We start from the raw sequence: 72,089 nt of genomic DNA on the forward strand, positions 1-72,089 counted from the left end.
CTTTATACGGCAGCCTAATACACCAAATCCATGTAAAAACAGAAAAGTGTGAAACAATTGGAAGGTCAAGTGTTGCATAGAGGCCTTACCCTTGTTCCCATGATCAACTCCATCAATGAATTCAAGAAAGCAGCTATTCATATCAATGATGAGATAAAGGTATAGTTCCTCTCCCACGTGAACGAATGCATGACCTTTCATCTGCACATTTTGATGGATGCACAATCCAGCAGGCGCTAGAAGCTGGAAGTTGGACAGCAATGCGGAAAGATGGCCAGGAAGTAAGTGAGTTGAATGACCGGCTCATGATGGCCGAACGAGCATTCACAGATCCAGAGGGTCTCAAAGGAAGACCGTGGTATAAGCATTTGGTAGGTTTTAGTCTTAAAGCATGCTAATTCGTTTCTGTCATAAACTTATCGCATTAGGTTTTTCCTCTGATTATTTCAGATATACGCCCCAGCAAAGCACAATGACTATGGTTCCACGTCGTTTCCTGGGATAAGCGACGCAATTGAGAAGGCGAAGAGCCTAAATACTACAGAGTCGTGGCATTCTGCGCAACATGAGATTTGGAGAGTGTCTAGAGTCATTACACAGGCCTCATTATGCCTCAAAGGTGACCTGACATGAAAGTTTTGCTGTTTTGTTGCAACATATAGCTTGGAACCAATTCTGATGTAAATAGTTAAGTTATTGATGTATAACTAATTAAATTTAGATGGCTGCCATGCATAGAATAGTTATGATGTTTAGGGTCACTGTATTTTCATTTTTATTTGTCAAAGACTCAAAGTATACATTGTAATTCTGCACTTGTAACGTAAAATAAACACTATTAAGGAAGTGTTTACTTCAAGGATTACTCTTGATAGATAAAAATAGTAAGGTCAATTCCTTATTTATTTAGATGGATAGTTCTTAATTATTTCAATTATTTAAACTAGTTTTACTTGATTTATTCCATTAATGGGGTGAACTGTTTGACGAGTACAATTTGGAGTTAAATTATCATGAGCTGGTTGGATCAAACCATCCCGTGCCCTGAGACTTTTTCTTTTTATTTTGTCTATACAGAGTAGGATTACATTTAACAGAAGAAATTATGTAAAATAGAGCACCCAGTATTAAGTAAAAGGATGTAAAATGCCCACATCCTTATAAAAACTTGTAAAATTGCCCACTTTCATAAACAAAAGTGGGCAATTTTACAAGTTTTTATAAGAAGGGGGCATTTTTCCCTATTAACACTTTAAATTATTGCACTCGGATATGGGCTGGTTTAAATGTAAGGTGAAAGTGAAACGACTTCAAGCACCTAGACTAGTTGATTTTGCTAAATCTGTGCCCATAATTATTATCTGTAAAATTTTGGCTTTCATACAAAATCAGACCCGTACAAAAAATAATTTTATTTAGGAACAGTAGCAAATATAATTGAGAGTGCATTTATTTTAACTTGGAATTTAAGGCTAGAAATGTACTATTACTTGCTTTTTTTACATTTCCCTAAAAAAAGGCTAAAAATTTAAGTGTTTGATTCAAATATTCAATTAATAGTAATCTAAATAGAGGACGGCTAATGGTGACGAAACTTGATTTGTTTATTATTGAACAAGGCTTCGAGCTTTATTTGTCAGATTCTACCCAATTTACGAGCTTCAACAATTTTTCTAAATGAATCAAATTTAAGTATCTTAATATTCAGTTTATTTTTATTTTTATTTTACTTGATCGGAGTTGTTTATTTCAGAAGAAAAGTCATTATTCAAGTGTGTATTTGAGAAAATGGAACATTGGAAAAGCATGCTTCAAGTATTCTGAAACAAAAGAGGCCAAAAATACAGTAAAGTTGGATTGAGGTTGGACTTGGAACCTATGATCCAACTTATCTCAAAAAAAAAAAAAAACTAGCAATTATTACTCGTATTTTAGAAAGCAAATAGAAGCCTCATTTGAGTTCGATCATCGTTAATTTAATCCACATACAAAACAGAAAGCGGAAATCAGAAGCATAAAAAATAAGCTTTTATTTAAACCCAGAGAGACGATGAGCAGTCGCCGGAGACAAACGCAACCTTATATTTACACACTAAAATCAGAAAATTAGAAGCGAAATCAGTTGGCGACGATCTCATCGGGCTCTTCGAAGTTTGGATCTTTGGCGTCGACGGCGTGGATGTCGGAGCGGCCCAGCTCGACCGTGGAGTAGCCGTCGCCGGCCCACGTGAACTTGCCGCCATGGCCGCCTTTCTTAGGGGAGCCGAGCAGACCCGAGCCTGACTTGCGGTCCTTGCGCAGCTGAGGGGCGTTGGGCTTGCCGCTGCCGCTGGTTTTGGAAGCTTTCTTCATTTTCGATGTCAAGTGTGAAGGATTGGTGTAAGTGGAGATACTTATGCACACATTCGACAAAGACTTTGGATTCAATGGATAAGAACGAAATTTTCCAGATTCTTTTCTTTTTATTTTAATACTCCCTCCGTCCACGAAATGAGTACCCATATTTCCTTTTTCGTCCGTCCATGAAATGAGTACCCATTTCCCTTTTTGGCAAGTGTACCTCACACATCTCTTTAATTAATACACTCAAAAAGTGGGACCCTTAAACTATTCACACTACACTCCATACATTTCTTAAAACCCGTGCCGTCCACAAATGGGTACTCATTTCGTGGACGGAGGGAGTACTATTATTTCTAGATCCGACACTGTTGGTGCTCCGGCCCCATTTAATTACCCCATCCGCCCCCACAAAGGTTGATCATTTTTTTTTCAAGACAAAGAGTTTCTGATATTTTATGTGTTAAGTATTGTAGATGAAATAGTAAATAAAAGAAAAAAAAATATCATCTAAAGAAAAAGTGCTCAAAATTCACGAAACAACTCGAAAATGAATAATGTTCAAATTTCATGGGACGGAGAGAGTATTTAGGTATTACTGTTTAAAGAAAGTGCTTAAGATTAGGGATGACAATTTATCCGTGGGTAACGGATATCCGCGAAAACCTGATTCTAATAGGGTGAGTTTAAGAGGTATTTAATATTCATGGATAGTTTTGTGGTTACAATTTACTATCCATTTAATTCATAGGTATGGGTTTGGATACTTACTATCCATACCCGCGAAACCCATTTAACCACGAAAAAATATCCGTGAAAATACCCGTCACTTACCTGTGAAATATCCACAAAATATCTTTAAAATATGGGCTTTTAGATATACATATTAGATATGGGTCATCATATCATATTTAAAAAAAGGCCCAAACACTAATTGATATGTTGTATAGGTACGGAGGTGCGGATACGGGGGCGATACGATACAAGTACGGGGATACGAATTTTTAAAAATTATAGGGTGCGACTCGGCAAGGATACATCTAATTATTAAAATTTTATGATATATAATGTTTATAAAATATATACAATTTAAATTTTCTTAAATTAATTATATGTAATTTACATTTTATTTTACCCAAAAGTTAAGCATTTTCAATTATATAAGTTAATTAAGCAACAATATAACGATTCAAATATTATTAGTACAATATATAAGTCATAACTGAAAATAAAACTATCAAAATAACCTTGTGTAGGCATTTCGTGCACGAGATACGTGAATTTCGCCTATGGAATTTGCAAAAATGGTTTATTTTTATAAATTGTTTTAAAAGATACGCCACGTGGCGAATCGGGTGCAAATCCGATGAGAATCGCACCCTAAAAGAATTCGATTCGCCGTACATGTTAATTTTTGAGGAATCTGTGCATCATAGTTACATGTATATAAATTGTTCTAATTGATTATTTGATGAATCATCTACGGTGGATTATTGGAACTTGGGAGACTAATACTCCCTCCGTCCCAATAATCTTGCCCCACTTTCCTTTTTGGGTTGTCCCAATAATCTTGTCCCATTTCCTTTTTAGGAAAATTTTAGGAACTAATTAAATTCTAATTAAACACTATCTTAATTAATCCCCCCTAAACCCTAATTTATCTCTCTCTCTCTCTCTCCACACTCTCTTACCTCCCCATCTTCTCTGCCCTCCGACGCCCTTCCACCTCCATCCCTCTGTCCTCTCGCCGCCCTCCCACCTTCGCCCTCTCGCCTCTCGCCACCTCCGCCGTCTTCCCACTGGCCTCCGCCGCCCTCCCACCTCCGCCCTCTCGCCCCCTTTCCACTGGCCTCTGCCGCTCTCCCACTTCCACCTTCTCGCCTCTCGCCGCCTTCTCACTGACTTTCGCTGCCCTCCCACCTCCCTCCTCTCGTCTCCGCCGCCCTCCCATCTCCATCCCTCTGGCCTCCGCCCTCTCGCCTCTCGCCGCCTCCACCGCCTTCCCACTGGCCTCCGCCGCCATCCCACCTCCGCCCTCTCGCCTTCGCCGCCTTCCCATCTCCATCCCTCTGGCCTCCGCTGCCATCCCACCTCCGCCCTCTTGCCTCCGCCCTCTCGCCTTCGCCGTCTTCCCATCTCCATCCCTCTGGCCTCCGCCGCCCTCCCACCTCCATCCATCTCGCCTTCGCCGCCCTCTCGTCTCCCCTCTCCTCTGTTTTTTTTCTTCTTCTTTTTCCCCAGAAATTAGGGCTCGCCTAATTGTGGATAATTGTGGCTGAATTTGTGGAGGATTTGTGGATAATTGTGATGTCCGCAGCTCAGCCCCACTGATTTGTGGAGGATTTGTGGAGGATTGTGGCTGAATTTCTGTTTGTTCGTTTAGGGGGTTGGGCTAAAGATTTGATTTTTATTCTTGTTGTTCTTTTGCTTGATTACGTTCACTGTTCCGGCGGCTCCCCAGATTTTAAGAGCGGCGGCAGTAGGAATTATTGAAATTTGTTGAGGAGGATGAAGATTTTGTTGAAATTTCTTGTTGAAATCTGCATTTTCTGTTCTTCCAGTTAATTTTTTTGTTGAAATCTGTAGATGATTTGTTGTTGCCTTTAATTTACAGAATTCATGTTTCATGTTTGGGGGAGAGAGTGCCGAGAGAGAGAGCCATGTTTGGGAAGGGGGTTAAGCTATACTTTCATTTTCTTAAGCATGTGGGACCTTACAATTTACAACACTAACTCAACACTCCTTAATCTCCGTGCCCAAAAGAAATGGGACAAGATTACCGGGACGGAGGGAGTACAATTTTTTTATTTTATTTAAGCTAATCCTTAGTAATTATACTGAGTTGTTTCCTTATTTAAGCTAATCCTTAGTAATTAAGCTAAATTGTAGGATGTTGACACCGGAAAGCTAATCCTTATTTAAATAGAACTTGTTGGATTTTATATTTTAGTTGATGAATTTTGATTTAAACTTTGTCATTTGTGGATTTCAACATGGATGAAAGGTGTGGATTTGAACTATGTGATTTGTGTTGATTTTTTTAATTTATTATAAATTTATATTTAAATTCTGTTTTTCGAATATCCGACGGATAGCAGGTGGCGGGTATCCGACGAATAGCGGGTTGGCGGATACCCGACGGATAGCGGGTATCTGCGGGTGGCGGGCCTGGGTAGCATTTGATATCCATGGATAGTTTCGTGGTTAAAATTCACTATCCATTTAGTTCGCGGGTATGGGTATGGATAGTCACTATACGCGCTCATCGTACCCGATTACCATCCCTACTTAAGATTCACGAGACAACCCAAAAAAGATACTATTCAAATTTCACGGGACGGAGAGAGTATTTTTGGTATTACTACTAATTCCAAAAATGAAATAACTTCTTACTTTTGTTTTTTGGGACTTTCACAAAAAAAATATTAAGATAGATTATAATTAAAATATCTTCTCATCACTTCTAATACACTCAACAATCTTTTCTCTACTTTTAATACACTCGAATTTTTTTTCTTAAAATTCGTGTCACTTTTTCTTACGAAGTTCTTTCATTGACAGATGTAACATAAAATAAGGAAGAGTTAGTTATAAACATCTTTTAGAGTGTAATATATGAATAGATTTACATCATTGATCTACTCATAATTTAACGGTTGAGATTTAATCTTAGAGAAATTTAAAATGTATGAATTTTATATAGAACACATATGAATTCTCTGTATCAATGTCTGAATTGCGAAAATTTAAATTTTCATTATCTATGAGATTCGAACTCATAGTTATGAATTCATCCAAAAGGTGATTAATCAACCGTAGATCTTAATGATCTAAGGGTGGAAAATGATTCTCATTTTATATTTTAGAGATTTTTCTTGTTTTAGCCCCCTCCCATAAAAAAATTACTTATTTTGAAAAGGATAATATAACAAAGTTTACACTCCAATTAATAAAAGATAAGGTAATAAAGGTAAAAGAATAAAAAAGAACGAAAACTATTGGCAAAAAACTAAAATATACTAAAATGCAAAACAAGTACTCTCTACATCCCAATTTAAGGTCATAAGTGTCGGACACAGATGTTATAGAAACAAATGATTTATAATAAAACATGAGAGAAATTAACTTTTTGTGAATATATAGTTGTCCAAAAAATAAAAGAGAGAAAATGAAGTTATATTTTTTTTAAATAAAAAAAGAGATAGTTATATGTGTGCATGTGCCATAATGACATATGATGTAATCAATGAGTTGGAAATATATATTATGTACTTGACTTTCCATTTTAGGAAGTGGCCAATTAAAATGGGACATGCAAATAAAAAAAAAATATGACATATTAAATTGGAACGGAGGAAGTAACACTACAAGAAATTGGATGGATACCGATGAAATTTTCCGTTGGTAAAAGCCAATTTTCTGTCGGTAAATTCAAATACTGTCGGAGCACCGACGCCGAACACCGGTCGCCGTTAAAGTGGTCGGTATTGAAAATATCGACAGAAAACATGTCTGTCGGTGACCTAGCGACGGCGAAATTGACGAAAAGCTCGTCGTCGACCCTATGACGATGCCGGCGTCGTTTCCTGATTAGCGACGGAATTACCTAGTCACTGGAGAACACTCAAATGGTTGGACTGCACTGCACTCAAAATCTCCTCCACAAATCATCTTCCGTGATATCACAACAATCATCTCGTCCAAATTCGAATCTGGCGTCGCTTGAAGGTGATCTTCTTTCTTGCATCAAGCTTTTGTCAAAGGAGCAACTTCTAAGAAATGATATGCTGTATTCCTCGTCAATCTGTCTATCATCACCAAAATAATGACAATCAATAGAATCCCCACCCATTATTAAACTGCTATCTATATTATCGTTGTATACAGGTAACATCTTCCCTAAAGCAGAAGATAGGTCATCCTTCTTTCGACCATATGTATTTGCCACATGAAGTGGTGAGGAAACACACCAACGAGACGTATGGTTTATAATATCTTTTCCCCTAATTCCTTTTTCATCAACCGTAGATCCATCACATGCTTGACTTATGTAGTCAGTTTCAGGTAGAAAATCTGCCTCTGCCTCAAACTTTTTAAGGTCAAGAACTTCTCTGCAGGACTTTCCTAATGCAAATACGGTCTCTTCTGAAGCCTCTGCGCTATCGTACTTTTCGTATGGCTTATCCCAGCGCGTGGAACAAAGATCTAGAGGAATTAGGGTGGTCTGTTTACGGCACCTTCTTTTTCCACTTCCATGATAACCTAGCATATCTTCAAATTCAAATGGGAAAATATTAGAAAATCACTGTCATATTCATGATTTTCTAAGAAAGCATTTTTAAGGAAATTGGCCATCTATACTCAAAAAGGAAGAAACAACAAGGAAAGGGGGGGGGGGGGGGGGTGCTAAGGTACAGAAGTCACCCGTTGCTTCTAATAACCGATATTGCTCACTCATGCAGATGTTTCATTGATAGACGGGGTTAAAAACAGGTTAACAGCTATTTTCAACTTCAATAAGACTTTCTAACAGGAACATACTTTATATAAAGTGAATTCAAGACTTCTCTATCATCAATATCTCATATGATCATGTCAAATACTTAGGATCTTAGAGATATTTACATGAGAAGGAGGTTGCTCAAACAAATGAAAGAATTCAATGTGCCCAAGAAAAGTATGTCTTATACCTCCTTAAAGGTGGATGAGTGGTTAAATGAATGAAAAATACCCAAACAGATCCCAAGTCAAATATGAAAACAAGAAGGCAGTGTAGTGAATTCAAGTCAATATCAAAAGTTCGTGGAAAGTTGATATAATTTACCATGACCATATTAATATCATTATGGAACAATGATCCCCCATAACACTTCACCAAAAAGGTCAACTATTTAGTTACTTACATGCCTTATGTAACAGCTGACATTTTCACCAAAGGATTATATGAATCTACCAATTTAGCTTCTCACAAGACATACATATTCAGATCCAAATGGACAGTGTAATTATGGAAAGGTATCTCTGATGTTAGTAAAAAAAGGAGAAACTACCCTGATTCCATCAAAAAAATGTCCTGCCAGAACAGCAGAAGAATTAACATATATGAGTTTTGGTGCAGCACCTTTAACTAAAGTTACTAGATAAAGCAGCCCCAAACTTGTTTCAACAGTACTAAGGATATATGCATAGGATTGAGATTGCATACCATGATATTTGTTGTCAATTTTGGAGAATTTCCAGGCACCAGTCAACAATAGTAGAAACTAGAAAAAGTATTTGTCTGTGTTGTAGTTGATACTAGATAACCGTGGGAAAAGACTTAGTCGGGTTCAGTAATTAAATCTCCCTACCATGGCGAATAAATATTATTTTAGCACACAACTTTTGAACATAAGTTCCGTGAATTACCATGAGATGTATTTTTGGCCAAATACGCATCACACCATCCTCTATGAAAGTAAGAACGGGTGCCCAATCCTATTACAGAAAAGCAAATACAAAAAATAAACCATGAGATTGTGACATATAATTCAAATATATTTCACCAGTAAAAATTCCACACATTAGTGAAACAACAGAACACTACGATTTACTGAAACAGGCCTTTCTAGAGATGAGTTGAGACCGGGAACAAAGTTGAAGTATCCAGATTACTAAGAAACAATCATAGAAACTACATTTGTCAATCTGATAATAACAGCTCTAACCCGTATTTGTCAATCTGATAATAACACGAATAGCCATAGAATCTTTTTACTTCCCTATCTCATGTTAATAACAAAAACGGCAACACTAACCTCATAGTTCTTCTGTAAGCATGCAACGGTTTCACTCTATAGATACAGTGAGAAACTTCACATCAAACATTAAATTAATGAAGTCATACCACGCCAGGAAAGACTACCTTAAATTCAACTGAGGTCCTCGATTGCTCAGAAGTAATAATATCATAATAAAATGTTGGGCATTGTAGATTCAGAATAAAGGCTGGACACTTGTCGTACTTATTCTGCTTCTCCCTTTGGCAACTGGTGGCAAACTGCCAGGAACTCAACAGATCAAATTTAGCAGCCAACTGATTCACTAGCTTATGAATGGGTCCCTTGTAGACAAATCTTGAGTTGATATCTGTACAGAAAATTTAAGAAATACAAGACTAAACATTTCACATCTTCAGATTACTACTTCGACGAAAAAGAAAAACAACTCTAGAAGGGGAACCGTAGACATGGATACAGACATACTGGATGGCCTGCAAATCAACCATCAATCAAAATAAGCTTTGTTCTCTTTTAAATAGTAAAGAACTAACTGAACGCTACCATACCTTCAGAGAGAAGATTCCATGAGGTTCAGAAATATACCCAGAAAGATTCAACTCCCTATCAGATAGAACCAGTTTGTGGAAACTAGCTGAACTCTCAATGCCAAAATATGTAGAAAGTATTGGTAACTGGGGAAGATGAAGGTCCAACACAAAGCAGTTCATCTAAGCTGAATTAAATGGATGAAATAAAACAATTGACTGAGTAAAACAACATTAAATAATAATAAATAAAAGGTGAACAAGGATGATACCTCTCCACATCCACAATTCTGAAGAACACATTAACATGAACAAGGGCAATTCTAAGCACACTCATTTTGATTGAATCCAGCACCTTCTTGGGGCTACAGTTTCAGAGACACGAATCAAAACCACACCAAGTTAGCTAACCCTAAATTTGCTATGAGGCTAATTGTTTAAATCTTCAAAAAGCATATTTCCATTTGCCAAATGAACCTGGATTGCATGTGCTTTCTTCGAACTGGCTGATTGTAAAATATGTCATGAGTTATGACTGCAAAAAAGAAAAAGGCCAAGATAGTAGATAGAATGAACGAAAGAATCCCACATGCCTAATTCAGAAAAAATTGCTACTACATCCAAGCTTAACCATAAAGAATGAGAATTTATAATTTGAAGAATCTAGAAACTGATGTATGTGTCATATTTAGTAGATTTCGAGAAGGCTAGCCCCAATAAAAATGTGTCTAGAGGAAACAAATCAATAATTGATTTCTTAATAAGCAGCAAGACTATTTGAACTTTCTTCTAGAGATGCCACATGTTAGGTAACACATTTCTCTTATATATGTGGCAATGACTTGTATGCGTGCCAATAGCTCCGTTTAGCTGATTTCTTCATGAAAAAGAAGTTCTCTTTTTGTTAAAAGAAGAGCAACCAAATTTGTGATGTGTTAGATAGAAATGAATTGGAAAATGTGTTTGTTTTGTTTTAAATTTTGAGAGAGAAAAATACAACTTAGAATACGACATTCAAAGTCCTCCTTCACAAAGGATGCATGTTTTCTAATTGCCTCACTCACTAATCGAAGTTTTGCCACTTAATTTGTTACTCATTCCACTTCCCACATCAAACAGGGATTTGGAGGTGAGAAGACAATATAGTTCATATTCTTGAAGCTGGAACAACTGTTCGGTTTAACTTTTCTCCCTATGTCCAGTTCAACTGTAGCTTAAAGTGTTTCCAGATCATAATTAGATACTCCCTCCGTCTCCCATATTTATGCATACCTTTCCTTTTTGGTACGTCTCCCAAATTCATGCACACTCTACTTTTAGATACTACCCCACACATAATTTTCACAATTTTACCCTTGTAACTTACATTATTTACCCACAATCTACTTAATAATACCCTCAATGTGGGACCCTTTCTCTACTATCAATACTCCAAACAACTTTTTATTAAAAGTCGTGCCATGGTCAACTATTCATATTATGGGGGACGGAGGGAGTATGTTACTAGTGCTAGTAGATATTGCAGCAGGCAGCACACAGAAAAAATATCAAATAACATAGTATTAGAATTAATAGATATATTATCAGCCGCCAATGGTGATAAACCGTAAGAAGACTACCTGTAGTTCCCACTTCTTCTCTATCATTATTGATTCCAAGGAACAAACACTTACTTTTCTGCAACAGAATAGCAAGTCAGAGAACAACAGTAACAGTTGCACTTGGGTTAGCAAACATGCATTGTACCTAAGACAGCTTGATGATCCAACTACCTTCAGTATCTTTCTGTATCCATTTGGTTTCCCTCGTGCTTTTGTCACAACCTCCAACAAAGTAACATCAGAAATTGAGCACAGAGCTTCTCCATGAAAGTCGAGGTTTTCAGTACTACTGTACTAGCATCCACTAGAGCCAAGTGATCAACTTTTGATGTTACTGTTGTGGAACAATGATAAAACGGTCAAATAAAGGGGCAAGAGTACAATAACAAACCTTATAAAGATTACATAGATGTCTGCAAATCAATTATACTTCTTAACCTATGCAAGGGCAACAAGCTTCAACCAAACTTCCAGGGGTCAAATCAGTATTTTCATCAGCAACAATGCAACAAAATTACCTAAGATCCAATTTTCTCTTATAAAAGGAAGATGTAGCTTTAACTACAACATAGTGATCCATGAAGATTAGCCATCTCAAAACAATTAGACAAATGAAACCACTCTTTTTCATATATAAATTTGCATTATTTCTTAACTTATTTCAAAACAAGATAACAAGATATGCAGACATCAAGTCTTACATAAAAATCATACACCATACACTAATACAGAAATAGCATTATTATATTGGATCACATAGCTACAATATCACTCAAGTTAACAAATAGGATTAAGAAGCATTTCACAATAACCACCAGTTCTTTTTGAAATGTCCTTGTCTTCATACAACAATTACTTGGGAAAAATTATATATGCAGGCAGAAACAAATAGAAGGTGATTATATATGTTATCTAATTTACCATATCGTTCTCCTAACAGCACCAGTCCATCCCGAGTAATTCAAAAGATATATATTTGTGAAATTCTCACAAACTATTAATAAAATTAAGATTGCAAAAAGAGCATCCAGTTCCAGAATCCCAATTCACTGTAAATTCAACTATAACATAGCGGAGAGATCAATTCAACAACACAGTAGTAAAATTAAAATTTAAAAAAAAAAAAAAAAAGCCAAACTCACTTGGTAGCATCGGACATCAAAACCCGGCGTCCCGCAGCTTGAAAAGCAGCGCCGTACCGATTCACTCCCCATGGGGAGTTCGGAGAACCGAGCGCGGAGTCGTACAACGCCCCGAACAAAAATAACTCACACAACAAAAGCAGAAAAAACCAGCGTTTCATCTGCTCACGGATCATAGGCGTCCCCTAATTACAAGCATAAATATACGATTGTCTTCAACCTAGACTATTAACATTAACGTCTAAAGAAAATGTTTTCCTTATTTATTCAGGACAGCCACATAAATATTTTTGGATTGCGATAAAGAAGCCCTCACAGTGCCAGCCAAATAAAGCAGAGAATGAATCGAAACCTTGCAGATAACTATGCTTTATATATGATCACTGTAAAGATGCATCATACGATTTACTAAAAGATACGAAAAAAAATTAGCGCATAAATGTAGATACGTCAATTGACAAACAACAAGCACGATTCATTCATTTATAATCTCAATCTCAACAGGTGATAATTTCCTTGAATAAAATGAACCCTAAATTTCTGAAATCTGAAATTAATCGAGCTCTTTCTGCACCTTAATCCCCATGGAATTGGCGGTCCCAATAATGGACTTAGAAATGGACTCGAGCGACATGTACTGGCAGTAAGGGATCGCTCTGCTTGATCTTCGCGATCTCGTACACGTGTTTCACCGTTATCGTCGACACGCTCACGTGCCCCGGCCGCCCGCTCCCGGTCTCGATCCCCGCCGCCTTCTTCAGGTACCACGTCACCGACGGAGACTTCACCGTGAACTCGAACGTGTTGTCGGTGAACGCCGTAATCGTCACCGCCATTGGGGTTTCGGCCTTGTATTTCTGGGTTCGGGCGTTGAAATCCTTGCAGAACGCCATCAGATTCAGCCGGTACTGACCCAGAGCCGGCCCCACCGGAGGCGCCGGCTTTGCGGCGCCCGCCGGCACCGTCAGCCGGATCGTCGCCGCCACTGGACGTCGGGTTAGGATTTCTTTGAGCGTCGCCATGTTTAGGCGTTGGAGTGAGTGACGGCTATTTTGTAACCTTTAGCTTGGCCCATTAAGGGTTTAAGCCCAAAACCACATCTTTTGGACCCATCGTTATTAGGGAATAGGGATGGTCTTCCATGCGGCCACCGCATGGTATGCGGTTGGGCCGTTGGGGTGGCCCTGACCCGACCCGGACTCGTTTATATAAATAATTTTGTTAAATGAATTCAAAATTGTTCTTTAGTGCATTGGTAATGATTGTGCCTCTTTCTTTGCCTTATTCCGCAGTCATGAGTTCGAAACCCTCTTTGCCCAGTTTTTTGTTCCTTTTTTTTTGGTTTTTTGCTTCTTATTCTTTTTTTTTTCTTCCTGTTTTTTTTATTATTCGTTTTGTTGTTTTTTTTTTCCCAGTTTTTTTACCTTTTCGTGTTTCTTTTGGTTGTTTTTTTTCCTTTTTTGCTAATACGTCTTTTTTTGGTTCCGTTTTTGCTTTTTTCAGTTTTTTATTTTATGCTTTTTATTAACACAATAGTTATTTTAATATAAATATTTACTTTCGTGAGCAAAAATAACAATTTTCGTGAAAAAAAAGTAATAATTTTAAAATATTACATTTCTTCATATGCATAATTACTTTTTATTAAGATAATAATTACTTTTCATAAGTATAAAATATACATTTGTTAACACAAATGTACACATGTTAATATAAATATTCACCTTCATCCAATACAAAGTTTTATATATTTTTTAAACCCTAAATACTAAATTTTGAACTTATAGGAATATTTACTTTTAATAAACATAAGATATACATTTGTTTTTATGAATAAAAATAATAATTATCGTAAACAAATGTAATAATTTAGAAACATTACAATTCATCATATCAATAGTTACTTTTTCTTATTACAATGATTACTTAAATAATTATTTGATTATTTTTTTCTCTACTTTAATATTTATTTCTACGTTATTCAATATAATTATTATTATAATAAAAAAACAATTATTTGAAGAAATGTAACGTTTTTGAAACATTACTTTTCATTACATCAATAGTTATTTTTTTTACGACAATGATTATTTGACCAAATATACAAAATTACAAGTTCTAACGAGTAAAAATAACATTACTTTTATATATATCAATAATTACTATTTTCTTTCAGTAATAATTATTTGATCAAATAACTAAAAGTATAAATTCTCAAAAATAAAAGTAACAATTGTCGTGAACAAATATAAAAATATAGAAACATTATATTTCATTGCAATAATAATTGCTTTTTATTACTACAATAATTACTTTTTTAAAAGGGTTAAGTACCAGATTCCCCCCTATCGATGGCGTCCCTATCGCGTGTAGCCCCCTAACGTCAGGGGGGAGAGCTGCCCACTACCTCAACGTGGCTTTATCGCACCAATTTCCCCCCGCCTTTTAACGGACATTAACACCGTTAAAAAAAATCAATTTTTTTTTTTGTCAGGGAAAGAGGCGATGGTGGCAGCCTTGTGGCTGCTACTCGCCGAAAAATTTAGGGCCGCAGAAGTCACCGAAAAACAAGGAGGAAGAAGAAGAAGGCAGTGACGCTGCTGTTAATGGAAGAAGAAGGCAGTGGCGCTGCTGCTGTCTCCGGCGAGAGGAAGACGCAGGACGGTTCCAAGCAAGAGGGAAGAGAAGGGGTTGGGGACAGAGGCGGCATCATGTGTGGCGCAGAGGTCGCCGAAAAATAAAGGGGAAGAAGAAGAAGGCAGCGACGCTGCTGTTAGTGGAAGAAGAAGGCAGCGTAGCTGCTGCTATCTCCGACGAGAGGAACATGCAAGGACTGTTCCAAGAAAGAGGGAAGAGAAGGGGTTGGGGATGGAGGTGGCATCGTGTGTGGAGCAGAGGTCGCCAAAAAACAAGGGGGAAGAAAAAGAAGGCAGCGACGCTGCTGCTGTCTCCAGCGAGAGGAAGACGCAGGGACTATTCCAACGATTTTTTGTAACGGCGTTAACGTCCATTAACATCCGTTAAAAGGCGGGAGGGGGAAATTGGTGCGATAAAGCCACGTCGAGGTAGTGGGCAGCTCTCCCCCCTGACGTTAGGGGGGCTAAACGCGATAGGGACGCCATCGATAGGGGGAATTTGGTACTTAACCCTACATATATTAGTATTAGAGTGGATTTTTAAAATGGCCTCTTTCATATTGTAAAATTAAAAATTGTCCACTAAGATAAAAATATTTAAAAATGGCCATTGTTACCAAAATACCCTTCACATTAAAAATTAAAAAAATGTCCACTTCATTTTACCCTTTAAACACCACCCCTTTAAAAAAAGGGTTAAGTATCAATTTGGCCCCTAACGTAGAAGCTCCTGTAGCTATTAACACCCTATGGGCATGGGTGTGTCAACTAAGCCCCTGAAGTACCTAATTTCCGCCAATTAACCCCTCCGACTTAACGGACGGTTAACACCGTTAACTATTTTAATTTTTTAATTTTTTTATTTTATTGATGGTGGGACCCACACCATCTTCTTCACCAAGCTCGCCGGAAACACGCCGAAAACCTAATCCACCGCTTCCCCGAAACTCCGGCGTCGCAACGGTAACAAGCTCACATCTCTCTCTCTCTCACGTCTATCTCTCTCTCACGCTCTGCTCTCTCTCGTCTATCTCATCTCTCACGCTCAACTTTCTCTCTCGGCCTACTCCCTCTCTTGCGCAAAGGCAGCAGCCGACTTCGGAGAAGGGCAGCCCTGGTGAGCTGACCGCTGTCGGCAACAGCTGTTCTGCCCGGCTTCGCTAACTCCGGAGCAGCAATGACGCCGGCGGATCCAAGGAGAGGCCGCGGCTGTCGGAGCTCCAGCTGGTTACGGCGGTGGCGGCTCTGAGCAAGCGGTGCTGGCGAGTTGCTGCTGCCGGCAAGACAGCGGCGGTGGCGTTCCTCCAATGGGCGTTCGACCGCCGGCCTCAGGCAGTAGCAGCAACGTTTGGCGGCATCGAGCGTCAGCGGCTCCAGGCGGTGAATCTCGCTGGTCTCAGGCAGTTGTAGCAGATCCACACGGCGGCGACTTCAGGGGCCAGCTGCAGGCGGAGCGGCGCGGCGGCAAGGCACCGGATTCGTAGCGAGAGTGAGAGAGAGATGCGAGGCGTGTGTGTGCGTGAGTTTCTGGAGTGGACGGCCTCAAAGACGCCTACTGCGACGCCGGAGTTTCGGGGCGTGTTTCCGGCGAGCTTGGTGAAGAAGATGGTGTGGGTCCCACCACCAATAAAATAAAAAAATAATAATAAATTAAAATAGTTAACAGTGTTAACAGTCCGTTAAGTCGGAGGGGTTAATTGGCGGAAATTAGGTACTTCAGGGGCTTAGTTGACACACCCCTGCCCATAGGGTGTTAATAGCTACAGGGGCCTCTACGTTAGGGGCCAAATTGATACTTAACCCTTAAAAAATCCCGCATTTCACAACCAGTCGAATTCACATCCAAAATTTGATTGTGAATTAGACTGAATTCACAATCAGAATTTTTTTGTTGTGAATTCACAATCAGTCAAATTCACAATTAGAACTTAATTCACAATAAGAATTTTTTAGTTGTGAATTCACAACCAGTCAAATTCATAACCAAAACTTAATTCACAATCAGAATTTTTTTTGTTGTGAATTTACAATCAGTGAATTCACAACCAGTCGAATTCTCAATCAGAATTTAATTCACAACCAAAACTTTTTGGTTGTGAATTCACAACCAGTCGAATTCACAATCATAATTTATTTTGGTTGTGAATTCAAGTAGTTGTGAATGTGAGTTTTTAAAGTTTGAATTTACAACTAAAATTAGAATTTATTTTTGATTGTGAATTCGAGTTTTAATTGTGAATTCATAGATTTGGCGTGAATTCAAGAATATTAAGTTGTGAATTCATCGAGTTGGTTGTGAGTTTATAGATCTAATTGTGAATTTAAAAATGGTTAAGGTGCAGATAGGCCCCTTAAGTGTGAGCCCTTAGAGCGATTTATTCCCTTTACTATCTGTGTGTGCAAGTTAGCCCCTAAACTACCAAAAATCACACATTTAAACCCCCATGACCAAACGTCGTTAGTCAACGTTTGGTTTATTTATTTATTTATGGGAAAAGGTGCAGATCCACCCTTCAAGTGGTAGCCCTTATAGCATATAGCCCCCCTTACTCACTGTGTGTGCAATTAAACCCCCGAACTCCAAAAAACGACTCAATTAAGCCCCTCTGACCAAACGGTGTTATCCCACCGTCACTACAAGAAAACACGCGTTTAACGACCGAAATTTTCGGTCGTTAATTTTGCGGCCTTAACGACCGATTTACGATCGTTTAACGACCGATTTTATTTTTTTATTTTTTAACGACCGAAAATTCGGTCGCTAATTATTATTTTAATATTTTAATATTTAATTTTTTTTAACGATCGACTTTTCGGTCGTAAATTTTTTATTATTATTATTTTAATTATTTTTTAATTTTAACGACCGAAAATTCGGTCGTTAATATATATATTTTTTATTTTTTTATTAAAAAATATTTTTTTAAAAAAAATTAATTTTTTTTTGAAAAAGAAAAAATCAATTTTTTAACGACCGAATTATTCGGTCGTTAATATTATTTTTTTAATTTTTTTTAATTTTTTTATTATTTTTTTATTTTTTTAATATTTTTAAATTAAAAAAAAATATTTTTTTAATTATTTTTTTTAAAGACCGAATTTTTCGGTCGTTAAAATTATTTTTATTTATTTTTTATTTTTTATTTATTTTTTATTTATTTTAATTTATTTATTTATTTATTTTATTTATTAACGACCGAATAATCGGTCGTTAATATTATTTTAAAAATTTTAAAATTTTTTAAATTTCATTTATATTTATATTAATTTTTATTTTTCGATTATATATAAATATTTAATTATTTTTTATTAATTTTCTATTTAATTATTATTTTCAAATTATAGAGATTATTTTTAATTATTTAATTACTATTTTTCAATTATTATTTAATTATTATTTTCTATAGAAATAATTAATTATTTAATTATTATTTTTTGATTATTATTTTAATTTTTTTTTCTATTTCTATTTAATTATTTTTTATTAATTTTCTATTTAATATTATTTTTAATTATTTTACAAATTTAATTATTTTTTATTAATTTTCTATTTAATTATTTTTCGATTATATATAAATATTTAATTATTTTTTTATTATTTTCAAATTATTTTTATTTTTATTATTTAATTATTTAATTATTATTTTCAAATAATAATAAATTATTAGATTTAATATTTACTTTGTTGTATATTTGATTATTATTTTTCATACTCATATTTTCTTTTCTTTATTTAATTACGATAATATTAATTTTTTATTCTTTTAAATTCGATCGTATATTTATCGTAAATGTTTAATGATATTTTATATTATCTCGACATATTATAAGGTTATGAATGATTAATGATATTTTATATTGAATTAGAGTTTAAATGAATTAATAGGTACTATATATATCAATAATACGAGTGTTCAGTACTGGTGACTACTCGAAATGAACTCCAAGGTTAAGCGTGCTTGACTTAGAGCACAAGTAAGATGGGTGACCTACTGGGAAGTTCGTCAAATGGTATGCAATTAAGGTCAAAATACATTAGAAATACACTAAAAATACTTGTGGGATACAAAGATATATATATATATATAAAAAAAATTATTTTTTTCGAAAAAAAAATATTTTTTTTTATTAATTTTTAACGACCGAAAATTCGGTCGTTAAAAATAAAATTTCGGTCGTTAATTAAAAAAAAATAAAAAAAATAATTTTTTTTATTTTTATTTTTTATTTTTTTTTCTTTTTAACGACCGAAATTTCGATCGTTAAAAATAAAAAATCGGTCGTTAAATTTAACTACCGAAAAAACGGTCGTTAAATTTAACGACCGAAAAAACGGTCGTTAAAACTCGGGCGACGATGCAAACAACGACCGAAAAAAACGGTCGTTAAATCGGTCGTTAATAATATTAACGACCGATTTTTGGGTTTTAACGACCGAAATTTCGGTCGTTAGAGCCGCATTTTCTTGTAGTGCGTTAGTCAACCATTTTTTTCTTCGTCACGTAATCCTTCTTCCTCTTCGGCTTTCTCACACTAGCCACCGCCGCTGCGCCACTCCCTCCGGTGATCGTTGGAGCCACATACCACTCCATCGACGTGCACATGATCGCGAAGGAGCGGTCGTAGATCGCCAGAAACAACACAATCAACACCACCATCACCGGAGGAAATCAACAACAGAATCAGATACCACCCTATCTTCATCTCTCAGCGGAAGCACCGGCGGAGGTGGTGCTGCTTCTACCGACACAGCCGGCATGGTGGCGGTTTCAGACACTCCGAAATGGCAGCAAGACTGCACCACTGCCACCAGCTCCAATGCCAATGCCGAAGGTGGAGGGCCTGACTCCGACCTGCTCCCAGCTCTGCCTTCTCATGACGCCGGCAACCCAGAGAAATGGCAGCAAGACTGCACCATTTGCCATCGCTTCTCCACATTATTAATCATTTTTTCTACCCATTTTTCATTTTGATAATGCCAACTGCCAAATGAGACACTTCTCCGCCTATCCCAGATTCGATTTTTAATCTGTACATGAGCCCAATGATGTCATCGCTCTATTTCGGGATATGATGAGAACGGAACCGCGCCCTTACGCTTCTGTTTTCAGTAAATTGTTGAGCATTGTGGTCAAGATGAAACAATACTCTTCTGCCCTTCATCTGCTCGACGAAATGCTTCAAAGGGATGTTCCTGTTGACTAACAGTGGGATAACACCGTTTGGTCAGAGGGGCTTAATTGAATCGTTTTTTGGAGTTCGGGGGTTTAGTTGCACACACAGTTAGTAAGGGGGGCTATACGCTATAAGGGCTACCACTTGAAGGGTGGATCTGCACCTTTTCCCTTTATTTATTTATTCAAATTGTGGGCTTTATGAATCAAATCACTCTGTTTTTCCATCATGAATCAAATCACCCTGTTTTTCCATCCATCTCTAAAAAGCAAAGATCCATCAATGATTTCCAGGTGCTCTCAGTCGCCACCGTTGAATGTGCCGGGGGAGCTAGTCGATGTCCACGGCGGGGAGACATCGAAAAGAAGTCTCCACCGCCGCCGCTAGAGTGATCTTCGGAATCTTGAAATCCTGATCCGAACATGTCATCATCATCGATCATCAAATCACTCGGGATCATGATTATATTCTCGTCGTCCTCGTCTATGGCGTCGTCGTCCTCCTCGGCCATCTGCATGTCCTCGTTCTGCGTTCGCCTTCCAGCAAAGGAGTATCCGAAGAGAAACTCGCTTCGGCGGCGGGCAACGAAGAAGAAGAAGCCATATTCGACATCGAGCCCTTTGGGCGGCAGAGAAGCGAGTTTGCTGCGGGTGCTGCACCTCGGATATGAAGAACCTTTAATGGGCTTTTGATCGTATTTCCGCCATGCCCATGAATCAGCAGAGAGCTCTTCTTGCGTCATTTGACGCACCATTTTCATCTGCTGATTTTTCCTATGTAAACGACCCTACCTATATCAATATCATCATCGCTTTCTTAATTCCTCAAGATTTCTCAGAGATCTAGAGAAAGAAATTAAGGTACCTTCGTCGTGGTCGAACGGGTTGAGGAATTACGGTGGCTGGGAAATTCTGAGGGGGGGGGGAAACCTATGTTAAATTGTACATTTTCTTGAATATGCATATTTAATCTGAGTGGCGGTTTGATCTGTAAGAGCTCCTGATGTTGTGGCTGTAGACGAAGCCTTACACCGGAGGCGGCGGTTGGGTCCCACGGTTTGAATAAATAAAAAAAAATAAACCAAACGTTGACTAACGACGTTTGGTCATGGGGGTTTAAATGTGTGATTTTTGGTAGTTTAGGGGCTAACTTGCACACACAGTTAGTAAATGGAGTAAATCGCTCTAAGGGTTCACACTTAAGGGGCCTATCAGAACCTTAACCCATTTAAAAACATTAAGTTGTGAATTCATAAATCTAGTTGTGAATTCAAGAACATTGAAGCTTGACTTTTTATTAACAGCTATAAGAAAGCTACAGAAAATGGTTATTCAAATCCAAATCTCATCATATTCCATCCTAGAAATAGAAAATAATTACATACAAATCTAAGTCTCATATTTATGTCCAAGCATTACAAAAATAATAAATAAATAAACAACTACTAAGAAACCCTAGATCAGACATAAAAGAGTAAAATAAACCAAGCTTGGAAATAGGTTACGGAGAAGCAGATCTAACATCTTGCTTGCACAAACAAAACTCTAAAAATGATCAATTGCAAGAGAATTTGCTTGGCTCGACGGAAACTAGTTGAATTGAAGTGGCATGTTCCTACCATTTTGGGGTGGCATTCGCGCGCACTATGGCGTCAAATTCTTCAAGGATCCGCGAGATGGCTTTGAAGAGGTCGATACCGCGAGTCTTTACAGAGTCGAGGTTGAGCTGCTGTTGAAGCACCGAGTTCAGCCGTTCCACAGCCTTCGTTGGCGGCGGTTGTTGCTGGTCTTGGCCTGCCGCCATTAATGTTTGATCGGAGCTCCGCCGAGAGGATGGTGACAACAACTCGCCGTAATAAGCGGCGGCGATGGCGAAGGAAGATCTACGACGAAGAAAAATTAGATCGACGGCGGAGAGAAAGTAGATTGATCGGACGAAACCGTGAGAGAGAGAGAGAGAGAGAGAGAATGGAGAAGGGGAACTGTGAGAGAAAGAGAGGCTATTTTTTAAATTTTTATTGTCAGGGTAGTTTTGACTTTTTGCTCAAAAACTGGCCATTTTTTAATATTTTTATTTCATAGGCTAGATTTTAATTTTACAATATGAAAATGGACACTTCTATATATTAACTCTTAGTATTATGTGTGTTTTAAAAGAATCTTTGTATAAGTTATATTGACGTAATTTGTGTATATTATATTAGCTTTAATTTTGCTACGCCAAATTTTGATTTGGACGAAATTGAAATTCGAGCCAAATTTCAGAATTGACTAAAGTTTATGCATTTACACCACAATTTTATAAAGTTTGAAAAAATAACAAAGTTCACTAATAGTTTGTGGATTTATTACCAACTAATCCCAAAATATGACAAGTACGTAAAATATGAAGGAAAATGACAACAAATCATGTGAAATTGAGATACAAAAACTATGTTTGTCAATGCCATTAATTACTTTATCAAATAGTTAAAAGTACACGTTCTCGCGAGTAAAAAATAGTAACATTATTTTTCTTCATTTCAACAATTATTTTTTCTTACAACAATAATTATTTGATCAAATAACTAAAAGTACAAATTCTCATGAATAAAAATAACAATTATCGTGAACAATGTAATAATTTTGAAAATTAAATTTCTTCATATCAATCATTACTTTTTATTACGATAATAATTACTTGACCAAATAACTAAAAGTATAAATTATTATAAATAAAAGAAATAATTATCGTGATCAAATGTAATAATTTTAAAACTCTACTTTTCTTCATATTAATATTACTTTTTATTACGATAATAATTATTTGACCAAATAAATCAAAGAATAAACAATAAAACCGAATAAACCTAGCTGCAACAGTACATGATATTACACCAAAAAAACACTTAATCATTCTCCATAAACTATAACCGATGTTCACAAGTAATCAGAAGAATATTTTAAGCACTACATGTGGTATAAAACTTCTTATCACTCCCCATTTTGTCTTTCAATTTCTTTCTCCGAAATGGAAAACTGCTATTGGCCGTATGATGCACCGCCGTGGCTTCTATCTTTTGTCGCCGCTGCCAAGGACAGAGCCGCCTCCGCTTCCAAAAGCCACAACGAAGCATAAAAGAGGCGCATGGACCGAATCAGGCGGTGTGTGCGGCAGCTCCAGCATAGAGAAGAGAGAAAAATAAAGAAGGAAAGAGAAGGGGAAAAAGAGTTGTGACTAGGTTTTGAATGATAACAATAGTTTGTTTGTTTTTTTAAAATATGTTGGGACCCTCGTCCAACCCTGACCCAACGTGTCTGATCACTAATGTATACACTCAATCTGACACAAGAATTTGTGAATTCTAAAACATGCTAAATAAATGCAATATAAAATTTAATATGCTTGTCTAAGTGCAATTAATAACTAAATATCAACAAAAATTAGATATGCTATAATTACAATATCCAATGCAAAGACCTACATAACATGTTGTAGAATCGGGTTTAAATCTCAACAGGAAAATAAATAAAAGATGGAAAATAACACAAGAGTCAAGAGTGTATGTGGTTCGATCATAATGATTTACATTCAGGGAGGTTGCCCCAATTTTCACTATGTTTTGCTGAGTTATTACATGTACAAAGTTGAGTCGTGATAATAATTGGCCCCTAATTCTATACATTAGAGTCTTATTTATAAGTTATTAAGTGGACCTAACCCTAAAGCCCATTAAACAATACTAATTAAGCCCAAATCGATGAGATGACTGGAATTGTCATGGATGACGTTGACATGATTGTCATGGATGACGTTGACATGATTGTCATAGATGGAAGTTGACATAGCTGGAGTGCCACAAGTGAAAGTTGATATAGCTGGAGCGTCACAAGTAGAGGTTGACATACGTGGAAGTTTGATGACTCAACCTAAAACACCTCTAGATTGACTTGCAATAGGACAAGGACACTCTAACAATGGTAAGTTGACCCAAAGTCGTCTCTCAAGGAAGATCTTAAAGGGCTTTTAATTGTATCACAAGAAAGCAGCAAAGAATGATTGAAAACTGTAAAATTAAACTAACACTTGGAATTAAAACTTAACTTGAAACTTAAACTTAAGAATTATCTAGGCGAAAAAGAATTAAACTAATGCTTGTAAATTAAACTTAACTTAAAACTTAAAATTAAAATTAAATAGGCAGAAAAGAACCATTAACTAGTGCTCGTAACTAAAACTTAAACTTAAAAATAACTAGGCGGAAAAGAACAAAGCATAAAAACGCATGCATAAAGAAACTATTAAACCTAGGCAGAATTAAACGATTAAAGTAAAGGCGAGTTGAATTAAAAGTTACTACGCTAAGAATTTAAACTACTGTAATTAAAAGCTTCTAATCTAACTAGACATAAACGAAATTGCATAATTGAAAGTAAGGCATAATTAAAGTAGAAGCAAGGAAATAAACGTAATTAAAATAAATACCGAAGTCGTCTCGAGAAGCAAATCTGTCACTTGATTACAACTCTAAACGAAGAACTAACTAAAACTGAATTGAAAACTAACTAAAAACTCGAAACTAAAGAACTATGAAAAACAAGAATTAAACTAAAGATTGTTTTGATTGCCTAAGAAGCTACTCTTGTTCCGAAGGCTAAATAATTATTTATCATGAAGAACATTAAGCCCTATATATAGACTACCGATCAACCCTAAAAACCCTCAAAACGGTCCATCAAAACTGGGCTTAAAAGATAAGCATAAAGGCAGCGTGCGCGCACAGAGGATTGCACTGGATAACTTGCTCGGCAAGTCTTGGCAGCTCTGGTAAGTCATGGAAGCTCTGGCGAGTTATGGCAGAGCTGGAAGTCAGCTCTGGATAAGGAGATTGACAGTTCTGGAACAGTGTTGGCGTATGTAGCTCTGGAGTTTGTCAGCTCTGGAACTCAGCTCTGGAGCGTTTGGTCAGCTCTGGATTAGTCGGCTCTAGAAATGTAAGTTCAGCTCTGGCATATGAAATTCAGCTCTGTCGAGCTTGGTCAGTTCGGGCGCTCCACTTGGTCAGCTCTGGAACTTTAGCTCTGTCTTGGAATTGTTAGCTCTGGCTCTGGCGAGGCAGCAGAGTATGTACAGTCAGCTCTGGCACCACTTAAAGCCCAAAATACGCAATTTTTGATTCAAAAACTCTAACTTAGCATTCTTCCTCCTGTTTTATCAAAAGCTCCTACAAAGCATCAACGAACCCATAAACGCACCAATTTTCAGAATATTTAGCTCAAATATAGCACAATCAAACCCCCAAATTAAGAACAATTAAGCATAAATCATTTGACATGAGTGGAAGTTTCCAAGGGTGGAAGTTTGACATGGTGGAATGCCATAGCTTGCTCTGTCAAGGCTAAGTCTCCACGGGTATACTGCCAAGGCTAGGCGCTGTCAAGTGTGACCTTATACGAGTGCACAACGATGGTGCATATTTTACTCCTCATCACATATTAGTGCATAACTTAAATATTCACGACATGCAAATAATAATAAAAAGAAAATATAAATAATTATTCGTGGTCCATTTGTGAAATTACATTATACTCCCTCTATCCCATTTGTATTGCCCCCTTGCCATTTTGGGCTGTCCCAATTGTAATGACCCCTTTCTTAAAATAGCAAAAATAAGGGCTTCTAAGTGGCCAAAAGTAAAGCACTCCACCTACTTAACTCATAAATAAAGGTTTTCTTAATTTTCGTGCCCAAAAGTAAGGGGCCAATACAAATGGTGCACTTCTTTTCGGCACGGAATTTAAAGAGAATAAGATTGTAGTATAAAAGTATACAAAGGTGTGTGAGGCTATATTATTTGTAGTGTAAAATTATTACTAAAAATAAAATCGCATAATTTTAATTGGGTACGACTAAAAAATGAATACACACCATTTAAGTTGGGACGGAAGGAGTACTTCATTTATCTAATAACAAGTGTCATACTTTTTTTTTAGTTTTTTTTTTTTGAAAAGTCAAGGAGAAAGTTTATTAAAACTAAAAGAGTACAAGAAGTACTCAAGTTCAAACACAAAATACACAAAACGGCACGATCGAACGGCACCAACACAATTCGAAAGGCGACACTATGAGAAACAGGAGCAGAGGTCAAGTATCCAGTCGTTCAAAGAGAAACAAAATCGCTCAACTCTAGCCTTGATCCATTTCCATGAAAACAGGAATATATCATCCACAGTTTTACCAACATCTAGGGTTCCATTCTTGAAGATGCTCGCATTCCTAACTTTCCACACCGTCCAACACACACACTGCCAAATGCAATTGTGAAACATCTTGCTGGTTTTGTTCTTGCCTAAGCTGATGAATTCGAAGAAGTGATCGAGAATGAAGGCTGTAGCTAAGTGAGAAACCTGTAACCACTCGCATACTTTATTCCAAACAGCAACAACAAAAGGACAATAAAGAATGATGTGGCTGGACGTCTCCTTCGGCGCCGGACAAAACGGGCAGCCACGATCAGCTTCATCAACATCGATCACTCTCTTCAAAAGGTTGAACCTTGTGGGGATTCTATCAAAGAGTAGTTTCCAGATGAAGGCTGACACTTTACCAGGAACGAGCTTCGTCCAAATCCGTTGAAAAGCTGATGTATCACTCTCCTGGGGTGATGATTCTTTGTGTAAACGATCATACATCTCTTTAGTTGAGAACTTGCCCGCTTTCGACCCGCTCCACTCCAGAGAGTCGACCTTTGATTGATCGACAGATACCCTGCACAACAAGTACAAAAATTCAAGGAATTAACAATAGCATGTCGTAGAAGGAGATAACAGGTGGAGCCAACGACCTACTAAGACTAACCTATCTACAACTACATCCCCGAGCGGCAGTCAAACGGGGTCGTGAATGGGACGTTAGCTACAATTAAAACTAGAAAAACTATTAAAAGTCAATATTTCATAGATTTAATCCAATTCAACAAATTCACCAAAATTAAACATCCTAGCCCAAGAAAACTCCCAACACCAGACCCCCTCTCTAGCAAAACCCATCTCTCCAACCATACAATTTTTTTGATCAGATACCGCGAACAATTTCCTAAACCTAAGCCTCAACGGAATCCTGCTCCCGACCCTAGGATCTTCCCAAAAGCTTGTGGACATCCCGTTACCAAGAGAGAAATGTAGGTTCTCAAAAAACACATTACCCTCTAGACCACTCAGAATACCTCTCAAATCTCTCCACCAAATAGACTCAGTGTTGCCCGAATCCCCCTAGACTGTTCCCATATCTGGACTTAAGGATCCTCGCCTACAATGCATTCGGATTCTTAATCCATTTCCACTTCCACTTACAAAGGAGGGCAAGATTGAAGTTTTTTAAATTTCTGACCCCGAGATCGCCCTCCATCCACCTTACTTCTACAAACTCTATCCCAACTCACCCAACATATTTTTCTACTATCCCCTTTCCCACCCCAGAGAAACTCCCGCTGCAGTTTGGTTAAAGACTTGATAACGCTCACAGGGGCTTTGACAAAAGACAGGTAATAAAGATGGTGTGGGAGAAAGTTGAAGAGAGATTGCGGAAGAGGTTAAAAGGTTGGGAGAAGAGAATGATCCGACCACCAAATGAAAGACATCTGTTCTCCCAACCTTTTAACCTCTTCCACAATCTCTCTTCAACTTTCTCCCACACCACTTTCTTTCTATGATTTGAGCCAATCGGGAGTCTCAAGTACTGAAATGGCAGCCCACCGATTTTGCAACCAAAAATCTCTGCCAAGGCCGACATACAGTTGGGTTCGATATTAATGCCATGAATGGAGCTCTTCGAGAAGTTGACGCGAAGACCTGAAGATATTTCAAAGAGTCGCAGTATCCCTCTAATAAGCATAACATTACTTTGTGTTGCTTTTCCAATGATAATGGTATCATCGGCGTATTGCAAGTGGCTTACCAAAACCTTGTCTTTCCCGATGAAAACTCCCTCGAATAGATTCAGGGAACTATCCCTTTGCATAAGGCAATTAAAGCCTTCAGCTGCAATAAGAAAAAACAAGGGAGACAGGGGGTCCCTTTGTCTGATTCCTGGTTGCAATGCAAACTCACCGGATAGAGGGTTCCCTTGTCTTTTTTAGTTGTCCTGCAATAAGTGTCTTGTTTCTAAAATAAAAAGTGGATTCCACAACTTTATATTTATTTCACAAAATAAAAGTGAATTTCACCAAATTTTTAATTTGTCTACTCTTTTTTTTTTTTTGATAAATTTATAATATTAAATAAAGAAATATTTATTTTACAAAATAAAAGTGAATTTCACCAAATTTTTTATTTGTCTACTCTTTTTTTTTGATAAATTTATAATATTAAATAAAGAAATTAAAAGACTCCGCCACAAAGAATTCGAACCCAAGACCTTTGACATGTGCATTAAAGCCTTACCCCTTCAGCCTTCGCCAACACACACTATTTATCTACTTCGCCAACATACGTTCATCATACCCAATTCAATTTTAGTGCCAACACAAATTAGGATACTTATTACAGGGAGGAAGTATAATACTTCTTCAAGTTAAAAAAACAGAAAACACGCTCCGCCCCTCCCTCCACAATCGCCGCCGCCGCGGCCGACTCCGCCTCAGCCCCACTTACTCCACAGTCACCGCTTATCGCCGCCTCCGTTTTCCTCATAATCCTCAGTGCTTCACTACACCGCATGCATTGCTTTCTAATATAGAGACACGGAGAAAGAAGCTTAAAGATGTTGCAGAGCAAGTCGTTCGTGAAGAAAACGAAGCAAGGCAAAGTTTTAAAGGTCATTGATTTTCCCTAGCGAGATAATTTATCTGTTCTAAATTGTTATTGTTGAACCCGCGTCACTCTATTTCTATTGTTTTAGTGATTTTAGTTTGTAGAAATGTTCATGTGTTATATTGGAACTAGGGCTTAATCTGGCATTCGTTTTTCAGGTAGTGAGAGAACACTATTTAAGAGATGATATTTACTGCGGCGCGCCTTTTTGCAAAGTTTGCGATGTTGCTGGCGCGCGCCTTGACTCGAATGCCTCAACAATTATCATAGTCGACACCAATGTTGTTCTCCATCAGGTGGAAATTAGATTTTCTTTTTGGACAATTGTGAGGAGTTTCAGGACTGCTATTTGTAAAATTAAATTGTGCTTATAACGCTTTCTGGTCATTCTTATCATGTTAGATTGATTTGTTGGAAAATCCGGCAATGGATAATGTTGTGGTGCTATCAGTAGTCCTGGAGGAAGTGAAGAACAAAAATCTTGCTGTATATAATAGGCTTAGGGCGCTTTGCAGCAATACCCTAAGGAAGTTCTTCGTCTTTTCAAATGAGTACCACAAGTATGTTCTTATACTTATTTATAGTTATGCTTATGCATTACTAGTTGACTGCTCTGTGTCATGTTTAACATATTTCCATCGTAACATGTTAGTTTGTTGAAAGCTCATTTGGGGCTTGAAGGAGCTTTTGTAATCAGTAGTTGTAGTTGATAGGTCTGATAATAGAAGCTATGTAGTTGTAAAACGTAGCTGTGGTTGCTTGGCAAACTTCATATCATTGGTGTCAGAAAATTTGAAGACTTTGAAAATGCAAGATGAGGTGATGGAAGTGTACCATAGGTTGTTGAGTTCAAGGTAAATGACATGTCCAGAAGGTCCAGAACATATATAAGCAGCATCCTATATAGATTGACTCAGTTAATATGAGAGTTGAGCATAATTTTTCTAATCATGGTATTTATTGATTTCCTTTTTATCCAACAACTTCGCTTGCTTAGTTACTCCCTGGTGAATTGTTACTCTTTCTTGTCATGTTATGCTTCTGAACTGTCTTTCTGCAGCAAGAAAAGATTAAAATGTGTTACTTATTTATTAGCTCTCTTGCTTTAGGGATACATATGTGAAGATTGAGACTGGTGAAAGTCCAAATGACAGGAACGACAGAGGTATGTTCTTGCTTATAGTTCATGGATCCATTGATTTTGGTGTATCTAACATAATTATGTCGAGATAGGTAATGCAACAAAAAATGGGCAATCATGTTGGTATTAGAGGAAGAGAATCTAATTTTTTGCTGAAACAGCCAACTAGTTTTTTCTGCTGTATACTGATCCTGATCATTTTAAGCAAACTGGTTGTACAGTAAGTAAGAAAGTTCAGTATAATTCCCAGTTAAATGTAATAGCCAGACACACTGGATTCTGGAAGTATATTTTTCTGCTTGAATTGTTATAATTTTTTGACACTAATGCTGATTTCAGCAATCCGGGTGGCGGCACAATGGTATCAGAATCACCTCGGCGCTGCAGTACGGGTATTGCTTATTACAAATGATAGAGAAAACAAAAGGAAGGCTATTGAGGGTGGCATTCCTGCAGAGACAGGTATTGTTTATTATTTCTACGCCATTTATATTGGCTTTCTCGCACCATAAAATTCAACTTGAGGGACTAAGTTGGTTTATAAATTCCATTGGTGCGGGGTTTCTATGTGCTTGTATAATAGTTTTTCGCTAAATTATAAGAAATGATGTTATTTTTGTGCATATTTATTTAGATATATCTGGTAATAAAGTTCTTTTATCGTTGCAGTTGAATCATATGTCAAATCGCTTGGTCAACCAGCACTGCTTGATCTGATTGTTCAGGCTCCAGGTGGAGATGTTACAATGGAGGATGCTGAAGATTTAAGGCCCTCGAAGAGAAAAACAATCTATGCTGAGGTACTCAGGCCAAATATTCTGCTGCTTTGATGTACTTAACATGATTGATTTCTGTTCTCTCGCAGCTGGGATTTTAATAAATTTTATCGTAATCTGTCCTCATGCAGCATAAGCCCATGTCTGAAATTACTTCTGGTATGCATCGTGGAATTTACCACCAAGGGAAACTTCGGGTTAATCGTTACAATCCGTTTGAAGCATATGTTGGGAGTGAAAGTATTGGAGATGAAATTATTATTTATGGACGTACAAACATGAACAGAGCTTTTGATGGTGATATTGTGGCTGTGGAACTTTTGCCTCAAGATTGCTGGCAAGAAGAGAAATCTCTCGCAATAGCAAATGATGGTTTGTGGTTTTAATTAATCCATTTTATGTTGACCACCTCTTTGTGTGAGCATGTTTCATTTTTACAAGCATAGTAATAACATGCTCATAGTATACAAGTTAGAGATGTATCCATTCTCTCTCTCTCTCTCTCTATATATATATATATGTATATATATATTTATAACTACATACAGTAGACATTCACGGTATGCTTGTTTTCTACAGTTCTTGCTGTGATGTCCCATCTAACCCTTTCTCATACTGTGTATCAGAGGATGAGGAGGATGATGATTTTCACTTAGCTCCAAGCAGTGCTGATGATGCTCCTAGAGTCTCAAATCCATCGCAGATTTCAACTGGGAACAAGAGTGCCGTGCCAACTCGCCCATCAGGTCGTGTTATTGGAATTATAAAGCGGAACTGGCACTCGTAAGCTCTATTAACTGAACTAACTCATATCTTTTTCTTCATGACGCAACTTGTCCTCCTGCATTCTCAGGCACTGATTAGTGCTTCTCATCTATAAACCATTTGATAAAGTTTATCTATTCATCCTGATATGGAAATTTCTTGCTGGTTGTTGAGTTAAAGCATGATTTGCACTGCTTGAGAGGAGCACAGCTTTGTCTTGGGACCTTATAGACAGAATTTCATGAAAAGCATACGAGACATGCTCTGAAAATGTTGAGCTTGTCTGTTGTTGTTTAAGACATGCTGGGTATTGATGCAGTAAACCATTAATTTTACTCGGGGAATAGGATGCACTCAAGCAAACAGTCCCATTGGTAAAGGAGAATGACCAAAAGTAGGACGAAAGGACAAGAATTACGTGAACCTTTACCTTAATGAATGTATGCACTTCTGTTGAATCCTATAGACTTTTCATCTGTGTTGATAATGCCAACTATATTTGATTGCTGCACACATGACGTGCCCATGCTTACTTTCAAACTGTGGATTATATGAGAGAGAGAGAGAGAGAGAGAGAGAGAGAGAGAGAGAGAGAGAAATATTCATAAAGGCTTGACTCATGAAAAGAGCCTCTAGAAGGGAAGTCCATGAAGCTAGAAACATGATAAGCTTTACAAAAAGTAAAGCAAGGCTACTGATGAGACATGGATGAGAATATGTTAAAGAATTAAATTCTATTAAAATAAGTAAATAGAGTGAAGAACATTAGATTGAGGTGGGGGGTGAGAAAGTGTAGAAAATTGAAAATGCGCTTGTGCTGGTCAAATCTCCAGACATAATCTGTGCATGGTGATGTGTGCATTTTCCTGTGAGCTATGTCTGTTCAGAACTGCTTCCCTTATCTAGAAAGCTAAAAAGGTGTTCTACGTTGCCCCCAAATGCACATTAGAAGGACACAATTTTCTGTAAGAAACCTTATAGAGGTAAATAGGTACCTGTAGGCATTAAGGAAAACTGCCTGTCTTCTACTCTTGAACCCGTGAAAAAATCATTTAAGCGACTCATTGCAAATCTGAACCAAACAAGCAGAAGGCTGGAATGAGTGTAGGCAATACATGATTGTTTGTATTTCAAAGTTAACTTTATTGTTCTCTTTATAGTTTATTTGCAAGCTTTATCTTATGTGCAGTTATTGTGGATCTTTGGAGCCAATGCCTATGCCTGCTGGTGATGGTGGTATTGCACATGCTCTATTTGTCTCAAAAGATCGGAGAATTCCTAAGATTCGTATACAAACCCGACAGCTTGGAAATTTATTGGACAAACGAATCATTGTTTCTGTGGATTCGTGGGACCGCTTATCTCGATATCCTTCTGGACATTATGTCAGAACCATAGGCGAAATAGGTGATAGAGACACCGAAAGTGAGGTATGCTGTAGAATTTTGCTTTTTACAACATCTGTCGTCTTTTCAGTATCATGAACAAAGTGAGCAACAGTTATGTCTTTTACCCAACTATGTTTTGACATCCTAAATCAACATGCTTTTCGTAGTTGTGTTAATGGATATCATGCTTAAAGCTCGGTTACAACTTGCAAGAACTCATAATTTTATCATTTTAATATACATGCATGAACTAAAAAAATTTATATTAAAGATATATGGTATGTGGTTTGTCTCATATTTGCTAATGGTAATGCATATTCTACTCTTGTATTTTGTCATACCTGCATATTAACTATTAGTTGATCATTTAAGGGCATGCTTGTAATCAATTAAGTATAAAAGGGAGGGGTGAAAAGGTCTAAAAGAGTTTCTCACCATCAAACAACTTTTCATATAATCATATATTAATGATTTACAATAATAAGAATCTTTTAGCTTTTCTTTGGAAGAAATACTATATGTAAGGTAGATGTCAAAATAAAGGGAAAGACCAGCTAAACTTATGGAAGAGAGATTTAATAAAAATCTTACCGTAAAAAAAATTAGGTAACCAATAGAAGGCAGGCTTAGCTAACACGGTGTCTGGTGGGTCCATAATTAATAAAACACCTGAGATCACAAAAAAAAAAGCGAGAAGATGAACACCTTTTCCTTCTAACCTGAACTTCATGCCAAAATATAATTGGGATGCTCATTCCCGTACATGAGGAGTGCTATTGATGAATATCGGTGTCTGAAACAGCATGTCTTTTGCAGGTTGTCCTAATAGAAAATGATATTGATGCAAGGCCATTTTCCTCTCAAGTTTTGGCATGTTTGCCACCCTTACCTTGGTCTGTGTCCGCTGAAGAGATAGCGAATCCCATCAGGCAGGATTTGCGTCATATTCGTGTCTTCAGTGTGGATCCTCCAGGTATATAATATTGTAATCTATCTGTGATTCTGTAGAACTGAACCACATTCTCTCTTATTTGCCAGTTTTTTAATGCATCAATTGCTCTTTTCACTTTTGATTTCCCTTAAATTTCCTACAATACGCACATGATGATGGCGCTTTTAGGGATCGTATCTTGTATAAAAATAATCGGTTTTGTTGGTGCAGGATGCAGGGATATTGATGATGCTTTACATTGTACACTTCTTCCGAGTGGACATTTTGAAGTTGGAGTCCGTATCCTTTATTCACCTAAGTTGTAGTTTCTCACAAATTCGATGACTATTTAGTATTTAGCTTCCTTGGTTCTATTTCTAGTGAGTATTTTAGTTCCTGCACTTTCTAACTTGTACAACACTACAACCTCAACTGCCAGTTTTCTGCCTGTATGTTAGTATGCCTCCTTAATCTATTTGTAAATGGACGGCCCATATTGTGCATTAGATCATAATATTGGCTTATTAGTTGGTTTTGTCATCTCATTTAGTTTGAAGACAGTGTGCCTTCATTATAATATTATTTGTAGTTGAAATTTAGAGCATAATATTTGCTATTAGTTGGTAGTATCATCTCATTAGTTTGAACACAGTGTTCGCCTTCATTATAAGATTATTTGTAGTTGAAATCAATATGTGATGTTTTGTTCTCTCTATATGCTTTAGATGCTGTATCTAATTATTGAAATGCTATTAGGAATGCTTTGTCCCCTTCATAGATAGATGGTATTTTGCTTCATTGTTGATCTTTAATTCTGTGTACTAGATATTGCTGATGTTACAAATTTTGTTCATTCTGGAACCCCCTTGGATGATGAGGCTTCACAAAGGGGCACTTCCGTCTACCTCGTCGAGAGGCGTATTGACATGCTTCCAAAACCTCTAACAGAAGGTGGTCTTGCTTACGTATTTAGTTATTCATATTTTGTTTCCAGAACTTGCACTGTTGCTATAGTTTGCCTAAATGATTAGTCTATTTACATGATATTTTCTGTTTTTGCAGATATATGTTCTTTGCGTGCAGATGTAGAGAGACTAACCTTTTCTGTTATATGGGTACATGCTTATCTCATTATAATTGGATTTGAAAAGCTTATTTTCCATTGTTTCCCCTGTTGATTTGAGAGGTTGAATGTATTTTATGAATTTGAGATCTAGATGTGCTATCTGAATGGCTCTTCTAGAACAATATTTTGACTAATTGAAGAAGGGTGTCAGCTTCTAGCTGGTGGATAGTTTGCACTTGTACGAAAAATGATGAACTTGCAATCATTAGTCTCAGTTATGTGGATGCTTTGTGAGCTTATTGTATGTGGATGCTTTGAAGAGAAACTTGTTGCCAATTCTTAATGCTATTTTGAGGTGATATAGCTAACTTCTGTAGACCTTTTCCTTTGTCATTTTCTTGGTGGGTTGGAGGTTGGGAGGTCTTTCAGCTATTGACCAAAATGAATTGGCATTTTTAAAGATATGGAGGCTAAAGTGTTCCTCTCATATTGCTTCTGTATGGCCTGGATCAGCAATTTGATTCATTAAATTTCCTTGCAAAGTATTGAATCTTTTGAATTGTGGTTTGCTTTATTTCATTCTGAAACTTGAGTAATCTTAGTAGTCTGATGAGGCACACTGCTTTATGTGGCTTAGTCTAACAAAAATTAGCTATTCCTCTATAGGCAATCTATCACTTTTCCCCTTTCTCGATCCCCCTATCCCCAATTACAGGCCTGTATATTTTCTTTTGTGCATGTGGTAAACCTACAGGTCACTGAAGATTTCTCCTTCTACACTTTATGATTTAGGAAATGACTCCTGAAGCAGAAATTATTTCTACACGTTACACAAAGGCCATTGTCAAATCTTGTGCTGCATTATCTTATGTTGAAGCTCAGGCGAGGATGGATGATAGGTAGTTATACAGAGGATTTTCTATCAACTTCACCCTCTCTGTTTCTTCTTTATTCCCATGTGTCTGTTCCAACTGTTAGCACTGCTTTTTCGTTTTATTTAATACTACCTTCTTTTATGTTTAAAAACATCTTTCTTTCTTTCTTTCTTCAATCTGTTTGTTACTGGCTTGTTTAATAGCCTAGACAAATATCTGCTTTCCAATCATTAAAGTTACTTGCAACTGTTTTATATAGTGATTGGTCCCTTGTGTCCATTCATTAAATGTTATATGTCTGGTAGTTTCATTTTAAAATTTAATAAACAGGGCTACGTGATTGCTGAACCAAACAACTGTAGCATTTTCCTTATTTCTGTTAGGAGATTACCTTGAAATATACTTTGCTTTGTGTATCTTATTTGAAACTACCTCTTTCTAACAGCATTTGCCTATTTTTTGCTGATGTTTGTATGCAAGTGATACATGAAATAGTTATCTGATTGATCTTTTCCTCTCCACATAATCTTATCTTCTTTATATGTTATTTTCTCCCCTAATCCATTAAGTTTACAGTCGCATGGCTGATCTGTTAACTACAGATTTGCGGAATCTGAACAAATTAGCTAAGGTAACTTTGAATATTTTTTTGAAGTAAACATTCTTTCTTTTTCCTTCTTATGGCCATTATATAAAATACCGTAATGTGGTAGATAATGAGGCAAAAACGCATTGAAAGAGGAGCCTTAACTCTTGCTTCTGCTGAAGTGAAGTTTCAAATTGATACTGAAACGCATGATCCTCTTGACATAGGTATGTTTTTCCTTTTCACACAATTTTAGAGAAATCTTTAAAACCAGATTCCTCTTCACCAGTAATTTTGCAGAAGTAGCAAAAGGGTCTTTACTTTTCCAGGCTACAAATTATGTCATATAATCAATGGGGCAATCATACTCACGAAACTCTTTCTCCTCTCATTTAGTGGATTGATTCCTGATTAACTGATTAATTTTGGTTTTTCTTTTTGTTTGGGGGGGGGGGGGGGGGGGGGGGGACTTATTGGGGGGAAAAAATATCATAATCTGTCCTCTTGTTTATACAGTCTGAAAACATTAACATATGAATTATGATTGTACTTGATTGATGATGCTTTATGATCAGCACTTAACTGGATTTGATGTTTCTGAAGTATGAAGTTCATTATCTGCTGCTTTTTAAATACCATGAAGGTTCAGACACCAATATGTTTTCAAGATTGAGCATGTCTGTAAAAGTAAATTGGTGGGTGTCATGTAGTCACTTAATAGGTCTAGCCTTTCTGCTTATGTTGTTTTGCATTTATTGGACATCACTGGGTGTTCTGTTTGATGCATTTCTCTCGTATGTAGTTATTAGATATGTTTATGTGCAGGCATGTATCAAATAAGAGAAGCAAACCAGATGATTGAGGAGTTTATGCTTGCAGCTAATATATCTGTAGCTAAAAAAATTCTTGAACATTTTCCTCCCACTTCTTTGTTAAGGTACTGTTTAAATCTCTTTCACCAGCAATATCATTTTCTCTTTTGCTTGGATGGTCAGCTCTTCTCTAGCTGTTTAGAATCTGTTGTAATTCACAACCAACTCCTCCTTGCTTTAGTTAGTTTATTGACTGTTCCTATGCATGCATGCTCTTTTCCTTCCTCTAATATGATTAGAGAGTGCTGAGTTATAAGCTATGGCATAGAGGAGATGATGGCTGTAGTATAACTTTTATGATTCTACGATTATATTCATTGTTGGTGTTCTACTAATGGTGCTAAATTTCTTATGCAGACGGCATCCAACCCCAACTAATGAGATGCTTGAACCTTTACTTCAAACTGCTACTGCTGTTGGTCTCTCTTTGGATGTGACGTCTTCTAAAGCACTTGCAGATTCACTTGATCGTGCTGTGGTGAGCTAGCCACTCTTGAACTTCATTGCATTAGAAGTTCAACAACACTTATTTGTAGTGTTTACTACTTATCAGTACTACAAAGAGGAAGATTTCAGTATTCTAGTAGTCATGTGTTAACAAGTTATGCTCAATTTTCCTCTTTTCATCCTAGAAATATCTGGACACTCATTTCTTATATATACGAGTGCATTATATGGTAGTTCTAAACTCTTAAAGTTATGCCAGAACAGCGTTATAGGGCTTGTCTGCTACAGACAGATAGATATTGTCGTCATTGGTCTACTCTTCTACAAAGAAATTAGAGTCGCTAAGAGATAAGCTTAAGCATGTATTATGTACAATATATATAACCTAGGCTGTGTTTTATGTTTGATATACATATTTCTTGCATCGGATATCTGTTTTTCTCATCTAGATCTGAACTCCCCCTCCCCCCATATATATCAGGGTGATGATCCATTTTTCAATAAGTTGATCCGCATTCTGGCAACGAGATGCATGTCACAGGTACCTAATTCAATATAAGTAAACATAAGTTCTTTCATGGTAAGGTACATCAGGAGTTGTGAGTTTATCTGTTTTAAATTTTCAGGCAGTGTACTTCTGTAGTGGAGATTTAAGCCCTCCAGAGTTTTATCATTATGGTCTTGCTGCTCCTGTATACACACATTTCACTTCTCCCATAAGAAGATATGCAGGTATGAGTAGAAAATTGTTATTTTTCATCAGTTTGTGATTTGAAATTAGCTCTGTGATTTTGAAACTCAATATTCTTACAGATGTGATTGTACACCGATTGCTTGCTGCATCCTTGGGGATATGCAGGCTCCCAGATATATTCCAAGACAGACCACGGCTTACTGGCATTGCTGATAGTAAGTAATACCAACATCGGGAGATTTTATTTACACGAATGATCTGGAGGATATGTGCAATAATTTATTGTTCTTGTTTTGTTTGATAATCTTGGAATACTATCAACTTCAAGTAGTACATCATTGTGCTACATATTCATTTTTTCTTGTTAATTGAGGAATCTCCATATGTACTTATTTTCATTATCAAATAATGGATACACTCAAATTAGGCTACCCGATCTTTGTTATGAGAGTGTCACCTTCTTTCATGCATAATATTGGAGACAATAGACGGTAGTTTATTGCAATGTTGAGTGACTTAATTCACTAATCTCTCTCAACCATTTTCACAAAGGAAGTGGCTCAGTAAGTAGTCAGCAAAAGCCATTTTGCCAGAGTCTTGCTTCCAGTTTCACTATTAATCAAAAGAAATCCGACATTTGGAGCCAATTTTGATGCTCAATCCTTTATATTATACCTTATACACGGATTAATTGAATGATGTGTCGGATTTTCAGTGTCCAGATAAATTGGGGGTCATCCCGATTGCAACAAATCCAAAGGTTGGGTATGAATTTTCTAGACTTTCAAAGTAATGTTGTAAACCAAACCTGGGCCTTAGGTGGTGATTTATTATGCAATTAACCCAAAAGAAAAAGGGATTTTTCGTATATTTTTTTGTGGCAAAAATTATGGTTTGATTCCTTGTGCTGTTTTTTACATGTCTCGCATTCAAATTGTAGTCCGTTTTGTTCTGCTGTGATGAAATTCTTGTTACTGGTAGTAAATCAGGGTGTTTTTGTGCTACAGATTTGAATTATCGCCACAGGAATGCGCAGATGGCTAGCCGGGCTTCAGTTGAGCTCCATACACTTATTTATTTCAGGAAAAGGTAGAGATCGAACTATTTAATCACTCTCTCTTACTGTCGTTCTCTCTCACTCATATGGCTTATGCAGGCCCACTGATACTGAGGCAAGAATATTGAAAATAAGATCAAATGGCTTCATTGTGTTTGTGCCAAAGTAAGTTTTTGAATTACTGCTAGTACATTTACGTTTTTCCCATGTCCGACCCTTGCCACTTTCTATATCTTTCTTATTTTTCCTGATAAATCTTTTTTGCTAGTTTACTATTCATTCACTGCTACAAACAAATACTTATTCTGATTACTTTATTTTTCCATCCTAGTGTTCGAGGCTATTAAAAATAATTTTGTACACTAGTAATGTTGCCACATATTTTCCCTTTCTATGGACTACATGAAATCATGAATTACTCGCTGCTTGATTTGCTTTCTATTCATGGATATGTTGAATGTTTCATTTGGTATACATTGTCCCTAAGATCAAGAGATTGGACTTTGTAACTCGTCCCGGTTGAGTAGTAATGCCTTGGAGAAAGTACTGTATCACGGTTTTATTTGTTTTACTTGATGACGATGACACTAAACTTATTATGCATATCGTTCAGATATGGAATTGAAGGACCTGTATACTTGATTTCGAGAGGGCAGAAAGGAGGTGGTGAATGGATCATTGATGAACAGCAGCAGAAGATTAAAAAGACTAACGGGGAGGTGTCTTACGGTGTTCTGCAGCCAGTTAGGATTCACATGGAGGTTGTAGAACCACAGCCCAACAGGCCTAAGCTCGAACTCACGCTGATCTGATGGTGAGACTGTTAGCATATAGTTCTTCACCACTTCCTCTTGATTGTATGGGTTGCTTCCATTAGTTCTTTAGAAGAAACTAAGTGTTTTTAATTTTCTGGTTTTGTTTTGTCTTTGTTTCATTCTGTGTGTTAAGTTTATTGGTGGTTGTAAAGTACGTGATGCTGTTATACAACTGTTATACACAGAAATAGCTATACAAAGAGTGTGATTTACATGGAAGCTTTACATTTTTCTTTTTTCTTTGTTCTTTGTTCTTTCTGAGGGAATGGAAGTGTTACATTTACATGGCAGCTTATATATTTTTAGTTTATTTTCTCAGAGAATTTTGTTTATTATTTTTCACAAGGGGTCACTATATACTTGAATGAATTCAAAAGTGATGTTCTATATAGTAGACACTAATTATGCAACAGTTAGGGCAAAAACTTGTGCATCCTAATGTTCGATGCATTCACCATAATTAAATTCAATCAAACTTCATCTTTTTAGTTAGGGTTTAGGGATGGCAAAGTGCCCGGTTGGATCCGGGTGCATTCCCAAACTCATACCCGATCTAGAAATTCACCCCCAAATTCGACCCTATATCCGTCGAAATCGGGGTGGGGCAGGGTGGGCAAAGGGTATACCTCGTTTATCTATTATTTTTTTATTTTTCTTTTTTAAAAAAGGGTTAATTCTCTCTAAATTCTTAAACTATAGTCATTTTCCGTTTTTTCCCTCAATCTTTGAACTTCCCACAAAAAACCCCCAACTTTCAATTTTTCCTAATTTTCCCATGACAGGTTTTCCGGCCAAATTCGATCACACGTGGAATCGGAATTAAGTGACGTGGACACGCCGGATTGTTAATAAAACGACGTAGTGTCTATTATACATAAACGACGTCGTTTCGTGCTTGTTATTCTTCAATTTGTCGCCGTTCTGCCACGTCCACCACCTTCTTCTTAAAGTCCGATCGCCGCCGCTCATCTCCTCCAAAAAACCGGCAGGCTACCGCCTTCATCCCTGTCTATTACATATCCGACCTCAGAACCCTTCTCTCTGACCCACGTTTTCAGAGTTGCAGCTAGGGTTTTGCCCCCTTTTCGCGCCGCCTAGGGTTTGCGCCGTAAATAGCAGCGTCGCCCTGACTTGCTTCCTCCGGTGAGCCTCTGTCTCCCAGTCACGCCGCCTAACGCCCCGAGCCTCTTCAAATTTGGTATCTGAGTGGAGGAGGGGGATGAAGTGGATTTTCAAACGTGGGTTTTCAATCGGCGCCGGGAATCGAGTGGAGGAGAGAGCGAGGGGGAGGGAGGAGGAAGTGGCGGCGGTGGGGGATGGGGGAAGGGAGAGAGACGACGGAGGTCCCAGAAAACGTCGGCCCTCAAGCCGGCGCCGCCTGAGCTCGCTCGCCGCCTCTGAAATTCCGGCAGAGTCGACGCCGCTCTTCGGCTTGTGCCGTCTCCTGGAAACCGTCGTCCCCAGAATCTGGGCGGTTGTGGCAGTGAGAGAGAGGGGGGGAGCCAGACGGGGGGAGAGGGGGATGGGGGAAGAGAGAAAGAGAGTGACGTGGGAGGGGGAGAGTGACGTGTGAGGGTGTGATTTGCCACGTATAGGGTGATTTGGCATGAATAACGCCACATAGGAAAATTCCGACTTCGGATTTGGCCGGAAAATCCGTCATGGGAAAATTAGGAAAAATTGAAAGTTGAGGGTTTTTTGTGGGAAGTTCAAAGATTGAGGGAAAAAACGGAAAATGACTATAGTTTAAGGATTTAGAGAGAATTAACCCTTTAAAAAATTTGTAATTTTTTGTGTTAATTGCATATAAATTATAATATTACGAATTTTATCCAAAATTTATTTTTTCCACGATCTTTAAAAATTTCATTTTTTATAAAATATTTTGATATTTGTTCAATTTCCCCATAATTTTCTTTTTCTATGACAAAAAAATGACATAACAGTGACGTGAATTTAATTTTACACATAACACTGATGTGGAATATATATATAATTATATATATATATATATATATATATATATATAATTTTAAATTTAGCACATTTGGGTCCAATAAAGAAAATGGCACTATTTTGGTGCAAATGCGCAGTGGCCTACAATTTAGCACATTTGGGTCCAATAAATTTTTTATTTTTATACTCCCTCCGTCCACGAAATGAGTACCCATTTGTGGACGGCACGAGTTTTAAGAAATGTATGAAGTGTAGTGCGAATAGTTTAAGGGTCCCACTTTTTGAGTGTATTAATTAAAGAGATGTGTGGGGTACACTTGCCAAAAAGGAAAATGAGTACTCATTTCGTGGACGGACGAAAAAGAAAATATGGGTACTCATTTCGTGGACGGAGGGAGTATCATTTAAAATACTTATTACTCCTACATAATATTTTCAATAGTAATAGTAGGTCTCAAAACAATATAAATGTGGACTATTCATAGACCAAGTTACAAAACCCCTATGTAAATCTATATATATTCTATTAAAGAGCAGCATAACGGCTACTTTTTCCCACCAAAATTTCTCTCTCCTCATTTTTCTTTTTTATTTTGATTCTTTTATAAAAATCGTCAACTTTGATTAATAAAAAGATATTCAACATGGATGTTAAATTAAAGATAACGAAAAGATCTTTAATTTGATATAAAAATTATAAAAAATAAATTTAAAACGAATAAGTTATTATCAATTAAAGTTACAAAATTATTTTTTCTCTCTCTCATCTTTTATCTCTCCTTTCTCTTTTATAATTTCTTTTAATTATCAATAAAAATCAATTAATTGGTAATTGAAAATACAAAATTGAAAATTTATATATTTTCAAATTCGTGTTTTTATTGAAATTATATCGTGGATAATTTAAATTTTTTATTTATATTTAAATTATAGTATATATTTAATATGCATATTTATTTATTTAAAATATCGTTCAGTTTCGATATTGATCGTGCATCGCACGAGTTGGCGTGTGCTAGTTAAAATTAAAAGACCAATTCAACTAAATGACAAAAAAGGGGTAACCCAATCTGAAAAAGAAAAGCAAAAGAACTAGGATAAGGAATATCGCCACATTTTAAGTGAATATTATATCGCCACATATGATAATTCCGATATCGAATTTGACTGAAAATTGCCGTCATGAGAAAATTGAGAAAAATTGATAATTGATGGGTTTTAATAAGAAGTTCAAAGATTGGGGGAAAAACGAAAATTGACTATAGTTTAAGAATTTAGACACAATTAATCCTAAAAAATAAGAAGGATTTATATTATATAATGATTTTTATTTAAGTATTATTTAAATAATAATTAAGATAGATTTAAAAAAAAATTTAAAAATTTAGTAAGAAAAAAAAAACGTAAGAATTAATTTATAATAGAAATTACTTTTTATTTACGTATTAATTAAAATAAATGACATTGTATATGTTACTGCCGCCGTGACAACAGCAGTGCCACTGCACCTCGTCTCATCGCCGTAGCGTCGCGCCATCGCCATCGCCGCTGCCTCTCTGCCGCCCTATCTCTTCCCTCTCTCGGTTTCTCTGTTCATCAGCCGTAGCGCGTTCGATTGCACTTCGTTCCGCCGCCTATAGCAGCGCCATTCGTCGCAACATCGCCGCCGAGACTCGAGCCACCGCTGCCTGCACGCAGTAAGTCCATTTCATAATTTCTCACTTATTTCCTCCCAATTCGATTACATCCCCTTCTCTTACTTGGCAATCTTTATGGCATAGTTTATACAGTAGGGTTGAATTTATAAATATACAGTAGGGAAGAAGACGAAGAAGCTAGTCTCAGATTTGAAGTCATTGTTGCATTATCTCGCAAGGTACTTTGTGCTAATATCTTTGTTCTACAGGACTTAATTAGATTTTTTTTACAGAAAGATATTTGAATTAGTCATATTGTTCGTGGGTAATTATGTACGTCATCTTTACTTGATTTGCTCTATAAGTCCTAGTATTTTTTATTTTTTATTTGCTTTATGGCGGTATCCTTTTAGTTGTTGTTAAGATGACTAAGAGGGGCTTTTATAGTGTTAATTTACAACCATGTAGGTAAGAGTTGATTGCTTCATTATAGCCTTGAGTTAGGACCATTTCTTCTCTCATTCCTGAGTTGATTGCACAACAGCTGATTCTTCTAAGATTGATTTGATAGTTGTAAGGTAATTTTCCTTTAAAACTGATTTTTAGATTAATGAAATGTATTTGTGAAAGCTATAGCTTTAATAAGACATCATTATTTTATTTTCATGATGCATAATGATTATACTTTAGTTTCTACTGAAACGTAGAGTTGTCAAAAGCCTACGTAAATATGATGGAAGTCCATACTTGATATGATGGGGTACTAACTACTAACATCTAACATGACTTTGCCCGATAAAAAAAAAAAAAAAAAAGCCTACGTAAATATGATGGAAGTCCATACTTGATAGTGGGATTTCTGCAAGCAGGCTGATGTAAGTGCAAGTGTTTTCCTGTTTCCTTTTGTTATTAACCCCACATGTTTTTTTATTGTTTTTGTATTGCTTGTTGCTAGATGAAGTTTCCTTATATAGTATTTATTTTGCACATTAGACAGTTGCTTCATTTTTTAAAATGGATGTTAAACGAGTGAAACTTATGTTTATTTTATAAAATAGTTCCATTTGAATCTATTATCAACAACTAACAATACTTACTGTTTTCACTGATAATTAAAAAAAACGGTTTCAATAATCTTGACTCAAGTCATTCTCAATTTTTCTCGTAACTCTTCTAGATATTATGGTAACATAATTCACCAATATACACCAAATTTGTACTATATTAGTAATATTAGAAGATAAACCACAAGTTCCCATAAAATATTTTCCAGTTAGAAATGTGTTGACTTTTGCTTCTTCGCACATGCTTTTGACTTTTTATGAAACATGTTTTGTAGATATTGACAAATTGTTTGTTTGATTGCATATTAAGAACATCATTATAGTTTAGTTTCATTAGAAGTGTGCGACTTTCCCTAGATCGAAAGACGAAAGTAGCGACAGCTCAATTTAGGATAAAAGTCAAAATATGTCGATATTTTTTTTGATTGGTTAATTATCAAATCTATCCTAATGGTGGTGATTTTGTTAATTTTATTCCAATTTTAAAAAATTTCATTTATATTATACTAATATTTACAAGTCATCAATTATATCCCATTCTTTTCAGCATGTATCAATTTTATTATCATAATTTTACTCCGAAGATTGAATAATGATGTGGCTTACTAAAGAATTGACATGTGATTTGATTTCACTTCAAACTCCATTTCCTCACCCCATTTATTAGGAACTCATTTTTATTGAAATATATTTCTAAAATATATTTGATAAAATTAATACAAATTTTAAAAGTGGACGCAATATTGATTATTTTTTAAGATTATGATAAAATCACTAAAACGTTGGGATGGATTTGGTGTTTATCTTTTAATGGCTCGGTTATAAAGGCGGTGGGGGTGCATAGACAACCAGGTGATTTGCCTGTAGACAAACCTTGAACGAGTGCATAATAGCTCACTGATTGAGCGATATTCCACGTTGGCAAAGCTGTGGGAGGATATTTGAACCTTATCCCTCATTATTTAAATGAATATCTAACTTCCATACAGATGGAAAACAAAGGGTCCAAAAATATATAATTTATTTTTTCAAAATAAAAAATATAGCTAAATATTCATTATCGTTTTTTTTAATTTTATTATAAACTATCGATTTTGACCAATTAATAATCAAAGTACATAAAATATGAAAATTTGTCATGAACAAATTTTTCGATACCTGAAAGCTTACTAGGATCTATCACAAATTTGAGGTGGCTACGCTTCAAACCATATAAGTGGTGTCCTACTAAGTTTTCAGGTACCGATCAATTTGTTTGGAATATTTTGCATTTAAAAAAAAAAAAAATGATTATTAATTGATTAAAGTCATAATTTAGCCATTTAGGGTGTAGTTGGAAAAAATAGTACTGGAATAGAAATATTAGAATATAATCTAACTATTTGGGCTAACAGTTGAAGAATTCACAAAGATTGGTATTTAATGTTGGAAAAAAGCCCAACATAATAAGTCCATAAAAGAATTTATTGTAAAGCAGGCCAAGGCCCATTCAACTCGAAACGAGCCGTGTCTGAGTCAACTCGTCCGCGTACACAGTAGTTTCACTTTCATTTCATTCCAATTGTGATCACGTCATCGTGCAAATACCATTTGTTTGCTTCTCTTTGAAGTCACAGTCTTAGCTCGTTACACATATTTACAGGTTAATTTTCTTAACATTTTGCTAAATACACATGTATTAATAATTATATGATTCTATAGTGTGTTAATATTTTATTAGGGGATTGGAATCGAGGTGGTTAAGTTGATCTATGGCGACTACTTCCGTTTTTGTTTAATTTTTTTTATAAGTTTATTTGAAGAAGGAATCTCAATTTCAGTTGAAGTTATCGGATTTATGTATTTGTGATTTTTATTGGATTGTAATTGTAATTGTTTTTTATTTCTTCCAATTCGCAGCGGTGTAGGGTTTCGGTTGAAGATTTTGTTGACAAATCTAGGTTATTTTTTATTTAATCTGAATTGGCGAAGATGATGTCCTTCGAGATGAACGATCGTAAAAGTAAGTTTTAATCCCTATTTGGCCGCTCTTGTCCTTTCCGGTTAAATTTACTCTGTTTGGTTGTGATTGTGGGAGTTGTTGGAATTAGCTGTGCATGATTATGGGTTTCTTGTGATCCTTTGCCTTTACGAATTTCTCTTCTGAATTTTTGCGGACAAATTCTCAGCTCGAATGATTCTATCTGGTTCCTTTGATTTCTTAATGCCAAGTTTTTTTTGGTTCAACTATGCTACATGAATTGATTTTTTGCGTTTAAGATGATATTGTGTAATGAAATTTCTTAGCGGTTGAGCATGATCTGATCTTATTATGGTTCAATCAAACAGAAATTGGACTCGGTTTGACGGGGTTTGGAGTATTCTTTTCGTTTCTTGGGATCATTTTCTTCTTTGATAAGGGACTGCTTGCGATGGGAAATGTAAGTATGATTATGTGGCAGGTTATCATTCAGGTTGTAGTTCTTTTAACCCCTAATCTTCCTAATTGTTCTACTCAAACAGATCCTTTTCTTCTCAGGCGTGACATTAACCATTGGCCTCAAGTCTTCCGCTCAGTTCTTTATGAAGCGTTCTAATTTCAAGGCATATATTTCTTGTTACGGTCTGTTTTTCCCTGTCGGGGGTGGGGGCCTTGGTGAAGGCTCTAACAATCCCCTTGTTGCTTCTTCAGTTATAACTTTTTCATGTTAATTGCAGGGAACGGTTTCCTTTGGTGTTGGCTTCTTCCTGGTTATCATTGGATGGCCTATCTTAGGCATGATAGTTGAGGCTTATGGATTTGTTGTGCTCTTCAGGTGTAGTGTTGTAGTTTAAACTTTGGTTTATTTTCCACCCTAGTGCTATAGCCTTATTTAGTTATTTATTATTTGCAGTGGTTTCTGGCCGACACTGGCTGTATTTCTGCAGAAGATGCCTATTATTGGATGGTTATTCCAACAACCTTTTGTGAGATCGGTAATGTTTCTTTGGCATCTTTTCTTACTTAGGAGTTACTTTTATTTGCCATCTTTTATGGAGTTCATATGCTTCTGTTATAATTTGATAATTAAACTCCAGGTTCATGAAAGATGTTAAAATTCAGAAACAAGAAAAAACAATTTAAGTGGTTGTGATTATGTCTTCCTTCAGTTGCCAACAGTTAGACCTGGCTAACCCGTAGAATACTGCAGAATGATGGTTTAAGGATTTAAGTATGTTCGTTGCAAGATATTCAAAGCTTTTGAGGGATCTTTCATCTTTGCATGTGTTTTGCTTTAATTCCAGTACTCCACTGATTCTACTACTTGAGTTGATTCATTAGTTTAGTGGAGTTTGTTTCATGTACCGTGTTACATTTTTAGTACTTAAAGTTGTCTTAAGATTGTCGGTAACATATCATTACATTGAAGAGCTTTGTCATACGTCCAAAATCAAGTTACCACATTGGTATCCATTGTTCCAGTGGTACTGTTTTGCTTTCAGTACTTTATGTGTCAAAAGGAGACGGGTGTTGCATGAACAATGCTTTCAGGGTCATCCGAGCTTGTGAATTCAATGGAAATTCACACTATTGAATGAATGAACTGACCGATATAGGAACAGCTTTGGACTAGTTTTAACGTAAATTATGGAAGTTGTGCAGGTGCACGTAGATGCAATATTAGCCTTTTGATTTCCTTGTCCATGCATGAATGAATACCTACTAAGCTCCCCCGTGAGAATCAGATATCTTTTGGCATGCAAATATCTTTTGGCACACATTCATTTTACAGCATATAACGTCTCATGAGCGAACTTTCAACCTATGCAGTTTTTTGATCGTTACCGTGGAAAGCGAGTACCTGTTTGAATCTTCTTTGCAAGAATGGTCACTTACCTCCGGGCTGCCTTGTAAGTTTTGTAAAAATTCTTTCTTACCAAGCATGTCAAGATAAAACGACAATACCGTGTGGTAGATGATATGGGCTTGATTTTATGCATGCTTCTTTTTACCTCACTGGGAAATGAAAGTTCATACTTTTGAGGTAGATGCAGCTTCAGTGTACCAATTTCATTGATTTTTTTTCCTCTAGTCCTCCTCTAATTTGAGAAAAAATGCATTGTTATAGAGAACTCTCTTTCCATTGATTGAATCGGGTTCGTATTTTATGAGCAAAATCACATTTTTCTCTCTGAAAATAATGGTATGTATTGGTAAGCTGAAGCTTAATTTGATATGCTACATAAAGTTTAGGTTTTGTGGTGTAATTTATCTTCAATAATATTACATAACAAAACACCTTTAAACAATATTACTCGCAATAAGAATTTCCTTGAAAATGTTTTCTAGGGAAGTTACCAATTATTTATTCCATTCAACATCTTAAGAAATAATACAAACTAGAGAGAGAGATTAAACTCAGTTTATTCGACGCTGTACGAGGAAATTCCGGCATGATCTTCACGAAGCTCACCTGTTTCATACCCAAAAACATTTAAGCTACCCACAAAATATACAGAAACAAAAAAACCCATCATTTTCTTGCACATCAAACCTTAAATAAAGGGTTGAGATTGGTCTGAATAGCCTTCGAGAATTTCAACCTCAGCTCATCTGCATTGATGTTGAAACCATTCTTGAGCACCACAAAAATGGACAATTCCCCCCCCCCCCCCCCACCATTTGGTGGGGCAACGCTCACCACAGCCGTTTTCACCACGCCTTCATCAGTGTTATTGGAGATGCGCTCGATCTCAATTGAGCTCGTCTGCACACAAAAGATCTAAGCTCAAGAAAGGAAAGACGAGCGAGAGATTGATTTAGGAATACGCACCTTAATGCCTCCGAGGTTCATGGTGTCGTCGGCCCTTCCCTGCACCATGTAGTATCCGTCAACGCTTCTCTTCAAGACGTCGCCATGTCTCCTAAGGTGCTGAAAAAATGCAACGCTCGATTCATTCATTGATAGACTCATCAAAGAGGAAGTGTGACTGAGAACACATACCCTTCCTTTGTACATATGCATACCCTTGAAGTAGACCTCTTCTTGATCAGTAGTCTCTCAGTAGCACCCATGTGAAGAGGAAATATGCCCACTTTGCCTACACGAGGTTTGTTGTCGGGCTGTCGCAGAAAAAAAAGATATAAAAAAATCTCTTGTTAGAACACCGACAAGATCAGTCTAAACAAAAACAAATACTTACGCAGGGGATTCCATTTTCATCCAATATGACAAAGCCAACTCCCATTGCAGCCGAGCTAAATGCTCCAAATGCTTGGGGTTACACGAGGTTCCCGTAGATATAGCACGACGCAAGCTCCGTGCCTCCACAACATTCAATAATGGGCTTGTAAAACGCCCTCGAGGAGAGCCACGGGTCATCATCAACGTTGGAAGTTTCTCCGGTGGAACTAAATGACGTGCAAAGTTTGTTACTCTAGTAATCACTTCACCTTTTATTAATCATATACGTACGTGTTGAAAGGATAAAACCGAAAATTACTTTATCTTTGTCCAATCTAGGCCTTCCATACAATGTGTATTATTCCATGTCTTTTACTAAGTTGGGAACAGTTCCTAAAATAGTTACTCCAACATCCTGGATGCAAGTAAAATCAAAGTGTTCGGAAAAAAAAAAACGCGTCATACAAGATAAAAGCTATTAAAAGCCACATAGATTGAAAAAATGACCTCAGACTAGTCCTTAAACTCTTTTGCATTCCCTCAAAAGCAAGTAAAAAATAAAAATTATTAATTATACATATACCAAAAATGAAGTATTTTTTAATCTTGCAAAAGAGAACATGGTAAGACATTTCGACCCCACATAAGGGGGAAAATATAATATGCAAAAATGATATTTTTCAACTCTGCAAGGAAACAAATGCGAGATGTTTTTAGTTCTGCAAGATAGCAAGTGAAAGATATCTTCAATTCTACGAGGAAAAATAATAAGGTAGCTCATTCAGAGCCGATTTCAACAAGAATCAAACATTTGAAGAGATGAGAGTACTCATTCATTATATGTTTAATATTTTTTTTTTGATAAATTTACAATATTAAATAAAGAAATTAAAAGGCCACATCACAGGAGACTCGAACCCAAGACCTTTGGCCTTAGGCATTAACCCCTTACTGCTTGGCCAACACACGCACACATTATATGTTCAATATTGAAACGTAAAGAAGTAAGGATAGCTCTCACATAGCTGCTTTTGGCTATATGTTCATGTCTTGTTTTTATTGTACATATTGTTTGTTGGAAATATGGTTTTAATGCCATATCTGGAAATTATTATTTAATTAAATATTTATTATTTAATTAAAATAATTATTGGATGTTAATCTACATCTCGAGTAGATCAACGTGATATACTTGAAGTCTCAAAACCGATTTCCGATGAGTGAGATATTGTATGTCAAAGTTTGGATGTTGAAGAGGAAAAATAACATTTGTTATGTTATCCCACATTGGAAAACATAGAGATGTTTTTCATGTATAAGAATAGCAAAGCACATGGAGTTAATAAATTGACTTGTGGGCTTGCTAGTGGGCTTGATCTAAGTACTAGCCTCGCGCGCACACACACACGCGCGTCGCCGCCGGACGGGCGGGCCGGGCCGGGCCAAGGACTTGGATCTTGGCAATTGGTGCTTTGGGGTGGTGTTTGGGGCCCAAACTATTTTTTGGACCAACTCCATTGGGCTTTTAATTTCTGGCCCAACAGAATTATTTTATTGGCCCAACAGAATTTAATTCCCAAGCCCAGCACCAGCCCACAACAGCAACAGTTGACATCAGAAGAAGCTGGAAGCAGAAGCACGCCAGTACGACTTCTGCATGGCAACTTCGTTTTTGCAGCTGATTTTCTTCAATGGCTGCTGCCACCGGCCACATCTTCAACCTTCCAGCCGTCGGAGTGGAATTCAATGTATTGAATTCATACCTACCACATGTCTATAAATAGGCTTGTGGAGAGCATGCAAATATAAGACACAGATACACCAAGAAATACTGCATTCTGCATTTTCTACAATCACACTCTCTGCAAACACTTTTGCTCAGTTCTTGATCCTATTAAGTTCGCCGGAGCTCGCCGGATTGTGGTGCTACATCCGACGAGACGTAGTCGTTTTACCTTTGGGGAAGATACGCCAAACCGAAGAGCACTACCGGGGCGATAATCTTCTTGCGGGAAGAGATTCATCTCGACTCGACTTTGTTTATACGTATAATTTATTTATACAGTGTATTTCAGTTGTATTGAATTATTTGAGTTGTAATTTCTCAAATTATTTACTTTGTAATATTTTCAATTATTTTGAGTTGTAATTTCTCAAAATAAATATTTTGTAATATCTCGATCGTGTACCCGGTTCTAACAATCGCAAGAAGATTATCTCTCTGCCGTTGATACACGTTCGAGAAATGGCTCACACCGACGTCAATATGGACGGCTCCACCACCTCTGCAACCATCGGTTCAACCACGTCGTCAATTTTTTCCTCGTTTGCATCAACGGGGGCTTCATCGTCAACATCTAGAACTATTGGTCTTGCCGAGAAACCATCAACGTTCTCAGGCAAGAACTTCAAATATTGGCAAGAGAAGATGCTATTCTACCTCACAACCGTGGGGTTTGCCGGATTCTTAATGGAGGATAAACCTCCAACCCCGAGTGAAGGGGAAGGGGAGACAAGCCAAGAAATTCGTGCCGGATATTTGAACTGGTGCCGCGGCGACTACTTGTGCCGTAACACCGTTCTCATGTCTCTGGACGAACGGCTCTATCGTGTTTTCAAGGTTCATGAAACCGCGAAACAATTGTGGGAGGCCCTTGATCTGAAATATCAAGTGGACAAGGCAAATACTACCAAGTATATTGTCGCCAAATGGTTGGAATATAAAATGGTCGACTCCCGGCCATTAATGGACCAAGTGGAAGAGTTCCAAAATCTTTCACATGAGGTTCAAGCCGAAGGGATGCCCTTGGCGGATGCATTGCTCGTTGCAATCATCATAGAGAAATTACCTCCTAGTTGGAGGAAATTTCAAAACCTTTTGAAGCATGAGCGCTCGGAGATGTCCGTGCCGATATTAATATCCAAGCTTCAAATGGAGGATCACGTGAGAAGTCGTGATCAAAAGGGAAAAGCTCCAATGGAGGCAAAGGCCAATCTCACCGAGAAAGGCGGTCCCTCCAACAAACGTGGTCGTCCTAACCCTAATTATAAGGGTAAAGGAAAGCAAAGCGGTAGTCAACCATCAAAGTTTGATGGTGTATGTTATAATTGTGACAAAAAAGGTCACATGGCTAAGGATTGCCGCAAGCCAAAGCGGAAGAAAGCAAATGGCAACGTGAACAACGTCGAGAAGGACTTCGACGATTGGAACCACGATGACTTTGCTGCCATGATCTCCGAGGTGAATCATGTGGACAACCCGAACGCTTGGTTCGTGGACACCGGCGCTACCGTCCATATATGCATAAATCGTGAGTTGTTCCACAACTACAAAGAAGTGGAAAACAAAACGATAATGGAGGCTAGCGAGCGGACATCCGAAGTCCTTGGCATGGGAAATGTGATTCTTCAACTCACATCGGGCGTGGAGATCACATTGAAAGACGTATTACACGTTCCAACTGTCCGAAAGAATTTAATTTTGGGCTTTAGGCTTACGAATAAGGATTTTGAATTGTTTTTCAAATCTGACTATGTTGTAATACGCAAGTGGGGAAAGTTCCTAGGGAAAGGCTATGCCTCCGAAGGACTTTTCAAACTTGGTGTAAGAGCTTGTAAGCCTGCCAAGGCTAAAATCAATAAAGATGCATCAACCTCTTCTGCTTACTTGATTGAGTGTTCAGATTTATGGCATTGTAGACTTGGACATGTTAATCTAAATGCTATAAAGAGATTAGTAAAAATGAATTTACTAAAAGTTGATGAATACAACTCACAAGTAAAATGTGAAGTTTGTGTTGAAGCCAAAATGGCTAAGTTACCGTTTAAATCGGTAGAAAGGAGCACTCAACCATTGGAACTTATTCACACCGATGTTTGTGATTTAAAGTTCGTGCAAACTAGAGGTGGCAAGAAGTACTTTATCACCTTTATAGACGATTGCACAAAGTATTGTTACCTTTACTTATTGAAAAGTAAAGATGAGGCTATTGAAGCTTTTAGAAACTTCAAAAATGAAGCCGAGAATCAACTTGGATGTCGAATTAAGATGGTTCGAAGTGATAGAGGTGGAGAATATGTAGCTCCGTTTGCTGAATTATGCAACGAAAGTGGTATAATCCATCAAACGACGGCTCCTTATTCACCACAATCTAACGGCGTTGCTGAACGCAAGAATCGAACTCTTAAGGAGATGATGAATGCCTTGTTGATTAGTTCAGGATTACCCCAGAACATGTGGGGGGAAGCTGTCTTAACGGCCAACTATATCTTGAACAAGATTCCACTCAAAGGGAAAGATGTAACTCCCTATGAGCTATGGAAAGGAAGGAAACCTTCGTATAAATACCTCAAAGTGTGGGGGTGTTTAGCCAAGGTAGAAGTGCCTTTACCAAAGCAAGTTACAATAGGACCTAAAACGGTGGATTGTATCTTCATTGGTCATGCACTTAATAGCAGTGCCTATCGTTTTATAGTGCACAGATCGGAGATACCTGATATACATGTTGGGACAACGATAGAATCAAGGAATGCTATATTCTTTGAAAATATCTATCCTAACAAGGATAAAGGTACATCGAACTCTAATGATGGAGTTGATGGTGATGCTACAGGTTCTAAACCTATGGAAGTAGCTAGTAATTCTACTCAAGTAGATGATGCCACGGGTTCTAATCCTGTACCACCTAATAGGAAAAGACCAAGGTCTAAACCTATGGATGTAGAACCGAGACGTGGGGAACGAGTTAGAAAAGCTAATGTCTATGGACCGGATTATGTTGTCTTGATGCTAGATGGCGAACCGGTGACGATTAAAGAAGCTATGTCTGGCTCAGATGCAGCTCTCTGGAAAGAAGCCATCGATATTGAGATTGATTCCATTATGCAGAATCATACTTGGGTGTTAGTGGATCTACCACCTGGAAGTAAAGCTTTAGGATGCAAATGGATCCTAAAGAAGAAGTACAAATCTGATGGTACTATAGATAAGTACAAAGCCCGACTTGTCGTTCAAGGTTTCAGGCAGAAAGAAGGGTACGATTTCTTCGATACCTATTCACCTGTGACCATACTAACATCTATTCGGATGCTTCTCACTATTGCTGCCTTGCACAATCTCGAGATTCACCAAATGGATGTGAAAACTGCGTTCTTGTATGGCGAGTTGGAAGATGAAATATATATGAAGCAACCTGAAGGGTTTGTAGTACCTGGGCAAGAGCACAAAGTATGCAAACTTCAAAGGTCTTTATATGGGTTGAAGCAAGCACCGCTTCAATGGCATTTAAAATTTGACAGTGTAATGTTGTCAAATGGATTCAGAATCAATGAGTGCGATAAATGTGTCTACATTAAGAATTCTAATAACGGATATGTTATTGTTTGTCTTTATGTAGATGACATGCTCATCATGGGAAGTAATTCCCGAGTGATTCAAGAAACCAAAGGCATGCTAAGTAAAAACTTTAGCATGAAAGATATGGGCTTAGCTGATGTTATCCTTGGAATTAAAATTCTAAGAAGACCTGATGGTATTACTATAACACAATCTCACTACGTTGAGAAAGTGTTAAAGAAATTCAACGCTTTTGACAAGCCAATAGCTAAGACACCATGGGAACCTAGTGTGCATTTGAGTGTACACAAGGGAGAACCTGTTGACGCGATAGAATATGCGAAGATTATTGGGAGCTTATTGTATCTAACAAATTGCACTCGTCCCGATATAGCATGCTCGGTCAACAAGTTGGGCAGCTTTACAGCTAACCCTAGTAATGAACATTGGAAAGCTCTTGAAAGGGTTTTGAGATATTTGAAATATACTCAAAACTATGTGATTCATTATACTAGGGAACCCTCTGTACTTGAAGGGTACTGTGATGCAAATTGGATATCTGATGCCAAAGACTCGTTTTCAACGAGCAGTTATGTATTCACTGTGGGGGGTGGTGCTGTGTCTTGGAAATCCAAGAAGCAAACATGTATTGCTAGATCGACCATGGAATCAGAATTCATAGCTTTGGATAAAGCTGGTGAAGAAGCCGAGTGGCTTAAAAATTTCCTCGAGGATATTCCATGCTGGTCGAAACCTGTGTCGTCCGTGATAATTCATTGTGATAGTCAAGCTGCTATCGGACGAGCACAAAATCATTTGTATAACGGTAAGTCGAGACATATTCGTCGACGTCATAATACCGTGAGACATCTGATCACTAGTGGAGTTATCACAATTGATTATATAAGATCAATTGATAACATAGCGGATCCTTTGACAAAAAGTATCCATCGAGATCAGATGTATAAACTGTTAGGGGGAATGGGTTTGAAGTCCACAAATTAAGGATAATCATAGTGGCAACCCAACCATGATGACTGGAGGATCCCAAGAACTTGGTTCAATGGGACAACTAAGCTATGAAAATCCGTGTGTTGAACACTCGAATTGCCTATTCCTTGTAGAACAGTGAGTGTTCGGAAACCTGCACGTGGTGAGGTTAAGTCTTTGACTTTTAATGACTCTAGAACTCCTCGAAGAGGACAAGTATAGCAGGATACTTGAGTTAAGAGTTACCTATGTAAGTGTGAAGTGCGGCCGCTTCGATTGAAACACTTATGAATCCAAAGAGGTGTTCCAAGGCCTGTAATGGACACAAACGTGAGAACGAATAAGGATTGAAGCAATATTGTGTCAATATTGTTGACTCAGTATACACCGAGGAGGACTAGTTCAAGGAACACAATCCACTAGGCCGCCGGTATACTCGATAATATTGACTATGGCAGGTTCAAAGCCACAAGCTACCTTTCCAAATGCAATGTTGTATCTTAAGAGGACTGAGCTAAGTGTTTGCATACTTTCGCATACTGTTTTCTCACTCATGTGGGGGATTGTTGGAAATATGGTTTTAATGCCATATCTGGAAATTATTATTTAATTAAATATTTATTATTTAATTAAAATAATTATTGGATGTTAATCTACATCTCGAGTAGATCAACGTGATATACTTGAAGTCTCAAAACCGATTTCCGATGAGTGAGATATTGTATGTCAAAGTTTGGATGTTGAAGAGGAAAAATAACATTTGTTATGTTATCCCACATTGGAAAACATAGAGATGTTTTTCATGTATAAGAATAGCAAAGCACATGGAGTTAATAAATTGACTTGTGGGCTTGTTAGTGGGCTTGATCTAAGTACTAGCCTCGCGCGCACACACACACGCGCGCCGCCGCCGACGATCGATCGGACGGACAGACGACGACGCCGCCGCCGCCGCCGGACGGGCGGGTCGGGTACGGGCCGCGGCCAAGGACTTGGATCTTGGCAATTGGCAATTGGTGCTTTGGGGTGGTGTTTGGGGCCCAAACTATTTTTTGGACCAACTCCATTGGGCTTTTAATTTCTGGCCCAACAGAATTATTTTTTTGGCCCAACAGAATTATTTTATTGGCCCAACAGAATTTAATTCTCAAGCCCAGCACCAGCCCACAACAGCAACAGTTGACATCAGCAGCAGCAGCAGAAGCTGGAAGCAGAAGCACGCCAGTACGACTTCTGCATGGCAACTTCGTTTTTGCAGCTGATTTTCTTCAATGGCTGCTGCCACCGGCCACATCTTCAACCTTCCAGCCGTCGGAGTGGAATTCAATGTATTGAATTCATACCTACCACATGTCTATAAATAGGCTTGTGGAGAGCATGCAAATATAAGACACAGATACACCAAGAAATACTTCATTCTGCATTTTCTACAATCACACTCTCTGCAAACACTTTTGCTCAGTTCTTGATCCTATTAAGTTCGCCGGAGCTCGCCGGATTGTGGTGCTACATCCGACGAGACGTAGTCGTTTTACCTTTGGGGAAGATACGCCAAACCGAAGAGCACTACCGGGGCGATAATCTTCTTGCGGGAAGAGATTCATCTCGACTCGACTTTGTTTATACGTATAATTTATTTATACAGTGTATTTCAGTTGTATTGAATTATTTGAGTTGTAATTTCTCAAATTATTTACTTTGTAATATTTTCAATTATTTTGAGTTGTAATTTCTCAAAATAAATATTTTGTAATATCTCGATCGTGTACCCGGTTCTAACATTGTTTAGGCATCTGATTCATAATTTAAACATTCCGAACTGTTTTACCTTTATATTTTGATCACTAGGCTCACTCAAAGCTGCCTTTACCTGACAATGAGTTCTCTCAGAGTTGTTTTTTCCGTTTGTGTTTTGAGAATCATGGTCACTCGGAGCTGAATTTGCATTTACTCTTTTGAGATTTGGCTAATTCAGAATTGTTTCTTAAACCTGTATTAAATGGTTACGCGAATGTAATTAAAACAAAATTGGTTGCAACATTTGTCAATCATAATATATTGAAAAAGTAAATATAACATACGCAGAGGTGAAATCATTGAGAACTGGTTTAACCTTTGCAGCTTGAGAATTGAGCTTGCTTAAAACTAGTCTTACCTTTGTACTTTTGGACATTGAGCTTAATCGAAGCTAAATATTTCTTGAACTTTGGTAGAGCTAACCATTTACATTTCACTGAGCGCGTAAGAAAACCAATGCATGAAAATACTGATAGTATACATGTCCTCAGATCTGAACGACATATTTCCTTATAAAGCACATAAAAGATCATAGCGTGAGAAAACTCAATAATATGTGTCATGTTGATTCTGAACAATATAACATTTCCTTGAGCGCATGAGAAGACCAACGCATGATGAGATATGTATTTTGTCAAATCTACATATCATACTATCATTGAGCGCATAAGAAAACCAGTGCGTGAGAAAATCAACATGCGAGAGTACCAGCGCCTTAGGACATCGAGTTGTGCAAGCATGAAATAATATCAAGTTGTGCAAGCATGAAATCTCTCTCGTTAACGAGATAACGAGAGAGACTTAATTAATTTTTGAGAGAGAAGAAATGAAAAAGTACTAAATAATTAACGTGACTCATTATCTGTACAAAACAAGGTCGTTTAATTATTTATGAGACACGTGTGTTAGCCACGTCAAAAATAATATTGCCGCGTCAAATATAGTTTAGGGGTAATTTATTGTCGGGTGCAAAATCAGAAAACTAACAAAGTTTAGATATTTATAGGCAAAAATTAAATTACGGGTGCAAAATGAGAAAGTGGGTAAAGTTTGAGAATTTATAGGCCATTACCCCTAGAATTAAAATATGAGTAAATGCAAAATATGTTTTAAAATTAAAATAGACACATCAATTTCTCTAAATCATTTTATAATGAAAATTAACATTACACATTATTATTATTGTAAAGTATTACATGTCATGATAAATAAATAAATCAATCAATCAATATTTTCATACATAAACATAAATAAAAAGTTGTAAAATTTTAACGAAGAGAGAATGAAATATTTTAAAGTTTTCATACTTTATTCAATTTAAATTTATTTTTAATGATTTTTATGACATACTAAATATTTTGTCATGAACTTATATATAATGTGCATAAATTAAATTCAAGGATGTTTAGAAAATAATAAATATAAAAGAAAATAGAGAAAAAAGTGGTGGAAGAAGAAAGAGAATAAAAGGAGGGAAAAGTTGGAGGGAAAAAACTCCTCTTTAATACTCCCTCCGTCCCAGCCAAGATGATACATTTTTTTTCGGCACGATATTTAAGAATTTGTAGATTAATATTTTAAGTGTGTAGTATAAAAGTGATAAAGTAGAAGAGAGAATGTAATAAAGTTATAAAATAGGAGAGAAAATATAATAAAATGATAATAAAGTAGGAGAGATAAGGTAATAAAGTGATAAAGTAGGAGAGCAATATAATAAGGGAGTGATTAATTAGTTGTAATTCTGCAATTAAAATCCCTTATTTTTTTTTCCATATTTAGAAATGTAGCATATTCTTCGGGACGCCCCAAAAGGAATATGTAGCATCTTTGTTGAGACGGAGGGAATATATTATATAGATTTGAGAATGACACAAATTTTAATAAAGTGGTTGAGTGTATTGTGAGTGGAATAAAAATTTCGCTTTTATGAGAGTGTTAAAGTGACTAAAGTAGAGTAATAGTCCCACCCACTTTTATTATAAATAGAAATAAATACCAAAATGTAGAACATATTAAAATGAAAATATGGATTCTAAAAGTTGGGATAAAGAGATTATAAATTTATAATTTAAACTAACAATCATATTTTTTATATCTTATTTAGTTTTAAACTTTGAATGATACTCCCTCCGTCCCATAAGAATATGCATTACTTTTGATGGCACGAATTTTAATAAAATACTGGACGAGTGTATTAAGAATTGAAAAAGAGAATCACTTTATTATAAAATAAGAGTAAGAAATAAGAGCATCCACAATGGGACCACCACCTAAGACACAACCCTTCATAGCCCTTGTGTCTTAAATCTTCATTTCAACAAAATCTCCAATTCTACACTTTAATTTTAAAATTTCAATTTTTCATCAAAATTAAAATGCAACATTACAATAATTAAAATAAAATTGAAGACTTAATTAAAATACGATAATTAAAAAAAATTACAATAATTTCCTAGGGCTCAATCGGACCAAAACGGGACCAAATGTGCTCCTTCAAATCTAAAGTGAGGCGATCATGCATCGCCACTTGATGAAGTGGATAACATTTTTGTAAAGATTTTTTTGATGTGGAGATGATTTTGTAGAAGTAAATTGAATGGAATAGAAGTGGAGTATACTGTATATATAGATAATGTAAAAGGTTTTTTTAAAAAAACATTGAAAATGGAGACTACCGTTGAATCCAACGGTCTGATTAAAAAAATATATAGTTGAAAATTCTGAAAAAACATAATTTTCAATTTTTTTTAAGGGGGACGCGTCCGCCGAATGCGCCATAAATCATCCGCCTTCGTCCCGTGTCGCCCCAAAGACGCGGCCTTGACCCAGCTCAGGTCTCCACCGCGGACGGGTCTCCGTCGACGCGCCTTGACCCGATGCGGGGAGGCCGCACCGGAGATGCTCTAAGGAGTTAGTGGTGGGGTAGTGTCAAAGAATGACAAATGCACATTCTTATGGGACGTCCCAAAATAGAAATAAAGGCATACTCTTATGGGACGGAGAGAGTAATATATTTATTCACTTCTCATAAAGTTAGGATTGTGCATTTGATTTTCGGTTCGATTTTTTTGTCAAAATCAAATCAAACCAAATCAAATTTATATTTGGTTTAAAAATAAAACGAATCGAACCGAATTAATCGAATAAAATGAATCGTAAAACTGTAATTTTTAGGAAAAGAAAAATCGAATCAAACGGAAAAGCCGAAATAACCGAAAAATCGATGAAAAAAAATGAAAAATAAGAAAAAAAGTAAAATTAAAACTATATATATGTACATATTTAATACCAAATGCACCTAGTATATATATGTACATATTTCATCCCTTCCTTATACCAAAAGTAAACGCACCTAGTTTCCAAACGAGAAGCTGAGTATCAACTCTCTTTCTTCGCACAATAATAATAATAATAATAATAATAATAATAATAATAATAATAATAATAATAATAATAATAATAATAATAATAATAATAATAATAATTTCTGTAAATGGAAAGTTATTGTTAATATCGATCTTATTTTTTTTTTTAATATTCAGTCAAGAACAACGTATACGATAATACGAAGGTTCTGGGTATTACTACACAACCTGGAATTCGTCTCATTTATTAATTTCTCTCTCTCTCCCTTCTTGGTTAAGCAAATCCTCTCCCTGCACTATTCTAACACCCTATACGCGCCCGCTGAAAAATTTTCAGTTTCCGATTTTGGCCGGATCGTCTATGCTGCTGGTTATCTGTTCGATCGAACTCGTTTTCTAGATTCATCATGTCTTCCCCTGCTGAGTAATTTCAATTTTCTTTCTCTTTCTCTGTGCGTGATATTGCTGTGCTTAGTTTTATGAATATTATGCTTAAGACTCACTAGAATTCGTAATTAAAGGTATCCATTAATGGGTTAGTTGCTGCTTGTATTGTGGAAATGGGCTCCTCGCAATTGGTTGGTTTATTTTTCAGATTTCCGGTTTCTCTTTGGATGTTCATCTTTAATTTTTTCGATTTTGAGGTAAAATGTTACCGAATAGAGTCCTGTTTAGTTTTGTGTGTGCGAGAGAGAAAGAGAGAGTTTTCCGGGATGTGCTTCAATTAGAGAGGCTGACCTAGATGTATGCGACTTATGCCTCCTCATTAAGGTTGTAACTCGGTTAATTCTGCAATTTTGAGGACGTTTTGGATGCTAAAATGTTGAAGTTAAGAAGTCTGAGACTCTGAATAAGACTGAAACAATGAGAGGAGGAAGACTGAAAAATTGCAGGGTATTGTGGTATAATTAGTGCGTGAACAAGTTTTGGAGAAGTTATTCATCTACTGATGCCTCAGTGGAAAATATTCTTGGATACTATCCTGTTGAAGTTTTGTTACCTCGTGGGAAATTAATTTGGTGTATTCTGGTAAATTATCTTCATCAAACATGAACTAAAAATGGTTGAATGTGGACTAGAATGGAAGACAGTTCACACTCTATAATGGTTGTCCTGAATTCAATTGGTGGAAATAAGTGATGCTAGAGCTGAACTAGATGCTATTTGTCCACAAAGATAAGGAAACATTACAGTTTTTTACAAGCTGCAAATTGTCCCTTTAGGCATTTGGTCTGCACAAGATATAGAAAATAATCGCATACAACATCTATTGGGCAGATTTATAACTGCTTTTGGTTGCTTGATGAGTTGATGTCATATGCTACTTTGGACTACACTCATATTCTACAATTCTAGGTGGTTGCAAAGTATTGGTTCAAGAATCCTGGATTCTTCTTTGCTTGAAAAAGCTGTCTTGTCCCATTTTCCTTGGCATTTGAAGTTTCTTAAAGTACTTATTAGGGCATTGAGCATATCAAGTTTAATTGGTGCAGCTACATTTTGTATTAAGTTTCGGAATCCTGTCTTCATTTTTCATCATTATAGAACTACCCTTTTTTATAAGAAATCTATGAAATTTTCGTTCGATCTGATTGGTAAAGGTGTCTTGATCTACTGGTTACTGCCAGTTAGTTGAAAGTGTTTATCTTAGATAATGATGGTTATAAATCTTCATTTTTCTTTTACAGATTTTATCAGTCGCTTCCACCTATAACTAAAGCTTATGGGACTGCATGCTTAGTGGTCACTGTTGTATGTCAAATTGGGCTACTCAGTCCTGCAGACATTGCATACTTCTCAATCTTGGATTGGCAGGTAAACATTTTACTTCTTGGTATAAATGGTATTGCTTTAGATCTGTGATGTGTACAATGTTTATATTGGATTCTGTCGTTCAGGCAGTTATTTATAGTTTATTGTTGCATGTGACTGAAAATCATTTAATATTAATTTGTCATTTGAGTTTCCGATAGAGTTGAGAAAATTGCTGAGTAAAGTAGTTGTTCTTTTGACTGTTGTCTAATCTTTATTTTTCTACGCTTACTTGTCATTTCATAGATGCAATAATGTTATCAGCAAGTTTAGTTAAATATTTTGTATGTCCTGCATTCTCTCTTTCATGCCAATCTAATTCATGGCCAAGAGACAATTACAAACTATTTGAGGAAGATTGTATCTTAGTTTCTTATCCCCCCAATTGGTCACAATCAATCTGCTGTTTTGGTGTTTTTATGTTTTTACTTATTTTTTTTGGAACAAGATGTTTTAGTGAGTTGGTTAATCATTATCTAGTGGTTTGAACTGTGCTGCACCCAACGCCCTCTCCCACTGTGCTACCTCTCTGCAAGTATCCATGTCTCCTTGAACTCCTATATGAGCAAAAAATCAAATTATTGGTAATACAAAAGTTTGGGTCAAATAGCTGGAAATAATGATGTATGGAACAACTGATTCAGTTATTCTATTTGCAATGTGGCCTCTGGGAATGGACTAAGCACACTTGATGACTTAATTACTCGTGTTTGCTAAATGACTATATTCAGTAGCTACTGAAGGAATATCAATATTTAAATCTGATGGTCCATTTTTACTTATACTATGTTAGGGGAGAATACCAATCATAAAATTGTTAAACGACGTATAACTACTGTTAGAGCCATTATTGGACATGACAGGGTATCCTGGACATTTTGGCTCACGTGGCCTGGAAGTTGAAATTCATTTGCTCTATATGCATTTTTCTATGAACATAGATTTTCTTTTAAGAAAAACTGGAATACAACCAATGCACAAATTTTTTTGGTGCAAGCAGCAGAATGGCTTACCAAACAGTTAAGTCCTCATGCCCTCCCAATAAATTCAGACTTCTGATATTCAGTTGTCTTAGTAAGCAGAAATGAAATCCTTAGAGTGCCAATAGACATTCATTGTCCATGCAGAACCCATTGTTTTAAACGAAACTCAACTTAATATGAGGTGATATATGGAGTATTGATATAAATCTTTACCTGTTTTAGTAATATTTTATAAAATATAGATCTTTGATATTGTTTTTATTTTGCCGACAGGTCTGGCGACTAATTACCAACTTCTTTTTTCTTGGCAAGTTTTCTATCAATTTTGGGATTCGGCTCTTAATGATGTAGGTCGCATTGAACCATGATTAGATCTTGACACGGTCAAAACAGTTAAAAAAAATCTTGTGCAATTTAGTTGTTCCATCTGCTTCTAGGTTGAAGCCTTTCAAAATAATCTGTTAATCATTTCTTCTTGTTTTTCTAGTGCAAGATACGGAGTTCAACTGGAAAATGGGCCATTTCAGAGACGCACAGCTGATTTCTTGTGGATGATGTTGTTTGGAGCTCTCTCTCTACTGGTATGGGTGACTGTGTGTGAATGCTCATCCGCTTAATTTGCTTTTGCATGCCCAAGATATATTTCTTTTTGTCATAGAGAATATCTGAAAGAAAATATATCTTGCAGTGAAATCTGGTTAGATTAGGCTTGTAATCATTTTGGTCACCCCCCCCCCCCCCCCAAATTTGTCTCCTATCTTTCTGGTTAAAAATTCCTATACTATAATTATTCTCTTCAGCTTGAGTTACCCTCCACCTACTTTAGGAGGTTTTTGCATGACTATTTTGGTTGTGGTTCACCACGTTAACACCTTCTACCTCTTTACATCTATTTTAGGTTTTGTCTATCATCCCCATATTCTCGTCCCCTTTCTTAGGGATTTCACTCGTTTTCATGCTTCTTTATCTCTGGAGTAGAGAATTCCCAAATGCCAATATCAACTTATACGGTCTTGTGACTCTTAAGGTATTTCACTTTCCTAGTTGATTATGAACTTCAATGATTTCTTATTGTGTCGTGTGCTTACGAGAATCTGGTCCTCATGACAGGCATTTTACTTGCCATGGGCCATGCTCTGCTTGGATGTCATCTTTGGTTCTCCAATTGTGCCTGATCTTTTGGGCATTATAGCTGGGCATCTTTATTACTTCTTAACAGTACTGCATCCGCTTGCTGGTGGGAAGAACATACTGAAGACACCTGCATTTATGTATCCTTTTGTGTTGCTTTTCAATGTGATATATCAAAGTATAACAAGAATTTTTGCTTATGTTTGCTGGCTTACACATTGGCCAATGATCCACCTTGCAATTTGGAAATGCGAAATCATCTCATTATTGTTTCCTGGAAATTTGCCTTGTGCAGGGAGATACGGTTGCAACAAGAAAGGGTAATATCTAATTCTGTTTTCTCTTTATGGATTTCTTATAGGCCATAAAATCTCATGGCGTGTCTCGGCTTTATCGTTACTATGTCAACCACACATGGGCCAAACAGCAGAAGTTGGGAGCAGACATATTTCTCACTGAATCAATTGCATATTCTTATTGGTTGGTGATGCTTTCCTTGACTAGTATACTTAGACATAAACAAGTCATGAAGTGGAGAATCGGTGCTCCTCCGCCAAGCAGTGTCGCTCAGCAGCAAGATAGGGCTACTGGTGTTGCTTTTAGGGGAAGATCGTATCGTCTTGGTGGATAACACGCTTCTATTGCAAATTTCTGCGTAGATGGAAGTAGGTGGCACACAAATTATTGAAACAGCTGTGGATAACCAAAGTGAGTTATGTAGTATGGCGAACTAGATGTATTCCTGGCTCAGGTATCTAATTATCAGATTCTGTGGCATTTATTTGCTGTAGTTTCTTACCGAGGAATGCATTTCTAATTTATACGAATTTCATTTGAGATTATGCATTTCCATTCTGGGCTTTTTTTTTTTTTTTTTTTTTGCGTCTTTTTATGTTTGATATTTTATGCTGTTAGTATTTGGTGAATTTTGAAATTCAGACTGGACTATTTCACAAATTTAAAATTTGACGGACTCAATTGTGCGAAATTTGAAATTTTAAACATGGAGTATAGTTGTATCATCTTTTAACTAAAGTTATGGGTTTTGGTTCCAAGTTAAATATGTTTAAATGCTTATGATATTGTTCGAAGATTTTGCATTTGATGGATGTAGATGAATATTCTATGGTTGACCCTAGAGCATCTCGTCCCATACTTGGAATGAATTGAAACAAAACTAGTACCGTATGTCAAATGTATCTCACATATATGTCACAAAGTCTTTTTTTTGTTTCTTTTTTTGAACTGAAGTTATTGATCACTTAGATGTTCAATTTTTATTTTTTTTTAATTTTTGCACCATATCGCTCAAATAGTTTGCCTAGCTTCTATCCCAAACTTAGGTAAGTGAATATTGTTCAATAACAAATACTCCTTCCATCCCGCGAAGCTTGAGCAGTATTCTTTGTCGGGATGTTCCGCTAATCTTGAGCGCTTTTCTTATATTGTATTTTTTTTTTCCTTTTATTCATTTTTTCACATACTATTAACTCTTTATTCTTAATCTCTTTACCCAAAGTAAATGTGCCAAGATAAGTAAGATAAGTGGGACGGAGGAAGTAACTCATTAAAACTTGTGCCGAATTTTTTTTGCTCAAGTTTGCGAAGGGAGTACTTAGTTACCTAACTTTGATGCAATCATATACTTATGTTCTTAATGATTTTAATTGTACTTGAGGCAATTTTGGTGTAAATAACAGTAGTATTCTGAAAATTCTCTCAATGAATAATTAAATTATTTCAATAATTCTTAACAGAACTAGAACTTACACACATTATAAGATATTAAATTACTCCTTTCGTCCTCATAAAATATATTCAATTTGTCATTTTCGGTCGTCCTCATAAAATGTATTCGATCTATATTTGGTAAATTTTTTATTCACAATAAAATGGATCCTTATTCCACTCATAACACATTCAACTACTTTATTAAAAATTATATTATTTAAAAATAAATATTTTTTTATAAGGACGGGGGAAGTATTTAGGATCGAAGTAGTAAAAAATGTTTACCAAGTTGTGTAATTTTCACATGACTAAAAAGTTGTAACTATAACACCACATATATATTAAATTTTAAGTAGCTATAACATTCTAAATTTTTCAGCAATGATTGTCTCATGTGTATCCCAAGCTTATTTCAAAGAGCTTATTAGATGTAGTTGTAAACATAAATTTTATTGTATTCAATTTAATGAAATACAGAAATGTGTACAAATCCAAAATATATGGATTGAGATGAATTTGTATGCGGGTTGCGAATCTCTACTTAATCCTCTGATTATCCTCTTCAAATGTTACTTGAAACCTTTGGAGGGAAGTTCGCCTTCTTGATCTCCTTGGATTTGTATTTGATTTGATGACTTGAATTTGGCTTTGATGACGTCGATCCAGAGGGCTTCACCTTATTTCTGAATCAAACGTTGACTTGATGAATCTATACATATATAAAAGCTGGTCCATCTAGCCAAAAAAATTTCTCGCCCTTTTACTCAATTTATTTTTGGAAAGTTGATCTATATTTGGAAAGTTGACTAATTTATAGGATGATATATATATATATATATATATATATATATATATATATATATATATTCTTAATTAAATGTAATTAAATCTACATTTAATTGAACGACATTTATTCCCATCATCTATATATGAAATTTATATGTAAAAATTTGTAGATCACTAATTTCATTAAATCTTTTGTGAGAAATATTCATCCAATAAATAAAATTCAAAATATAAATACATATAAATTGCATGGGATCTTGTAGTCATTTGCAAAAGTGAATATTCTTTTTGATTTACACGCAATTTTAGACTATAGATTGTTTTTGAATTCAAGCGAATAAAAAATTATTTACGAACTCGTAGCAATATCTTATATAAATTATTTTTGATTTACACGCTATCTCATAGATTGATTTCTAATTATTTTCAATTCAATCTTTTGGAGATAAACAAAAGAAGGGCTATATAAGGCGGCTATTAATTTTTTGTTGTGATTTTTGCAAAGTATGACAAATAATAATAATAATAATAATAATAATAATAATAATAATAATAATAATAATAATAATAATAATAATAATAATAATAATAATAATGCTAAACACGACACAATAGATCATCCAATCATATCTCCATAAATCATGACCCACATTGATTATGTTTCTATGTTTTGTCTAACAAATCAAAATACCAATATACCAATCAACTATCAACGAAATTATGAAATACATATTAAGTAGAGTAAGGTATTGATTAGTATGCATGATTAATGGGATTTTTGTATCATCTTTACAGCTAAACAAAGGAGACGAAGAAGAAGCCCTATCTCAGGCATGGATGACGTCAGATCTAAGAGAGAGAGGTGATAGTGTGAAATGTGTAATTTGGCAACATTCCATATATATCTCCAAAAAAATGTAACAACTTTTTATTATCGTCAAACCAAAATCAACTCCATTATCAAAGCATTTCATTCAATATAATATATTAAATGTGTATTTCCCATCAAATGTGTATCCCCGTGGCCTATATTAACTAACTTTTGGTGTGAAATTTTTACTTATACTCACTTCTTCTTTTGATATTCATCATTTCTCTAATCACAAACATGCCGAATATGTGGTCTTTAGTAAGAAAATTGCAACCAAATAATGCCAGATCTGCAATGAATTAAATATGAGGCTATTTTATTTTGGAATGGAAAGTTCTCACAGACCATAATGCAGGACATCAAGTATTGATACTAAGGATGACACTGATACCAGTTGATCCAAGACTACCGCTCAAGTTTCAACGGCAGCAGTTCCCTATTATTGTTTCTTATGCAATGACTATAAACAAAAGTCAAGGTCAATCACTCTCTCATGTGAGTTTATTTTTTAATATGCCTGTTTTTAGTCACAGTCAGTTTTATATAGCTATTTCTAGAATTACAAGTCAAAGGAGTCTGAAAATCTTGATATGTAATGAAGACAAAGTAGATTATTAATTCTACAAATGTTGTATATAAATTATAAAGAAGTGTTCCAAAATTTATAATAATAAGATGACAAGTTTGCAATTGTGTTTTCATGTATTATTATTTTCACCTTTATTTTTAAGTAATTTAAAATGTTAGTCTTAAATATAGTTTAGCAGTAACATAGTTGGTATAACAATTGTATAATAAAATATTTTTAAATAATTTATTTTAGAGATTATACAAAAGTGTCTTTCAGAATGTTACAATAAAATGCTTATATTGTTCGATGTCTTACTTAATCAGGTATAGACATCCTATGAACTTTTACGTAAATGGATGAATTTTAAAATAAGTTATGATATTTTTTTTATTATTTATATCTTTATTTTAATTTTAATAACTTTCAACAAAAATATATTCATATTTCTTTTAAAAAATTAGTTAAGCAAAACCAAATTTTAACAACATATGTAATCCCGTGCATCGCACGGGTAAAACACTAGTTTGATGAAGAACTCGTTGACTTTCTTGTAGAACGCCTTGATTGTTGGAGATGACTTCATTGTAGTGAATAACTACTTCAATGCTTGGGCTCTCAAATGATTTGTGTGTGTTTTTATGAGCTTCCTACATCTCATATTTATACTTGTAGGAAAAGTTAATTAAGGAAGTTTAGGGTTGGGCTTCAAAGCTTGAGCCCGTAAATCTTGGGCTTAGGGCTGAGGTGGCACAATATGATTGGACCATCTTGATTTATTTCCTTTTATGTAGATTTTGATCAATAAATCCACATAATTAAATATCAATTATATATCTATTTAATCTTGGAATTATATTTAATTTAATTTCAAAAAATAAAATAAAATATATAATTTAATATTTAATTTATAATTTCCACATGGCACGATTTAATTGGCCATAAATTTTAATTGTCTACAAATTGCCCCATCGAGACTTGTTCATGGACGAGTCTAAAAAAATATGTCGATTTTGAATTTGAATTTGTAAATAGTTTACACTCGTATTTAGGAGTTCTTGAATTTAAATTTGAATTTATAAATAGTTTATGCTCGTGTTTAGGAGTTTTTCAATTTCTTCAAATTTATAAATAGTTTATACTCGTATTTAGGAGTTTTTGAATTTGAGTTTGAATTCCATAATTTTGACAAGATGGGCTTGCGTTGATTTAATTCGACAGCCCAGACAAATTCATTTAGCATATCTCGTATAATTCAAGTGATAAGTGGGCCCATTTATTTGATTTGGGCGGCCCAATAAAAAAAGAACCTTACAATAGCTTTAAGCAATTGAATTTTAACAATCAAATAGTTAATTGTTTAATTACACCATGAGATGAATTGATGAGAATCAAATTCTCCTATTTTGATAATTGGGCCTACACGAATTGGTAAACAATTTAAGCCCATAACCATTTCTCAAATTTTGCTATTGAAGACATGTGAGAAAGTTACCGAATCCTCTTTATTTGAAACTTATTTCATTCCTTTTTATCTTCATAGAATCGTGCGCCATTCTTCTTCGCAAGAGACCTCACGGAAGCGTGTATGCGATGAAAATTTATGTCTTTTCTCCCAAGCAACTCACGAAAGGAAATTTTCCATTCTTCATAGCAGCGTATATCTCTGGGATTGTACTCACTGATTTTCTACCATCTTCTTCAATTGGCAAATTATATATTCTGAATATATCCCTTCTTCTCCAAGCAATGCACGAAAGGAAATTTCCATGCTTGATGAGAGTGTTACGACTATATAAAGGGAGTCATAACGTAGAATTTTTTCCACAGAAGCTGAAGCAGCCATTACAGATACAATCTTTTGTCTTTGGCTTCTCTTTCGTGAGTGGTGTTCGGCTGAAGTTTGGTGAGCTTCGAACTCCAGGATGGCCAGAAATCAGTTTTATAATCCTGCATACCATGTGTTTGATAATATGCTTGAGAGAAAGTTTTTTTTTTTTTTTTTTTATTCGATTCTGCACTTGTCTCTGCTGATACTTCTTCTCTTCTTGTTGCAGACCTTTAATTTCTCTTCTTGGCAGGACTTGAGTTGAGAACTTGGTGAGTTCTACCCTCTTAGTTGCATCAAAATCAGCCTCTGTAAATTATGCCTATCACTTGTTTGACAATTGTTTGAGAGAATTTCTAGTATTTGTTTTAACTAGCTTCCTTCGATTTCTCTTTTGTATATTCTTGTTCAAGCCTCTTGTTTATTCTTTGCAGAAGGTAGGCTGACAGGAATTGAATTTCTTTGGGATAGAGATTAATTTGCCTCAAACTCATCTTCTACTTCCAAGTGAGTATATAAATCGAAGCTTATTATTATTATTATTATTATTAACAGTAGCAATGAATTGATGAATTTGTAAACTCTTTTGCAACAAGTGTTTCCCCTATCATTATTGCCCCAATTTTGGCATATGCCATGGATATTGATGTACTTATTCTTTTGTAGGAATTGGAGACTTTGCATTCATC

General features: G+C 36.2%; 5 protein-coding genes and 2 pseudogenes across 13 annotated transcripts in view; 4 read left to right on the top strand and 3 right to left on the bottom strand.

Annotated features, from left to right (window-relative positions):
* Positions 1-909, top strand: part of LOC130985903 (probable glutamate carboxypeptidase LAMP1) — a 4,196-nt gene extending 3,287 nt beyond the window's left edge. The window contains 3 exon segments of the mRNA XM_057909080.1: positions 43-159; positions 234-371; positions 451-909. Coding sequence (XP_057765063.1) covers positions 43-159; positions 234-371; positions 451-633 — 438 coding nt within the window. The 3' untranslated portion in view covers positions 634-909.
* A 5,671-nt stretch (positions 910-6,580) lies between these two features.
* Positions 6,581-12,198, bottom strand: LOC131008707 (DNA mismatch repair protein MLH3-like; annotated as a pseudogene).
* Positions 12,199-12,843: 645 nt separating this feature from the next.
* Positions 12,844-13,446, bottom strand: LOC130985910 (uncharacterized). Its single transcript, XM_057909091.1, is given in 2 exon segments — positions 12,844-13,038; positions 13,040-13,446. Coding segments are annotated over 2 exon segments (468 nt in total). The 5' UTR covers positions 13,412-13,446; the 3' UTR covers positions 12,844-12,942.
* Positions 13,447-28,655: 15,209 nt separating this feature from the next.
* LOC130985919 (exosome complex exonuclease RRP44 homolog A) lies at positions 28,656-40,621 on the top strand. The gene is made up of 24 exons (XM_057909101.1): positions 28,656-28,993; positions 29,148-29,285; positions 29,392-29,549; positions 30,099-30,154; positions 30,470-30,592; positions 30,800-30,930; positions 31,038-31,278; positions 31,533-31,689; positions 32,861-33,101; positions 33,876-34,032; positions 34,222-34,290; positions 34,816-34,941; positions 35,053-35,105; positions 35,849-35,955; positions 36,508-36,562; positions 36,645-36,744; positions 37,343-37,454; positions 37,747-37,867; positions 38,318-38,377; positions 38,463-38,568; positions 38,650-38,745; positions 39,538-39,619; positions 39,687-39,752; positions 40,201-40,621. The coding sequence occupies exons 1-24, from the start codon at positions 28,940-28,942 to the stop codon at positions 40,397-40,399; spliced, it is 2,808 nt and encodes a 935-aa protein (XP_057765084.1). The 5' UTR covers positions 28,656-28,939; the 3' UTR covers positions 40,400-40,621.
* Positions 40,622-46,542: 5,921 nt separating this feature from the next.
* LOC130985930 (vesicle transport protein GOT1-like) lies at positions 46,543-49,171 on the top strand. Of its 8 annotated transcripts, none has more exons than XM_057909167.1 (7): positions 46,544-46,701; positions 46,959-47,061; positions 47,388-47,479; positions 47,562-47,642; positions 47,757-47,854; positions 47,933-48,014; positions 48,682-49,066. In XM_057909167.1, the coding sequence occupies exons 2-7, from the start codon at positions 47,031-47,033 to the stop codon at positions 48,709-48,711; spliced, it is 414 nt and encodes a 137-aa protein (XP_057765150.1). In that variant the 5' UTR covers positions 46,544-46,701; positions 46,959-47,030; the 3' UTR covers positions 48,712-49,066. The 8 variants fall into 8 exon arrangements, with proteins under 8 accessions (XP_057765096.1, XP_057765150.1, XP_057765122.1 ...); XM_057909139.1 differs by having other exon boundaries at positions 46,545-46,701; positions 48,850-49,171; XM_057909146.1 differs by having other exon boundaries at positions 46,697-46,794; positions 48,850-49,171.
* Positions 49,172-49,289: 118 nt separating this feature from the next.
* On the bottom strand, positions 49,290-51,917 carry LOC131008715 (probable CoA ligase CCL12; annotated as a pseudogene).
* A 9,880-nt stretch (positions 51,918-61,797) lies between these two features.
* LOC130985973 (derlin-1) lies at positions 61,798-66,468 on the top strand. 2 transcript variants are annotated; one of them, XM_057909235.1, is made up of 7 exons: positions 61,798-62,114; positions 63,379-63,505; positions 64,759-64,832; positions 64,973-65,066; positions 65,384-65,512; positions 65,596-65,756; positions 66,130-66,468. In XM_057909235.1, the coding sequence occupies exons 1-7, from the start codon at positions 62,098-62,100 to the stop codon at positions 66,245-66,247; spliced, it is 720 nt and encodes a 239-aa protein (XP_057765218.1). In that variant the 5' UTR covers positions 61,798-62,097; the 3' UTR covers positions 66,248-66,468. The 2 variants fall into 2 exon arrangements, with proteins under 2 accessions (XP_057765218.1, XP_057765210.1); XM_057909227.1 differs by having other exon boundaries at positions 61,834-62,114; positions 65,596-66,468.
* The last annotated feature ends 5,621 nt before the right edge of the window (positions 66,469-72,089 follow it).

This window comes from Salvia miltiorrhiza, chromosome 1, assembly GCF_028751815.1.
Source record: "Salvia miltiorrhiza cultivar Shanhuang (shh) chromosome 1, IMPLAD_Smil_shh, whole genome shotgun sequence".
In the NCBI taxonomy this organism is placed as follows: domain Eukaryota; kingdom Viridiplantae; phylum Streptophyta; class Magnoliopsida; order Lamiales; family Lamiaceae; genus Salvia; species Salvia miltiorrhiza.

Excerpts from the sequence above, each read along its gene's own strand:
- LOC130985973 (XM_057909227.1), top strand. Across the intron at positions 65,067-65,383 it reads TTGGAGCTCTCTCTCTACTG|GTTTTGTCTATCATCCCCAT; the intron begins GTATGGGTGACT and ends CATCTATTTTAG. Across the intron at positions 65,513-65,595 it reads ACGGTCTTGTGACTCTTAAG|GCATTTTACTTGCCATGGGC; the intron begins GTATTTCACTTT and ends TCCTCATGACAG.
- LOC130985930 (XM_057909113.1), top strand. The coding sequence starts at position 47,031 with ATGATGTCCTTCGAGATGAACGATCGTAAAA. Across the intron at positions 47,062-47,387 it reads CGAGATGAACGATCGTAAAA|AAATTGGACTCGGTTTGACG; the intron begins GTAAGTTTTAAT and ends TCAATCAAACAG. Across the intron at positions 47,643-47,756 it reads TGAAGCGTTCTAATTTCAAG|GGAACGGTTTCCTTTGGTGT; the intron begins GCATATATTTCT and ends TGTTAATTGCAG.
- LOC130985919 (XM_057909101.1), top strand. The coding sequence starts at position 28,940 with ATGTTGCAGAGCAAGTCGTTCGTGAAGAAAACGAAGCAAGGCAAAGTT. Across the intron at positions 37,455-37,746 it reads CCTCCCACTTCTTTGTTAAG|ACGGCATCCAACCCCAACTA; the intron begins GTACTGTTTAAA and ends TTTCTTATGCAG. Across the intron at positions 38,569-38,649 it reads TCCCATAAGAAGATATGCAG|ATGTGATTGTACACCGATTG; the intron begins GTATGAGTAGAA and ends ATATTCTTACAG.